Genomic DNA, 72,089 nt, shown 5'->3' on the forward strand with positions numbered 1-72,089 from the left:
AGTAGGCAGCATGGTGACACAGAACAGCCAGGGTATTGAGGGAGTAGGCAGCATGGTGACATAGAACAGCCAGGGTATTGAGGGAGTAGGCAGCATGGTGACACAGAACAGCCAGGGTATTGAGGGAGTAGGCAGCATGGTGACACAGAACTGCCAGGGTATTGAGGGAGTAGGCAGCATGGTGACACAGAACTGCCAGGGTATTGAGGGAGTAGGCAGCATGGTGACACAGAACTGCCAGGGTATTGAGGGAGTAGGCAGCATGGTGACACAGAACTGCCAGGGTATTGAGGGAGTAGGCAGCATGGTGACACAGAACAGCAACCACTCATAACATAATTCGCCTCATGAAGATTCAGAGCTTTACTCAGTAAATCTCTTTATCCCCTCTCTTTACTCTCTACATCTTTCTGTCCTCCTACCACTTCCTTCCTTCACTGTGATCTTCAAGCTTGGAGATACACTGCCCAAAATCAGCACAATCTTCTTCTACACACGCTGCACTTGTTGTATGTGGGTTTACAGCAACAGTATGGTGTCTTCAATGCCTGCAAAGTACACTGAAGCACATTTTTCCCATAATGCCGGTGACACAAGGCGATGAATCAGGGTTAAAACTATGGCCTACTGGATGTCAGTCAAGCCACAGTTCTGAAATGGGCTGTTATATACGTGCCGTTCTTTTCACAGCTCGCTAGGCTTGTAGGATGCAATGACATCCTTCTCAAGGTTGATGCCTGCGAAGGCCCCTGTATTGTCACTGGCTGTGTAAATCCACCCAGGGACAAGACTTATGGTAAGATAGATGACAGACCCTGTCCCCTTGCTTGCCAGAGACGATGCTATCGCCCACCAAGCGTGTCCTCTTGGCTCTCTGATTGAACAACATGGCAAAGGAACACAACAAAATGGGATTATTTCATTTCAAATGATTAAGAATGCAGTGTGGATGTTGTTGTTGAGAAAGAATTCAGCCAATACCCTTTTCAGCTTCAAATTATTTGGAGAGATGTTTGTTTGTTGTACATCTTGTATTTAAGAGATCTGAATGGCACTTGTTGGCTCAGTACCTCAACTTGAATCCGACTGCCAAGGCTGAACAGTTCTATCTCCTGCTTACTTTTCATTGTGATGTAGATTTGGCGACACAGACACTAAAATCTATTTTCTAGAACACAACAGAACAGAGCAGCACACCAAAGCCCTAGTTCTGACAGTGGATGGAGGCTGGGTACAGGGAGTGGGGGCGGTGGTGGCTGTGGTGGGCATGCACAATCCCTACAGACTTGTGGGTATAAATACAGAATGGCAAGCACCACGGCAAGCCCGTCTGTTAGCCTGTCTGTCAGAATCAAGCCAAATCTCCCATCCTTGCATGCGACAATCTGTTGCTATCAGTTCACCAGCTAAGTTTATTTCTGGATATGGCAACATTAACATGCTGGCCTCAGTTTAGCAGACTCCTGTCATTCACATGTTTACAGGTTCAGAGTCCCTCCTCCCTCCTGCACTCTTAGAATTTGTTTTTTCCCCGAATGGATTTTAAAAAGGTTCTTTGGCTGTCCCCTTAGAAGAACCCTTTTTGGTTCAAGGTAGAACCCTTTTAGTTCCAAGTAGAACAGTTTTGTGTTCCATGAAGAACCCTTTCCACAGAGGGTGGAACTCAAAACAGTTCTACCTGGAACCAAAATGTGGACATACAAAGAACCTTCCGGAACACGTTTACCTAAGATACTATGACAAGATGCTGAACCTAGTTATTTTATCTGCCTTGATTATAAATGTTTTTTTTTTGTTGCCTATGTAGAGCTTCAGAATAACTAGATAGGATTTTTGTCACTTACACCAGATAGGTGCAGTGAAATGTGTTGTTTTACAGAGTCAGCCATATTAGTAGAGCGCCCATGCAGCAAGTTAGGGTTAGGGGTTAGGGTTAGGGGTTTGGGTTTGGGTTAGGGTTAGGGTTAGGGGTTGGGGGTTAGGGTTAGGGTTGAGGTTAGGGGTTATGGTTACGGTTAGGGTTAGGGGTTAGGGTTAAGGTTAGGGGTTAAGGTTAAGTTTAGCGGTTAGGGTTAAGGTTAAGGTTAGGGGTTAAGGTTAGGGGTTAGGGGTTATGGTTAAGGTTAAGGTTAGGGTTAAGGTTAGGGGTTAGGGTTAAGGTTAGGGTTAAGGTTAGGGGGGGTTAGGGTTAAGGTTAGGGTTAGGGTTAGGGGGTTAGGGTTAAGGTTAGGGTTAGGGGGTTAGGGTTAAGGTTAGGTTAGGTTAGGGGTTAGGGTTAAGGTTAGGGTTAGGGGTTAAGGTTAGGGGGGTTAGGTTAGGGTTAAGGTTAGGGGTTAGGGGTTAGGGTTAAGGTTAGGGTTAGGGGTTAAGGTTAGGGGTTAGGGTTAAGGTTAGGTTAGGGGTTAGGGTTAAGGTTAGGGTTAAGGTTAGGGTTAAGGTTAGGGTTAGGGTTAAGGTTAGGGTTAGGGGTTAAGGTTAGGGTTAAGGTTAGGGGTTAGGGTTAAGGTTAGGGTTAGGGGTTAAGGTTAAGGTTAGGGTTAGAGTTAGGGTTAAGGTTAGGGTTAAGGTTAGGGATTAGGGTTAAGGTTAGGGTTAGAGTTAGGGTTAAGGTTAGGGTTAAGGTTAGGGTTAAGGTTAGGGATTAGGGTTAGGGTTAAGTTCCTTGCTCAAGGACACAGACAGATGTTCCACCTTGATGACTCAGGTATTCAAACAAGCAACAGTTACTGGACCAAAGCTTTAACCGCAAGGCTACCTACCTAGGCTACAAATTAAATGTATTATTGCTATTTATTTATATTCTGTCTTGCTGGACAGGCAAGAGTGCGTGGCAGGGGAGAACGTCCTCAAGCAATTAAGGATAATAATTTGTTCATGTACTGTGCAATGTCCATGTGAGAAGCCAATTGGTATAAATACAAGAAATGACACATACTCACCAAAATACATGTTATGAGTTGCCAAAAAATGTGCCAGAAGCATTTTGTCTTGATAGGTCACAACCCCTTGCTGAGACTCATCTCTCCATGTGCCAGCAGCAAGTGAGAGGCTGTGTCTTAAATGGTTCCCTATGTAGTGCACTACTTTTGACGAGGGCCCATAGGGCTGTAGTGCACTATTTTTGACGAGGGCCCATAGGGCTGTACTGCACTATTTTTGACAAGGGCCCATAGGGCTGTAGTGCACTATTTTTGACAAGGGCCCATAGGGCTGTAGTGCACTACTTTTGACGAGGGCCCATAGGGCTGTAGTGCACTACTTTTGACGAGGGCCCATAGGGCTGTAGTGCACTATTTTTGACGAGGGCCCATAGGGCTGTAGTGCACTATTTTTAGGGCCCATAGGGCTGTACTGCACTATTTTTGACGAGGGCCCATAGGGCTGCTGCACTATTTTTGACGAGGGTAGGGCTGTACTGCACTATTTTTGACGAGGGCCCATAGGGCTGTAGTGCACTACTTTTGACGAGGGCCCATAGGGCTGTAGTGCACTATTTTTGACGAGGGCCCATAGGGCTGTAGTGCACTATTTTTGACAAGGGCCCATAGGGCTGTAGTGCACTACTTTTGACGAGGGCCCATAGGGCTGTAGTGCACTATTTTTGACGAGGGCCCATAGGGCTGTAGTGCACTATATAGGGAACCATTTCAGACACAGCCAGAGATTATGAGATGAAGGCTTTACTCTTGTCTGTCTTGCAAAAAAAAGACTTTAGATTTTCTTTCGCTATTAGAACAGGATATTACAGATTACAGGTACGCTAGGTAAAAAGTGTGTAGCTTTTGTAGTTTTATTTACCTGATCATATGCAGAATCTTCAGGAGATTGTCGAACCACTCTTTTTGCCATGCTTTTCCGCCCCTTTGCATAACGCCGATTTAGGCGAGCTAACAAGCCATTTGGAGTCAATTGCTTAAAATTGTATTCATCCTTTATTTAACCAGAGAAATCACATTGAGGTTTACATCTTTTGTTCAAGTGGGCCCTGGACAAGAGAGCAGAATACATACAGTTACACATGACACAACACTACATTAAATATAACAATGGATGGATGTTATAACAGTGGAAAGTGCATCTAATCACATACGCAATATTCATAACGACCAGTCATTCTCCGGGTTCCATTACGACTGCCAAATCTCCTTTTAATCCCATTTGCATTCAAGAAATATTTAGAAATCATTCACATTCTTGTGTGACTGGAATCATAATCGACATGCCCCAGTTCAGAACTGAAGGCTTTCTGAATCGATCCCAATTGAGGGATTTGTTATTGTGCAAGAGAACAGAAGCAATGCAAATACGATTTATTAACATGGACTCTAAGCCAAATAAATACACACGGAATCTAACAAGTACTGTTTTACAGTGAAAGAAATGGGTACAGTTATTGGCATTTACCGACTTCCTGCGTCTTATCTTCTGTAGTTAATAATAAGTAACGACATTAAGCGGACTTGGTATCCAAATGCAATCACACGTAATTATGCGCAGCGCCAGGTTTGCAGGGACTTGCTGATGAGCCAATGACACTGGCAGCCAACAACAAACAAACAGCATCAGTCTGACAAAGTCTGCAGCCTGCCATGGGAGAATTCAGCTCCCAGACACCATGACACCCTGTCTGTCATCAACATTCAGGATCATTGGTCACATCTCAAATGGCACCCTACTCCCTACATAAAATAGCGCACTACTTTTTTTACCAGAGGCCTATGGGCTACTGTATAGGGTCTATGGTGCCAGGCCTCTGTCTCATGGGAGGGGATGGCGATGGTGTAAAGTACTTAAGGAAAAATACTTTAAAGTACTACTTAAGTCATTGTTTTGGAGTATCTTTAATTTACTATTTTATATTTTTTGACCATTTTTACTTTTAGTCCACTAAGTATATTTAAAAACAAATCATGTTAGACTTTTACTGAAATATTATTTTACGGGGTGACTTTCACTTTTACTTGAGTCATTTTCTATGAAGGTATCTTTACTTTTACTACAGTATGAGAATTGAGTACTTTATCCACCACTTGGGAATGGGTGGATAACTACCACCCCCATGAAGGCAGTTGACTTATTAATAGATCCAGCCATAGGATAACACAGTAGCACATGATTCACTCAACCAGGCCATGAATTTGAGCAATGAGAAAAGAATCAGAAAAGATTCCAAGATTCTGCCAACAGACCATCTTACAGTATAATGTACCGGCTCACCTCAACGAATCCCAACGGTTTAAGTAGTCACCTGAACTAACGTTGCCTTTTTAAGCTTGTGCCTCTACTAGCAGGCACATTCAGCATTCTCTCAATGCAGCCTCGCCAGGCCTTTTAGCAGATGTTGAGACAAATTGCTCTATTAGCTACTGGATGTGCAGGGAGAATAATCAAGCTTTGATCTTCTCTTGCTCCCTGCCTCCCACCTGTTTTACATCGCTCCCAATGGGGCTGTTTCAACCATACATTTCCCATCCTCACTCTGTTTGAGAATGAGCGTTTGTCTTCGTCCTATTTCTGTATGGTTGGGGGAGGGGGAGGGGGAGGGCAAAATAGGGTGGCAGGGATAGCTGATCTGAAACCAGTGCTTAGAGATGTTTCTACTTTCCTGCACTTGTTCCCCTCTGAATGAATATCTCATTTGTTCCGTAATGAGTGTAGACACCGTATACTGTGCAAAGTAAAGGAGCTTCCATTCAAATAGCCCCCTGATTGAGCCACAGGGAGAGGTGTTAATGAATTTCTCCTAGCTCCACTCTCCACTTTGCTCAGGGACGAGGATAAAAGGATGATGGGTGAATGGGTTCATCCTCTGTCCACTAACTTCAACACGTCCACTGAGCTCCAATCCAACACAGAAGACATTGACATAGTTTTATTGTTAGGTGGCTATATAATTATTTCTTCATCTCTTCTTCTTCAGTGTCATCATGTGCAATAGTGCTCGTTCTGTGGAATAAATCATTAGTGGACCAATAGCCTCTGTTTTCCACCTCATGGATAAAACAATAGGTGATGCTGGGCCTGGTGGAGGTGCTGGGCCTGGTGGTGGTGGTGGGCCTGGTGGTGGTGGGCCTGGTGGTCGCTGTGCTGGGCCTTGTGGTGGTGGGCCTGGTGGTCGTGGTGCTGGGCCTGGTGTTGGTGGGCCTGGTGATGGAGGGGCCTGGTGGTGGTGCTGGGCCTGGTGGAGGTGCTGGACCTGGTGGAGGTGCTGGGCCTGGTGGAGGTGCTGGGCCTGGTGGAGGTGCTGGGTCTGGTGGTGGTGCTGGGTCTGGTGGTGGTGCTGGGCATGGTGGTGGTGCTGGGCATGGTGGTGGTGGGCCTGGTGGTGGTGGGCCTGGTGGTGGTGGGCCTGGTGGTGGTGGGCCTGGTGGTTGTGGTGCTGGGCCTGGTGGTCGTGGTGCTGGGCCTGGTGGTGGTGGGCCTGGTGGTCGTGGTGCTAGGCCTGGTGGTGGTGAGCCTGGTGGTGGGCCTGGTGGTCGTGGTGCTGGGCCTGGTGGTGGTGGGCCTGGTGGTGGTGGGCCTGGTGGTCGTGGTGCTGGGCCTGGTGGTGGTGGGCCTGGTGGTGGGCCTGGTGGTCGTGGTGGTGGGCCTGGTGGTTGTGGTGCTGGGCCTGGTGGTGGTGGGCCTGGGGGTGGTGGGCCTGGGGGTGGTGGGCCTGGTGGTCGTGGGCCTGGTGGTCGTGGTGCTGGGCCTGGTGGTGGTGGGCCTGGTGGTGGGCCTGGTGATCGTGGTGCTGAGCCTGGTGGTGGTGGGCCTGGTGGTGGTGGGCCTGGTGGTGGCCCTGGTGGAGATTTGTGTCAGGGAGAAAGGGGTGGGCAGGCCAGGGGTCAGCAGGGGGTTCAGCAGGTATAGTGCTGTGTGGTCATTTATCAGTGTGGGGTCAGGCTTCTGTGACTCTGTGGAGGATCCTGGGCTGCTCCTGCTCCTCTCTGGTGGCCCTCAGACTCTTTCAACCCTGCCAGTCCCTGGCTGTGGCTGGAAATGGATCATTCTCTTCGCCCTGGCCTCTTTTGACAGCAGGGCCACACTAATAGAGGGAGATAACTGAGGGTAGCCTTGGTATCAACACCAGTCACGTCTAAGACCGCTCCTAACTGATTGTCATTACTTTTTTGTAAATCAAGAACTAAGGTACCAAGGTGCTGGAATCCAACAGATCTCTCTATTCTTTCCCTATTATACAACTGAAAGGGCTTTTTGATATTCTGATGGAACTATGCAGTTTAATTTTTACTAAAGATTACCTCATGACGTCAACTTTTACATTTGACCAAATTCTGTCCGTCAGACGATCAAGAGCAGGGCTCAACCTGTGAAGTAAAAAACTGTTGGTTTCCCAGGTCCCAGGGGAGATTGGGTTTACACAATCAACCAAATGTATTTATGAAGCCCTTTTTACATCAGCCAATGTCACAAAGTGCTGTACAGAAACCCAGTCTAAAACCCCTCAAACAGTAAGCAATGCAGATGTAGAAGCACAGTGGCTAGGAAAAACTCCCTAGAAAGACCAGGACATAGGAAGAAACCTAGAGAGGAACCAGGCTCTGAGGGGTGTCCAGTCCTCTTCTGGCTGTGCCGGGTAGAGAGGAACCAGGCTCTGAGGGGTGTCCAGTCCTCTTCTGGCTGTGCCGGGTAGAGAGGAACCAGGCTCTGAGGGGTGTCCAGTCCTCTTCTGGCTGTGCCGGGTAGAGAGGAACCAGGCTCTGAGGGGTGTCCAGTCCTCTTCTGGCTGTGCCGGGTAGAGAGGAACCAGGCTCTGAGGGGTGTCCAGTCCTCTTCTGGCTGTGCCGGGTAGAGAGGAACCAGGCTCTGAGGGGTGTCCAGTCCTCTTCTGGCTGTGCCGGGTAGAGAGGAACCAGGCTCTGAGGGGTGGTCAGTCCTCTTCTGGCTGTGCCGGGTAGAGAGGAACCAGGCTCTGACGGGGGGCCAGTCCTCTTCTGGCTGTGCCGGGTGGAGATTATAACAGAACATGGCCAACGTGTTCAAATATTCATAGATGATCAGCAGGGTCAAATAATAATAATCACAGTGATTGTCGAGGGTGCAACAGGTCAGCACCTCAGGAGTAAATGTCAGTTGGCTTTTCAAAGCCGATCATTCAGTTAGAGTCAAATCAAATTTTATTTGTCACATACACATGGTTAGCAGATGTTAATGCGAGTGTAGCGAAATGCTTGTTCTTCTAGTTCCGACAATGCAGTAATAACCAATGAGTAATCTAACCTAGCAATTCCACAACAACTACCTTATACACACAAGTGTAAAGGAATAAAGAATATGTACATAAAGATATATGAATGAGTGATGGTACAGAACGGCATAGGAAAGATGCAGTAGATGGTATAGAGTACAGTATATACATATGAGATGAGTAATGTAGGGTATGTAAACATAAAAGTGGCATTGTTTAAAGTGGCTAGTGATACATGTATTACATAAAGATGGCAAGATGCAGTAGGTGGTATAGAGTACAGTATATACATATGAGATGAGTAATGTAGGGTATGTAAACATTATATTAAGTGGCATTGTTTAAAGTGGCTAGTGATACATTTTTTACATACCGGTACAATTCCCATTATTAAAGTGGCTGTAGTTGAGTCAGTATGTTGGCAGCTGCCACTTAATGTTAGTGGTGGCGGTTTAACAGTCTGATGGCCTTGAGATAGAAGCTGTTTTTCAGTCTCTCGGTCCCTGTTTTGATGCACCTGTACTGACCTCGCCTTCTGGATGATAGCGGGGTGAACAGGCAGTGGCTCAGGTGGTTGTTGTCCTTGATGATCTTTATGGCCTTCCTGTAACATCAGGTGGTGTAGGTGTCCTGGAGGGCAGGTAGTTTGCCCCAGGTGATGCGTTGTGCAGACCTCACTACCCTCTGGAGAGCTTTGTGGTTGTGGGCGGAGCAGTTGCCGTACCAGGCGGTAATACAGCCCGACAGGATTGTGAGTGCTTTTGGTGACAAGCCGAAGACAGCAGGTGTGATAGCGAGAGAGTCCAAAACAGCATGTCCGGGACTAGGTTGCACGTCCAGTGAACAGGTCAGGGTTCCATAGTCGCAGGCAGAACAGTTGAAACTGGAGCAGCAGCATGACCAGGTGGACTGGGGACAGCAAGGAGTCATCAGGCAAGGTAGTCCTGAGTCATGGTCCTAGGGCTCAGATCCTCCGAGAGAGAGAGAGAGAAAGAAAGAGAGAAAGAAAGAGAGTTAGAGAGAGCATACTTAAATTCACACAGGACACCAAATCAGACGTGAGAAATACTCCAGATATAACAGACTGACCCCAGCCCCCCAACACATAAACTACTGCAGCATAAATACTGGAGGCTGAGACAGGAGAAATACTCCAGATATAACAGACTGATCCTAGCCCCCCAACACATAAACTACTGCAGCATAAATACTGGAGGCTGAGACAGGAGGGGTCGGGAGACACTATGGCCCTGTCCGACAATACTCCCGGACAGGGCCAAACAGGCAGGATATAATGATACTATACAGCACGAGCTGCAGCTGCTTTTCTTTGCCCATAGTTTGACCGGCAAAACCCAAATGAAGAAGCAGAGGCAACATAATTAAATTGACTTTGCTGTCAACACATGAAAGTGAATGGTACAACAGGTGGGTCCCGCTGTGGTATTTATTCTTTAAGGCTGACAGGAATGATAAGCCTGATGTTCTGAGCCCAGGTGATCAAAGTCTTGTTTATTCCAGGAACTAAGCTGCAGAGAAAGAGCGCTCTTCTGTCGTCGCTCCCAAAGTTAAAAAATAAATAAAGGAATAATTTTATTCAGTGTAGGATTTCACTGATCTTTTGTCAGAATATGCGTTGTGTGTGGGGAAGGTGTGTCAATTACACGTCCAGTAACACTGACAATGAGACCTAACACAAGACCAAGGCTTGTACTAATATGCATACTGTACAATGCACATGTCATCATGTACGAGGCTCACTAGCCGCTATCAAGCAGGTCATCATGTACGAGGCTCACTAGCCGCTATCAAGCAGGTCATCATGTACGAGGCTCACTAGCCGCTATCAAGCAGGTCATCATGATTGAGGTTCACTAGCCGCTATCAAGCAGGTCATCATGTACGAGGCTTGCTGGCTTTTATCAAGCAGGTCATCATGTATGAGGCTCCCTAGCCGCTATCAACCAGGTCATCATGTAAGAGGCTTGCTGGCTTTTATCAAGCAGGTCATCATGTACGAGGCTTGGTGGCTGTTATCAAGCAGGTCATCATGTCGAGGCTCACTAGCCGCTATCAAGCAGGTCATCATGTACAGGCTCACTCATCAAGCAGGTCATCATGTACGAGGCTTGGTGGCCGCTATCAAGCGGGTCATCATGTACGAGGCTCACTAGCCGCTCAAGCAGGTCATCATGTACGAGGCTCACTAGCCGCTATCAAGCAGGTCATCATGTACGAGGCTCACTAGCCGCTATCAAGCAGGCCATCATGTACGAGGCTCACTAGCCGCTAACAAGCAGGTCATCATGTACGAGGCTCACTAGCCGCTATCAAGCAGGTCATCATGTACGAGGCTCACTAGCCGCTATCAAGCAGGTCATCATGTACGAGGCTCACTAGCCGCTATCAAGCAGGTCATCATGTACGAGGCTTGGTGGCCGCTAGGTCATCATGTACGAGGCTCACTAGCCGCTACCAAGCAGGTCATCATGTACGAGGCTCACTAGCCGCTATCAAGCAGGTCATCATGTACGAGGCTCACTAGCCGCTATCAAGCAGGCCATCATGTACGAGGCTCACTAGCCGCTAACAAGCAGGTCATCATGTACGAGGCTCACTAGCCGCTATCAAGCAGGTCATCATGTACGAGGCTCACTAGCCGCTATCAAGCAGGTCATCATGTACGAGGCTCACTAGCCGCTATCAAGCAGGTCATCATGTACGAGGCTCACTAGCCGCTATCAAGCAGATCATCATGTACCAGGCTCACTAGCCGCTATCAAGCAGGTCATCATCGAGGCTCACTAGCCGCTATCAAGCAGGTCATCATGTACGAGGCTCACTAGCCGCTATCAAGCAGGTCATCATGTACGAGGCTCACTAGCCGCTATCAAGCAGGTCATCATGCAGGCTCACTAGCCGCTAACAAGCAGGTCATCATGTACGAGGCTCACTAGCCGCTATCAAGCACGAGGCTCACTAGCCGCTATCAAGCAGGTCATCATGTACGAGGCTCACTAGCTGCTATCAAGCAGGTCATCATGTACGAGGCTCACTAGCCGCTATCAAGCAGGTCATCATGTACGAGGCTCACTAGCCGCTATCAAGCAGGTCATCATGTACGAGGCTCACTAGCCGCTATCAAGCAGGTCATCATGTACGAGGCTCACTAGCCGCTATCAAGCAGGTCATCATGTACGAGGCTCACTAGCCGCTATCAAGCAGGTCTTCATGTACTTTAAAAAAAAAATGTATTTCACCTTTATTTAACCAGGTAGGCTAGTTGAGAACAAGTTCTCATTTGCAACTGCGACCTGGCCAAGATAAAGCATAGCAGTGTGAACAGACAACACAGAGTTACACATGGAGTAAACAATTAACAAGTCAATAACACAGTAGGAAAAAAAGGGGAATCTATATACATTGTGTGCAATAGGCATGAGGAGGTAGGCGAATAATTACAATTTTGCAGATTAATAACACTGGAGTGATAAATGATCAGATGGTCATGTACAGGTAGAGATATTGGTGTGCAAAAGAGCAGAAAAGTAAATAAATAAAAACAGTATGGGGATGAGGTAGGTAAAAATGGGTGGGCTATTTACCGATAGACTATGTACAGCTGCAGCGATCGGTTAACTGCTCAGATAGCAGATGTTTGAAGTTGGTGAGGGAGATAAAAGTCTCCAACTTTAGCGATTTTTGCAATTCGTTCCAGTCACAGGCAGCAGAGAACTGGAACAAAAGGCGGCCAAATGAGGTGTTGGCTTTAGGATGATCAGTGAGATACACCTGCTGGAGCGCGTGCTACGGATGGGTGTTGCCATCGTGACCAGTGAACTGAGATAAGGCGGAGCTTTACCTAGCATGGACTTGTAGATGACCTGGAGCCAGTGGGTCTGGCGACGAATATGTAGCGAGGGCCAGCCGACTAGAGCATACAAGTCGCAGTGGTGGGTGGTATAAGGTGCTTTAGTGACAAAACGGATGGCACTGTGATGAACTGCATCCAGTTTGCTGAGTAGAGTGTTGGAAGCAATTTTGTAGATGACATCGCCGAAGTCGAGGATCGGTAGGATAGTCAGTTTTACTTGGGTAAGTTTGGCGGCGTGAGTGAAGGAGGCTTTGTTGCGGAATAGAAAGCCGATTCTTGATTTGATTTTCGATTGGAGATGTTTGATATGAGTCTGGAAGGAGAGTTTACAGTCTAGCCAGACACCTAGGTACTTATAGATGTCCACATGTTCAAGGTCGGAACCATCCAAGGTGGTGAAGCTGGTCAGGCGTGCGGGTGCAGGCAGCGAACGGTTGAAAAGCATGCATTTGGTTTTACTAGCGTTTAAGAGCAGTTGGAGGCCACGGAAGGAGTGTTGTATGGCAGTGAGGCTCGTTTGGAGGTTAGATAGCACAGTGTCCAAGGACGGGCCGGAAGTATATAGAATGGTGTCGTCTGCGTAGAGGTGGATCAGGGAATCGCCCGCAGCAAGAGAAACATCATTGATATATACAGAGAAAAGAGTCGGCCCGAGGATTGAACCCTGTGGCACCCCCATAGAGACTGCCAGAGGACCGGACAGCATGCCCTCCGATTTGACACACTGAACTCTGTCTGCAAAGTAATTGGTGAACCAGGCAAGGCAGTCATCCGAAAAACCGAGGCTACTGAGTCTGCCGATAAGAATATGGTGATTGACAGAGTCGAAAGCCTTGGCAAGGTCGATGAAGACGGCTGCATAGGACTGTCTTTTATCGATGGCGGTTATGATATCGTTTAGTACCTTGAGCGTGGCTGAGGTGCACCCGTGACCGGCTCGGAAACCAGATTGCACAGCGGAGAAGGTACGGTGGGTTTCGAGATGGTCAGTGATCTGTTTGTTAGTCAAGCCTGTACGAGGCTCACTAGCCTGTACGAGGCTCACTAGCCTGTACGAGGCTCACTAGCCGCTATCAAGCAGGTCATCATGTATGAGGCTCACTAGCCGCTATCAAGCAGGTCATCATGTACGAGGCTCACTAGCCGCTATCAAGCAGGTCATCATGTACGAGGCTCACTAGCCGCTATCAAGCAGGTCATCATGTACGAGGCTCACTAGCCGCTATCAAGCAGGTCATCATGTACGAGGCTCACTAGCCGCTATCAAGCAGGTCATCATGTACGAGGCTCACTAGCCGCTATCAAGCAGGTCATCATGTAAGAGGCTTGCTGTCTTTTATCAAGCAGGTCATCATGTACGAGGCTTGGTGGCTGTTATCAAGCAGGTCATCATGTACGAGGCTCACTAGCCGCTATCAAGCAGGTCATCATGTACGAGGCTCACTAGCCGCTATCAAGCGGGTCATCATGTACGAGGCTCACTAGCCGCTATCAAGCGGGTCATCATGTACGAGGCTCACTAGCCGCTATCAAGCGGGTCATCATTTACGAGGCTCACTAGCCGCTATCAAGCAGGTCATCATGTACGAGGCTCACTAGCCGCTACCAAGCAGGTCATCATGTACGAGGCTCCCTAGCTGCTATCAACCAGGTCATCATGTATGAGGCTCCCTAGCCGCTATCAACCAGGTCATCATGTAAGAGGCTTGCTGGCTTTTATCAAGCAGGTCATCATGTACGAGGCTTGGTGGCTGTTATCAAGCAGGTCATCGTGTACGAGGCTCGCTAGCCGCTATCAAGCAGGTCATCATGTATGAGGCTCACTAGCCGCTATCAAGCAGGTCATCATATATGAGGCTCACTAGCCGCTATCAAGCAGGTCATCATGTACGAGGCTCTGTGGCTGTTATCAACCAGGTCATAGTGGACGAGGCTCACTAGCCGCTATCAACCAGGACATCATGTACGAGGCTCTGTGGCTGTTATCAAGCAGGTCATCATGTACGAGGCTTGGTGGCTGTTATCAAGCAGGTCATCATGTACGAGGCTCGGTGGCTGTTATCAAGCAGGTCATCGTGTATGAGGCTCGGTGGCTGCTATCAAGCAGGTCATCGTGTATGAGGCTCGCTAGCTGTTATAAAGCAGGTCATCGTGTATGAGGCTCGCTAGCTGTTATCAAGCAGGTCATCGTGTACGAGGCTCGCTGGCCGCTATCAAGCAGGTGATCGTGTATGAGGCTCGCTAGCTGTTATCAAGCAGGTCATCGTGTATGAGGCTCGCTAGCTGTTATCAAGCAGGTCATCGTGTATGAGGCTCGCTGGCTGTTATCAAGCAGGTGATCGTGTATGAGGCTCGCTAGCTGTTATCAAGCAGGTCATCGTGTATGAGGCTCGCTAGCTGTTATCAAGCAGGTCATCGTGTATGAGGCTCGCTGGCTGTTATCAAGCAGGTCATCGTGTATGAGGCTCGCTAGCTGTTATCAAGCAGGTCATCGTGTATGAGGCTCGCTAGCTGTTATCAAGCAGGTCATCGTGTATGAGGCTCGCTAGCTGTTATCAAGCAGGTCATCGTGTATGAGGCTCGCTAGCTGTTATCAAGCAGGTCATCATTCTTTATTGAGTCAGAAATTATCTGTGTGTAACGGTGACAACAAACAGAAATTTAGAAATTTCTAGAAATTTCATTCACAAGCAATTGTGCAGTGGTATATAACTTTTATTATAACTATTAACAACTGCACAAATGTGTGTTCAAATGTGTGTTCTCCTGTTTATTTTCTCCTCCATATTATTTGATGCTTAAGTGAGGAGAAGAATGGCCAGGAAGTGAGGAGAAGAGTGGCCAGGCAGCGAGGAGAAGAATGGCCAGGAAGTGAGGAGAAGAGTGGCCAGGCAGCGAGGAGAAGAATGGCCAGGAAGTGAGGAGAAGAAAGGCCAGGCAGAGGAGAAGTGGCCAGGCAGCGAGGAGAAGAGTGGCCAGGCAGCAAGGGGAAGAACGGCCAGGCAGCGAGGAGGAGAGTGAGCGAGGAGAAGAATGGCCAGGCAGCGAGGAGAAGAATGGCCAGGAAGTGAGGAGAAGAGTGGCCAGGCAGCGAGGAGAAGAATGGCCAGGAAGTGAGGAGAAGAGTGGCCAGGCAGCGAGGAGAAGAATGGCCAGGAAGTGAGGAGAAGAGTGGCCAGGCAGCGAGGAGAAGAATGGCCAGGAAGTGAGGAGAAGAAAGGCCAGGCAGCGCAGAGAAGAATGGCCAGGAAGTGAGGAGAAGAAAGGCCAGGCAGCGAGGAGAAGAACGGCCAGGCAGCGAGGAGAAGAGTGGCCAGGCAGCAAGGGGAAGAACGGCCAGGCAGCGAGGAGGAGAGTGGCCAGGCAGCGAGGAGAAGAACGGCCAGGCAGCGAGGAGGAGAGTGGCCAGGCAGCGAGGAGAAGAGTGGCCAGGCAGCGAGGAGAACAATGGCCAAGCAGGGAGGAGAAGAATGGCCAGGCAGCGAGGAGAAGAACGGCCAGGCAGCGAGGAGAAGAACGGCCAGGCAGCGAGGAGAAGAACGCCCAGGCAGCGAGGAGAAGAACAGCAGGCAGCGAGGAGAAGAACGTCAGGCAGCGAGGAGAAGAACGGCAGGCAGTGAGGAGAAGAACGGCCAGGCAGCGAGGAGAAGAACGGCCAGGCAGCGAGGAGAAGAACGCCCAGGCAGCGAGGAGAAGAACGGCAGGCAGCGAGGAGAAGAACGTCAGGCAGCAAGGAGAAGAACGGCAGGCAGCGAGGAGAAGAACGGCCAGGCAGTGAGGAGAAGAACGGCCAGGCAGCGAGGAGGGTAGAAAGCAAAATGACCTAGTTCTGAGAAAAGCTCTGGAACAATAGAATTGTAGGAGGGACCTTGAGATGTTTTTCTCTCTGTGGTCTTTGTCGTTTTCTGTTCTTTTGACTCCCGTTATGTTGAGATGTTGAGCATTGCGAGCTGCAGTCATGTTGAAGGTGTCATTCTATTCAAGAAGAGAACATTTTCTCACAGATGAGTCATCTACACAATATTCAGTCATTGCTGTGGTTTGTAATGAGGTTTTTGTGGGTCATTACTGTTATTGATTGAAACGGTCAAGAGGACATCCATTTATAGGTCGTTTTGATAACCTGTTGTCAACGCCATTGACTTAATGTTCTTTACCCTACTCAAGCTGCTTTTAACGCATGCTTCCTGTCACCCTGATCCCGGAGACATCCTGCTGATCTCGAATATCAAAGTCTATCCAAGCTGAGTCACACTTTAAACAAGCTGAGTCACACTTTAAACAAGCGGAGTCACACTTTAAACAAGCTGAGTCACACTTTAAACAAGCTGAGTCACACTTTAAACAAGCTGAGTCACACTTTAAACAAGCTGAGTCACACTTTAAACAAGCTGGGTCACACTTTAAACAAGCTGGGTCACACTTTAAACAAGCTGGGTCACACTTTAAACAAGCTGGGTCACACTTTAAACAAGCTGGGTCACACTTTAAACAAGCTGGGTCACACTTTAAACAAGCTGGGTCACACTTTAAACAAGCTGAGTCACACTTTAAACAAGCTGGGTCACACTTTAAACAAGCTGAGTCACACTTTAAACAAGCTGAGTCACACTTTAAACAAGCTGAGGTACACTTTAAACTAGCTGAGTCACACTTTAAACAAGCTGGGTCACACTTTAAACAAGCTGGGTCACACTTTAAACAAGCTGAGTCACACTTTAAACAAGCTGAGTCACACTTTAAACAAGCTGAGTCACACTTTAAACAAAGTATATGTTATGATTGCTTAATTAACCCTTCATAAGGCCTGTTTCATGATTTAGTAGAACATTTCATATGAAGGGCACCAAATAGGTACATGGACAATTCATAATAGCTGGAGTTAATTCATAATAGCTGGAGTTAATTCATAATAGCTGGAGTTAATTCATAATAGTTGGAGTTTTCTTTCACAAACCACACCTGTGGTTGCCACTGCACTTTCTCTATTTGCCAAGCAGGGGGCTCGTGTTCAGACAAAGTCATATAGTAACGCTTGGTACTGTACATGTGTGTTTTAAATGGTTCTAACCACTAGGCAGGGTAGCCTAGTGGTTAGAGCGTTGGAATAGTAACCGAAAGGTTGCAAGTTCATAGCCCCGAGCTGACAAGGTACAAATCTGCCGTTCTGCCCCTGAACAGGCAGTTAACCCACCAACCCCCACTGCACTCCACCTCATTTCAGTTCTACTTCACTTTGGCAATTGTTCACACTCCATGTGTTCAGAAAGACTGCAGTAATAATAAACAAAAGGTGCTCCTTTCCTTGCCTTAGACCATGGGACCTATCCATGTGAAATAAACAAATCACAAAAGAAACGTATTGGGATGGATGTGTCTATCTTATAACCAACCACCTTACCTCTGCAGGCTTCTGTCTACTCTTTGGGAATTATAAAGGAGTTTTGGCATAATGGGCCAAGGGTTTCAATTACTTGAAAAATCAATTTAAATATTTTATCTGTGCCTGTTTGAGCTTGCCAGGCTTAGGGATACTTCAGGATTTTGGCAAAGAAGCCCGCCATCTACTTCCCCACAGTCAGATGAACTCACGAATACCAGTTGTGTGTCTCTGTGTGCAGTTTGAAGGAAGTTGTTAACTAGCGTTGGCTCAATGACTGGAGGTCTATGCTAGTAGATAAAATTGACTTCCAGTCATTGCGCTAACGCTAGTTAGCATTGGCTCATGAAACTACCTCTAACTTCCTTCATACTGAATGCAGAGACATAAAAATGGTATCCGTGAGTTCATCTGACTCGAAATAGATAAAGGGAATTATTCCAAAATCTCAAAGTATCCCTTTAACTAACCTATATAAACGTCTCAAAATTGCGAACCCTAAACGTCTGGCACTCCAGGCAGACTCAAGCGAACTCTAAAAGTATTAGAAAATATTTGTTATAGCATTTGAATCCAAGTCTGATGGATATATCCATTTGTATTTATTCATTATTTATTTATAAGATACTTTTCAGCCCAACTTTTTTATAAGATATTTTCAGCCCAGCCAAAACTTTATTCAAGTCCAAACAATGTTTGTGTTACGATGACCGATTCCAATTTAAAGCAGCGGAACACATTTTCACTGGATATCAGACTGGCTACCAGATTAAGTACTTTCCATGACATAGTAGTTACCGGATAAAGTACTTTCCATGACATAGTAGTTACCGGATAGAGTACTTTCCATGACATAGTAGTTACCGGATTAAGTACTTTCCATGACATAGTAGTTACCGGATTAAGTACTTTCCATGACATAGTAGTTACCGGATAAAGTACTTTCCATGACATAGTAGTTACCGGATAAAGTACTTTCCATGACATAGTAGTTACCGGATTAAGTACTTTCCATGACATAGTAGTTACCGTATAAAGTACTTTCCATGACATAGTAGTTACCGGATAAAGTACTTTCCATGACATAGTAGTTACCGGATAAAGTACTTTCCATGACATAGTAGTTACCGGATTAAGTACTTTCCATGACATAGTACTTACCGGATAAAGTACTTTCCATGACATAGTAGTTACCGGATAGAGTACTTTCCATGACATAGTACTTACCGGATAAAGTACTTTCCATGACATAGTACTTACCGGATAAAGTACTTTCCATGACATAGTACTTACCGGATAAAGTACTTTCCATGACATAGTACTTACCGGATAAAGTACTTTCCATGACATAGTACTTACCGGATAAAGTACTTTCCATGACATAGTACTTACCGGATTAAGTACTTTCCATGACATAGTAGTTACCGGATAGAGTACTTTCCATGACATAGTACTTACCGGATTAAGTACTTTCCATGACATAGTACTTACCGGATAAAGTACTTTCCATGACATAGTAGTTACCGGATAAAGTACTTTCCATGACATAGTAGTTACCGGATAGAGTACTTTCCATGACATAGTAGGTACCGGATAAAGTACTTTCCATGACATAGTACTTACCGGATAAAGTACTTTCCATGACATAGTACTTACCGGATAGAGTACTTTCCATGACATAGTACTTACCGGATAAAGTACTTTCCATGACATAGTAGTTACCAGATAGAGTACTTTCCATGACATAGTACTTACCGGATAAAGTACTTTCCATGACATAGTACTTACCGGATTAAGTACTTTCCATGACATAGTAGTTACCGGATAAAGTACTTTCCATGACATAGTAGTTATCGGATAAAGTACTTTCCATGACATAGTAGTTACCGGATAGAGTACTTTCCATGACATAGTAGGTACCGGATAAAGTACTTTCCATGACATAGTACTTACCGGATAAAGTACTTTCCATGACATAGTACTTACCGGATAGAGTACTTTCCATGACATAGTAGTTACCGAATAAAGTACTTTCCATGACATAGTACTTACCTGATAGAGTACTTTCCATGACATAGTACTTACCGGATAAAGTACTTTCCATAACACACAGCTGTGGTATCCTATTGTGACCCCTTTTTGTCACAAGAGGAAATGAATCCTTCAGCACAAGGCTTTTAATGTGCCATCATGTTCCACTAGGGAACGGATGGCCTCCATTTGAATGCAAATTCTACCATTTGCATTTTGGGATGTCTGAATAAAAATGTAGAATTGCCACCAGGGGGCAGAGGATGAAGCGGTGTTTGTATACAATACAGTACCGAACCTACAATACATTGTAACTTACACCTTGGACAAACCGACCACTGTGCGCATGTTTATTTTCTCTATCCTCACCAGACGGGCTCATGACACATAAATACATTTCATATATGTTATCGCAAAAATAATCATTTTGTTGTGTTAATGAAGGTCTTTGGTAACATTAGAATACAAAAATGACATTCTTTCAAAGAACACAATAATATGTACAATAGTTGATGTTACTGTAGGCTATCTACACTAAAACACCATTCCAGTACATAACAAACATCCAAATTATCCAACATAACCTGAAATCTACATAACAAACATCCAAATTATCCAACATAACCTGAAATCTACATAACAAACATCCAAATTATCCGACAGAACCTGAAATCTACATAACAAACATCCAAATTATCCGACAGAACCTGAAATCTACATAACAAACATCCAAATTATCCAACAGAACCTGAAATCTACATAACAAACATCCAAATTATCCAACAGAACCTGAAATCTACATAACAAACATCCAAATTATCCGACAGAACCTGAAATCTACATAACAAACATCCAAATTATCCGACAGAACCTGAAATCTACATAACAAACATCCAAATTATCCAACAGAACCTGAAATCTACATAACAAACATCCAAATTATCCAACAGAACCTGAAATCTACATAACAAACATCCAAATTATCCAACATAACATAGCCTGAAACAGGCTGGATGGAGCGAGAAGGTGCAAAATGGCGTCTGCAAATAATGGCAGTGATGCTGGAGAGTTCCATAACCTTAGGCAGCTGTTCCTTTCCCTTTTCAATGAAAGTCGATGAAAAGGTGTCTTCAGGGGACGGGACCGATGGGGGGGGCAGGGGTGCACTACAGGCATGGAGTAAATTACAGAACAGCTGAACACAAGAGTGTTAGAGGAAGTCAAGTCACCCTCCATTCTTCTCTCAAGGTCAGGGAGAGTCGCACGCACACACACACACACACACACACACACACACACACACACACACACACACACACACACACACACACACACACACACACACACACACACACACACACACACACACACACACACACACACACACACGAAAAATCAATAAAACACGTTTTCTGTAATTGAATGCAAGATTCTCCTCCCAGCAATGGTCTGAGAGAATATATGGCTGTAATCTATATAAGTGCTGTTGCGTAAAACCTTTTAGGCTTTAATCTGAGGCTGTGGGGGCTTACTGGGCATGTGCTAAGGGTGTAGGGGGTGCTGGTGGTGCTGGTGTTGGTTTGTAGGGGTGGTGATGGTGTGGGGGGTGTAGGGGGTGGTGGTGGGGATTTAGGGGTGGGGGTGTAGGGGGTGGGGGTTTAGGAGGTGGTGATGGTGGGTGTGTAGGGGGTGGTGGGGGTGTAGGGGGTGGTGATGGTGGGGGTGTAGGGGGTGGTGATGGTGGGTGTGTAGGGGGTGGTTATGGTGGGGGTGCAGGGGCGGGGGTTTAGGAGGTGGTGATGGTGGGGGTGGTGATGGTGAGGGTGTAGATGGTGGTGTAGGGGTGGTGATGGTGGGGGTGTAGGGGGTGGTGTAGGGGTGGGGTTGTAGGGGGTGGTGATGGTGAGGGTATAGATTGTGGTGTAGGGGTGGTGATGGTGGGGTGTAGTGGGTGTTGATGGTGGGTGTGTAGGGGTGGGAGGGTAGGGGTGGGGGTGGGGGTGGTGATGTTGGGGGTGTAGGGGTGGTGATGGTGGGGGTGTAGGGGTGGGAGGGTAGGGGTGGGGGTGGGGGTGTAGGAGGTGGTGATGGTGGGGGTGTAGGGGGTGGTGAGGGTGGGGGTGTAGGGGATGGGTTGTAGGGGTGGTGTAGGTGGGTGTGTAGGGGGTGGTGATGGTGGGGGTGTAGGGGGTGGGAGGGTAGGGGTGGTGATGGTGACATACAATGATATTCTAGACGATTCTGTGCTTCCAACTTTGTGGCAACAGTTTGGGAAGGCCCTTTCCTGTTTCAGCATGACAATGCCCCCATGCACAAAGCCAGGTCCATACAGAAATGGTTTGTCGAGATCAGCGTGGAAGAACTTGACTGGCCTGCACAGAGCCCTGACCTCAACCCCATCGAGCACCTTTGGGATGAATTGTAACGCAGACTGTGAGCCAGGACTAATTGCCCAACATCAGTGCCTGACCTCACAAATGCTTTTGTGGCTGAATGGAAGCAAGTCCCTGCAGCAATGTTCCAACATCTAGTGAAAAGCCTTCTCAGAAGAGTGGACGCTGTTATATCAGCAAATGGGGGACAAACTCTATATTAATGCCCATGATTTTGGAAGGAGATGTTTGACAAGCAGGTACCCACAAACTTTTAGCGTGTCTTTCGTCTCTGTGTTTCATAATTTTCCTTCAATTCGCATGTACTGTATTTCACCGGAGAAAGTGAGTGAAACAGCGCCCCTCTGCCTCTGTATGTGTAGCCCATCTATCTGATGATGTCTGGTCAAAAAGAGTATGACATTTTTGACACCCGTAGCATTAAATGCAAGGGAAGCCAGCAAGCATTTGGCCTTCCTTGATAAATAAGGTAAAAAAAATAATAGCCATTCAGTGTTGAGCTAAATCAAATCAAATCTATTAATAAAGCCCTTTTTACATCAGCAGATGTGCGCTCAACTGTGAATGATAAGCTCAACTGTGAATGGTGAGCTCACATGTGAATGGTGAGCTTAACTGTGAATGGTGAGCTCAACTGTGAATGGTGAGCTCAACTGTGAATGGTGAGCTCAACTGTGAATGGTGAGCTCAACTGTGAATGGTGAGCTCAACTGTGAATGGTGAGCTTAACTGTGAATGGTGAGCTTAACTGTGAATGGTGAGCTCAACTGTGAATGGTGAGCTCAACTGTGAATGGTGAGCTCAACTGTGAATGGTGAGGTTAACTGTGAATGGTGAGCTTAACTGTGAATGGTGAGCTCAACTGTGAATGGTGAGCTTAACTGTGAATGGTGAGCTCAACTGTGAATGGTGAGCTCAACTGTGAATGGTGAGCTTAACTGTGAATGGTGAGCTCAACTGTGAATGGTGAGCTCAACTGTGAATGGTGAGCTCAACTGTGAATGGTGAGCTTAACTGTGAATGGTGAGCTCAACTGTGAATGGTGAGCTCAACTGTGAATGGCCCTGTTGCACCAGAAAAAAGTGGCAATGTAAGTCAGTTTGGATTTGGCTTCACACCAATCACATCATATCGAGAGCAAAACATAATTGACAGAACAAACTTGAATTGTTGCATCTCGTTGTGTTGTTGTCCGCTGGTGGCTAGCTAGCTAAAATCGTCCCTTTCCTAAAGTAGCCATGGATGGAGATCGGGATTTGGACTTGTGGTTTTACTTAATTCTCCGTACTGTCCAATGATTACAATGGTGATTATGATCCAACCGTAAATTCATATGTTGTTGTGCCCCTGGCCTGAGAGGATGGAAGTTCAATATGTAGCTAGATGTAGAAGGCTAATGTTAACTAGCTGGCCTGAGAGGGTGGAAGTTCAATATGTATCTAGATGTAGAAGGCTAATGTTAACTAGCTGGCCTGAGAGGGTGGAAGTTCAATATGTAGCTAGATGTAGAAGGCCAATGTTAACTAGCTGGCCTGAGAGGATGAAAGTTCAATTTGTATCTAGATGTAGAAGGCTAATGTTAACTAGCTGGCCTGAGAGGGTGGAAGTTCAATATGTAGCTAGATGTAGAAGGCTAATGTTAACTAGCTGGCCTGAGAGGATGAAAGTTCAATATGTAGCTAGATGTAGAAGGCTAATGTTAACTAGCTGGCCTGAGAGGATGGAAGTTCAATATGTAGCTAGATGTAGAAGGCTAATGTTAACTAGCTGGCCTGAGAGGGTGGAAGTTCAATATGTAGCTAGATGTAGAAGGCTAATGTTAACTAGCTGGCCTGAGAGGATGAAAGTTCAATATGTAGCTAGATGTAGAAGGCTAATGTTAACTAGCTGGCCTGAGAGGATGAAAGTTCAATATGTAGCTAGATGTAGAAGGCTAATGTTAACTAGCTGGCCTGAGAGGGTGGAAGTTCAATATGTATCTAGATGTAGAAGGCTAATGTTAACTAGCTGGCCTGAGAGGGTGGAAGTTCAATATGTAGCTAGATGTAGAAGGCTAATGTTAACTAGCACAAACACACACACACACACACACACACACACACACACACAGAAATTAGAACCATGGACAGCCAAATCATATTTAGCTTACGTTGATTGGACTAAGTTGTTTTTGGTATGTTTAAGTTGTCACTGTATTAGACTAAGCAGAGGTGATTAGATGATGTTGAAGTTTAAATGATGATGGAGGCAGCTCCTGTTTTCTTTGCAACTTGCGGTAACTCTCTGTGATTCTAAATACATAGTTGTTTAGTCGTCTGAAAATGTCATGTAACAGTTTGTTACATGCAATACGCTTTGTGGACTTAACTGGACAGATGTTGTTCTCTGGTTTTGTGATGAAACAAAGGTGTGGTTGAATGTATTCTGCCACTGTGTCTTCTTGTCTCAGCCTTTAGATCACGGTGTCAAGGCATATGAACTAACAGGTTATAGAGCAAACAACGCAATTATCACAACACATGAGTTGTAGTATGGCTTTTTTTCTGTCTTGTGGCCAGTGATTTTACCTCATGCACCACTACTGCATAGGAAGTGGTTTCCTAATTTTAATTTTATTTGACTAGGCAAGTCAGTTTAGAACAAATTCTTATTTTCAATGATGGCCTAGGAACAGTGGGTTAACTGCCTGTTCAGGGGCAGAACAACAGATTTGTACCTTGCCAGCTCAGGGGTTTGAACTTGCAACCTTCCGGTTACTAGTCCAACGCTCTAACCACTAGGCTACCCTGCCGCCTCTACACTCTAACCACTAGGCTACCCCGCTGCCTCTACACTCTAACCACTAGGCTACCCTGCCGCCTCTACACTCTAACCACTAGGCTACCCTGCCGCCTCTACACTCTAACCACTAGGCTACCCTGCCGCCCCTACACTCTAACCACTAGGCTACCCTGCCGCCTCTACACTCTAACCGCTAGGCTACCCTGCCGCCTCTACACTCTAACCGCTAGGCTACCCTGCCGCCTCTACACTCTAACCGCTAGGCTACCCTGCCGCCTCTACACTCTAACCGCTAGGCTACCCTGCCGCCTCTACACTCTAACCGCTAGGCTACCCTGCCGCCTCAACACTCTAACTGCTAGGCTACCCTGCCGCCTCTACACTCTAACCACTAGGCTACACTGCCGCCTCGACACTCTAACCACTAGGCTACCCTGCCTCACCTAATGGTGTCATCAGGTTGGATTACTTAATTCTGTATTTCATATTCTAATCTACCCACTTTTTTCTCAGACATCCTTTGTTTTCTTCACTATTTCATCCTAATTAACTCTTACATACATACATACCCTCAACAGGAGCACTTCTTGCTTTTATTTTTCTGTATGACAGAGGTAGAAAGGTCATGGAGAGTGTAAACAACAGGAGAGAGGTGTGAAATCAGTTCCAGCTCACTGGCTCGTCACAGTGCTTCAATCCAAAGCTTTTTTGGGGGGGTTGGTTGCATGAGGCTCTCTCGCTAATCTCTTAGTCAAATAGGGGCCACCATGAACAAAAGCACACCTCTGTATTAAGAGAGCCTTTCTGCATGAGAGAACAACCCCATCCAACCTGTCCACACTTTTCTCCAAACAACAGCGAATGGTTATGTAAGAGACAACAGAACTGTTGTGATGAGCTTTGATATTGTATAAACACTAGAGGGCGGTAGAGAGCTGTATCATTTTTCTACACGGTGGTATACTGTTATTATGAGGGATTATTATTATTATCTAGGGGTAAAACCGTGACATTACCATATCAGAGATCACAAAATCCCCACGATCCGAACAATTTTAACAGAATAAAGGGATTTCGCTGTTATAGTCCCAGTCGGTATTAGATAGAATGTTGATACCCTGCCTGGCTGTGGGGAAAACAACCTGTGGTTACCTAGGTTACTCTATTAGCTCACAGCAAAAACTGACCTTTTTCAAATGCAATTTTCTTGTTCTCTGCTTGTTTTAGTCAGTAACAAACGACATTTAAGAAAAGTACAACATGTCTAAAATGACTTTTCAACATTGCCTTCTCCAGAGTGTTCGCACTACTTAGGAAACTGTAACACTACATGGCTTTCCTCATGCCCCTTTTCATGATGTTGCTATCAGCCCCAGTGAGTTAGTGAGTGCTAGTTAGCTACTGACCGGAACATTAAGCTAGCCAAGACCAACAGCACAAACAAACATCTCCAAGTAGTGAGTGGAGTTACAAACGGACTATACTAAACAAGTTAAATGTCTTACCTGTGATGAAGTGTTTTCCACACACTTGGACACCAGGTCCAACACATTTCCAAAGCCTAAAAGCCTGAAGCCACAGGGCTCTCCTCACAGCTTCTATTTCCCTATGTGGGAGCATTGTGAACCATAGTATTTAAAAAAAAAAACCTGGTTACATATCCATTGAAAACACAGCAGCTTTTCGGTATGTTTTGTTATTTCGTATAACAAAACAATCAATGACGAAGTCGGCTCTTATACAATGGAGGTCAATTGGAAAGAATGTTTGTTTTCCCCAACTTGTGGTTGAAGTCTCTGGGAATTCCTTATTTTTTTTATCATGAATATCGACTCAGCGGATACTATTTTCAAAATGCAAAGCTTCTATATATATATGACAAACACTCACCCTCTCTGCATTACACAAAATACTTTTTTTTTTTCTAACCAAAGGGCTAGAAATCTAGTCTGGATGGTCGACACCAGCCGTTGGCCCTGCTTCTTTCATCATCACTGATGGAAATGTTCATACTCCCACTACTGTGCATGTAATTGAGAGAGCTTAATTCAGAATATAGCAACACCTCATATAAAGTCAAACTTTTCCAATATTACAAGCAAAGTGTGCGATGTCTAAAGTAACTGTCTACCGGGCACACACTGGTTGAATCAATGTCATTTCAATGATATGACGTTAAACCAAGGTGGAATAGACTTTGAATTGACGTCTGTGGCCAGTGGATGGTTCGCCTGTGTTGAAAACAAGATGCCACAGAAAACCAGGTTTAGCCACTTGCATTTGACATGTTTTGCTCACACCGTGCCAGGATAAACATGGCCTTTATCTAAACCATAGAGACAGGAAGCATATCACAGCTCTTCCCCAGGTCCCAGATGTGACTCCCTGAACCGTGGCCTGGTGTGATGGAAACAGAAGGTCTGGGCGGAGCCACTGAATCTCTCAGAGCCAAGCAAGCAGCTTCTCTCCTCTGTACCACCATCTCCCTGCACTGTTCCCATACATTGCTCTCCTCCCCAGATGTCCTTAATACTCCCATACATCTTTCACTCTCACTTCTCTTCCCTCTATGTACAGGGTATGTTTGTCCTCTCACCCTGGGGGTGGTTGACAACAGGGAATGTGTGCCTTTTTCTAAGTGTCTGGGAATGTCGTGTGTGTGTGTGTGTGTGTGTGTGTGTGTGTGTGTGTGTGTGTGTGTGTGTGTGTGTGTGTGTGTGTGTGTGTGTGTGTGTGTGTGTGTGTGTGTGTGTGTGTGTGTGAGTGTGTGAGGGTGTGTGTGTGTGGGTGTGTGTGTGTGTGTGAGTGTGTGTGAGGTTGTGTGTGTGTGTGTGTGAATGACAGAGACACAAAGAGAGAGAGAGTGTGAGGCCTGGCGAGTGCCAGTGCTAATGGACATAGGTGTAATTAACACCAGGCCATCCGGTGTGTCTGTAGCCTGTGTCGGTATGAGTGTCTCTGCTGTGCCTGTCTCCCTGGGCCTTCTAGTCTGAACTGCTGCTTCACTCTCCTTTTATGGGCTTCACGCCTCCCGCTGCTGCCGTGATTAACACCACAGGGCCTGCCGTGATTAACGCCGCGGCGCCTGCCTGTTGAAAACCACACCTCCACGGCTTTCGCCGGGTATAATTCCAGTTATCCTGTGATTTGGTCCCACTTTTTTAACGGTTCAAGCAGCAAAGTTAGAGCGCCCTACTGCCTATTGTATTTGTTGGCATATCTTTTCTTTGTGTGTGTGTGGGGGGGGGTTGGCCTCTTCTTACTTTGAGCACCTGCACCCTCTAAAGGTCTGTGCACGGCACTGGAGTTGGTTACGAAGAGTATTAACACACTGGATAAGTGTGTTTATCATTTTAAAGGAGTCCTGTCCATCTATTGGGTGGTCTAAAGGAGTCCTGTCCATCTATTGGGTGGTCTAAAGGAGTCCTGTCCATCTATTGGGTGGTCTATAGGAGTCCTGGCCATCTATTGGGTGGTCTAAAGGAGTCCTGTCCATCTATTGGGTGGTCTAAAGGAGTCCTGTCCATCTATTGGGTGGTCTAAAGGAGTCCTGTCCATCTATTGGGTGGTCTAAAGGAGTCCTGTCCATCTATTGGGTGGTCTAAAGGAGTCCTGTCCATCTATTGGGTGGTCTAAAGGAGTCCTGTCCATCTATTGGGTGGTCTAAAGGAGTCCTGTCCATCTATTGGGTGGTCTAAAGGAGTCCTGTCCATCTATTGGGTGGTCTAAAGGAGTCCTGTCCATCTATTGGGTGGTCTAAAGGAGTCCTGTCCATCTATTGGGTGGTCTAAAGGAGTCCTGTCCATCTATTGGGTGGTCTAAAGGAGTCCTGTCCATCTATTGGGTGGTCTAAAGGAGTCCTGTCCATCTATTGGGTGGTCTAAAGGAGTCCTGTCCATCTATTGGGTGGTCTAAAGGAGTCCTGTCCATCTATTGGGTGGTCTAAAGGAGTCCTGTCCATCTATTGGGTGGTCTAAAGGAGTCCTGTCCATCTATTGGGTGGTCTAAAGGAGTCCTGTCCATCTATTGGGTGGTCTAAAGGAGTCCTGTCCATCTATTGGGTGGTCTAAAGGAGTCCTGTCCATCTATTGGGTGGTCTAAAGGAGTCCTGTCCATCTACTGGGTGGTCTAAAGAGTCCTGTCCATCTACTGGGTGGTCTAAAGGAGTCCTGTCCATCTATTGGGTGGTCTAAAGGAGTCCTGTCCATCTATTGGGTGGTCTAAAGGAGTCCTGTCCATCTATTGGGTGGTCTAAAGGAGTCCTGTCCATCTATTGGGTGGTCTAAAGGAGTCCTGTCCATCTATTGGGTGGTCTAAAGGAGTCCTGTCCATCTATTGGGTGGTCTAAAGGAGTCCTGTCCATCTATTGGGTGGTCTAAAGGAGTCCTGTCCATCTATTGGGTGGTCTAAAGGAGTCCTGTCCATCTACTGGGTGGTCTAAAAGAGTCCTGTCCATCTATTGGGTGGTCTAAAGGAGTCCTGTCCATCTATTGGGTGGTCTAAAGGAGTCCTGTCCATCTATTGGGTGGTCTAAAGGAGTCCTGTCCATCTATTGGGTGGTCTAAAGGAGTCCTGTCCATCTATTGGGTGGTCTAAAGGAGTCCTGTCCATCTACTGGGTGGTCTAAAGGAGTCCTGTCCATCTATTGGGTGGTCTAAAGGATTGTGTGTGAAATAAACAAAAAATATGTTATTGATATTGCCTTAGTTGAGAAAAACTTTTTTTGAGTGGAGTTTTCCTTTAAACCCTCTGAAATAAACGAGCATGTTCAGACAACTAAACCGACAGCGTTTTCCAGTTAGATCTTCGACAAGTCTTCACAGGCTCTAAGATGAAAGATGTATCTGAAAAAAAATCGGATTTATATATATTGGTTTATACTGTATTCGACAGCCTATGGTAAAACCTGAAGACCAAAGCATTCAGCTGGAAATGTCCCTTCTAAATAGAAAGTGAGATGATACATACATAGATGAATAAAAATAAATGAGAAGCCAATCCAAAATGCTGTCACTAGCTCTTCATCATGGCACAAAAACTTATTTTAATTTTTTTTTTCCTGCATCGTTTTTCCAACACTCTTCCTTCCCTGCCAGTGAGTCCCACCAGTCATCTGGCTAATGTCCCGACTCTGCCAACATGATCCAAAGAACACGGAGCGATCAGTCAGCCAACGGGCTGCGACGTTCTCCTGACGGCTGGTATACTGCCTCAGTGGCCAAGCTAAAGTTAGAGTGAAACTCTCCCTTTATCACTAGAGTTTGGTGCCAATATACCTCCGAACTATACTACTCGTCAACCTGTAGTGATTAACTCACCTTCTCTTCACAGTCTGTGGTTGAGTCCCAAATGGTAGTCTATTCACTGCCTAGTTTACTATACCTGTCCAGATCCTGTAGGTTACCATTTGGGATGTCTGCCAAAGTCTGTGTGGCTATCATCAACACCTCTGCTCTCTCTATTAGCCCAAGTGTTTCATTACATGACGCTATCAGAAAAGAGCTCTGTTGTGTCCCGGACGTGATTAAGTGGAGAACAGTTCCCGGGTTAACTGAAATTAATAGGCTGACAGAGATTTACATTTCTATCAGCACTATAGAAAGAACCGCCGAATTGATGTCTCCATTACCACAGCAGGCTGCTGCTTGTCAGCACATCACAGGCGGACAGAGACGAACACGGGAAGATTGAGAGAGAGAGAGATAAAGAGAGAGAGGAAGAGATATGTTATCAAAATGTATGAGGGCTTCTGACTGATGTCGCCATCCAATTTGACAGTAACATTGCAATCCGTTAAATCACACACCTATCTTGGCGAAGCGGCTTCTCGAAGACGAAGCACAGAGGGAATCCAGACTGTCTGAACCACTTCCTTTGGGCATTGTGATTCAGGTACACTCTCGGCGCACACAGGTTAAATCAACGTTGTTTCAACGTCATTTGTCAACGTATTGTAACGTGGAATCTACGTGGGGGAAAAAAAGTAATCAATGTCAATTTTTTGTTTTGAGGGTGAAATTTAAACCACAGGATTGTCATAATGGTAATCAATTTTCAACATAGACAAACCTTGTATAAAACATGTTGAATTTGTACCTTTGAAACAATGTGTCACGTTCTGACCGTTATTTCCTTTGTTTTGTCATTATTTAGTATGGTCAGGGCGTGAGTTGGGGTGGGCAGTCTATGTTTGTTTTTCTATGATTTGGGTATTTCTATGTTTCGGCCTAGTATGGTTCTCAATCAGAGGCAGGTGTCATTAGTTGTCTCTGATTGAGAATCATACTTAGGTAGCCTGGGTTTCACTGTGTGTTTGTGGGTGATTGTTCCTGTCTCTGTACCAGATAGGACTGTTTTGGGTTTTCACGTTTCTTGTAGTCAGTTGTTCATGTGTACATTTACGTATTAAAAGAACCATGGACACTTACCACGCCACATATTGGTCCTCTGATCCTTTTCGCCTCTCCTCTTCGGAAGAGGAGGAAATCCCTTACACAATGTCAGATCTTTAACATTATATCCACTATCAGAGAAAGAACAACATCCTGGGAAACACTTCCTACTGGAGAGTTCATATATGTACAGTTTCCTGTTGGTCTCCCATCCAGGGTTTTAACCAAACCCAGCACTGCTTAGCTTTGAATATTTGTAACTGACTACTACCGATGTACTACTGTGAGAATTACTATTGTGAGATCTCAAAATTAGTAGATTCACTGTTGCTATCGAAGGAATTAAGTTTAACAGAGCAAATTAAATGTAACCATACTTCATAAGTCATATCACCAAGAACACTATTTAGGCCTGTATGGCATTTACGAAGTCATCAAAAGCTATTGTTTCAATTCATCCTGGGGTTCAACTACAAATAGACTATACATCAACTCAGCAAATAAGTAAACATTCTCTCACTGTCAACTGCATTTATTTTCAGCAAACTTCACATGTGTAAATATTTGTATGAACATAACAAGATTCAACAACTGAGACATAAACTGAACAAGTTCCACAGACATTTGAATAACAGAAATGGAATAACTTGTCCCTGAACAAAGGGGGGGGTCAGCATCAAAAGTAAGTCAGTATCTGGTGTGGCCACCAGCTGCATGAAGTACTGCAGTGCATCTCCTCCTCATGGACTGCACCAGATTTGTCAGTTCTTGCTGTGAGGTGTTACCCCACTCTTCCAACAAGGCACCTGCATGTTCCAGGACATTTCTGAGGGGAAGGGCCCTAGCCCTCACCCTCCGATCCAAAAGGTCCCAGATGTGCTAAATGGGATTAAGATCTGGGCTCTTCGCTGTCCATGGCAGAACACTGACATTCCTGTCTTGCAGGAAATCACGCACAGAATGAGCAGTATGGCTGGTGGCATTGTCATGCTGGAGGGTCATGTCAGGATGAGCCTGCAGGGAGGGTACCACATGAGGGAAGAGGATGTCTTCCCTGTAACGCACAGCATTTAGATTGCCTGCAATGACAACAAGCTCAGTCTGATGATGCAGTGACACAGACCATGATGGACCCTCCACTTCCAAATCGATCCCGCTCCAGAGTACAGGCCTCGGTGTAACGCTCATTCCTTCGACGATAAACGCAAATCTGACCATCACCCCTGGTGAGACAAAACCGCGACTCATCAGTGAAGAGTACTTTTTGCATGTCCTGTCTGGTCCAGCGACGGTGGGTTTGTGCCCATAGGCGATGTCTGGTGAGGACCTGCCTTACAACAGGCCCTCAGTCCAGCCTCTCTCAGCCTATTGCGGACAATCTGAGCACTGATGGAGGGATTGTGCGTTCCTGGTGTAACTCAGGCAGTTGTTGTTAACATCCTGTACCTGTCCCACAGGTGTGATGTTCGGATGTACCGATCCTGTGCAGGTGTTGTTACACGTGCTCTGCCACTGCGAGGACAATCAGCTGTCCGTCCGGTCTCCCTGTAGCACTGTCTTAGGCGTCTCACAGTACGGACATTGCAATTTATTGCCCTGGCCACATCTGCAGTCCTCATGCCTCCTTGTGATTAAACATTTTACAAACCTTAAATCCGTAACCATGGGCACCCTCTCAGATATCATCCTGACCAACCTGCCCTCTAAATACACCTCTGCTGTCTTCAACCAGGATCTCAGCGATCACTGCCTCATTGCCTGCGTGCATACTGGGTCCGCAGTCTAACGACCACCCCTCATCACTGTCAAACGCTCCCTAAAACACTTCAGCGAGCAGGCCTTTCTAATTGACCTGGCCCGGGTATCCTGGAATTATATTGACCTCATCCCGTCAGTAGAGGATGCCTGGCTGCTCTTCAAAAGTGCTTTCCTCTCCATCATAAATAAGCATGCCTCATGCAAAAAATTTAGAACTAAGAACAGATATAGCCCTTGGGTCACCCCAGACTTGACCGACCATCACAAAAACATCCTGTTGCGTTCTGCATTAGCCTCGAATAGCCCCCGCGATATGCAACATTTCAGGGAAGTCAGGAACCAATATAACCAATATAAATCGATTATTTCAATTCAATTTCAATTTTTCCACGTCTGGCCATGCTTTCCACCTGGCTAACCCTACCCTGGCCAACATCTCAGCACCCCCTGTAGCAACTTGCCCCCCCTCTCCTTCTCCTTCACCCAAATCCAGACAGCTGCAAAATCTGGATCCCCACAAATCAGCTGGGTTTACCAATCTGGACCCTCTCTTTCTAAAATTATCAGCCGAAATTGTTGCAACCTTTATTACTAGCCTATTCAACCTCTCTTTCGTATTGTCTGAGATCCCCAAACATTGGAAAGCTGCCACGGTCATCCCCCTCTTCAAAGGGGGAGACGCTCTAGACCCAAACTGTTACAGACCTATATCCACCCTGTCCTGCCTTTCGAAAATCTTCGAAAGCCAAGTTAACAAACAGATCACCGACCATTTTGAATCCCACCGTACCTTCTCCACTATGCAATCTGGTTTCTGAGCTGGTCATGGGTGCACCTCAGCCACGCTCAAGGTCCTAAACGATATCATAACCATGATCGATAAAAGACAGTACTGTGCAGCCGTCTTCATCGACCTGGCTAAGGCTTTTGACTCTGTCAATCACTGCATTCTTATCGGCAGACTCAATAGCCTTGGTTTCTCAAATGACTGCCTAGCCTGGTTTACCGACTACTTCTGAGATAGAGTTCAGTGTGTCAAATTGGAGGGCCTGTTGTCCGGACCTCTGGCAGTCTCTATGGGGGTGCCACAGGGTTCAATTCTCGGGCTGACTCTTTTCTCTATATACATCAATGATGTTGCTCTTGCTGTTGGTGATTCTCGTAGAGGTAGATTCTCCACCTCTACGCAGACGACACCATTCTGTACACTTCTGCCCCTTCTTTGGACACTGTGCTAACAAATCTCCAAATGAGCTTCAACGCCATACAACACTCCTTCTGTGGCCTCCAAATGCTTTTAAACGCTAGTAGAACTAAGTGCATGCTCCTCAACCGATTGCTGCCCGCACCCTCCCTCCCAACTAGCATCACTACTCTGGACTGTTCTGACCTAGAATATGTGGACAACTACAAATACCTAGGTGTCTGGTTAGACTGTAAACTCTCCTTCCAGACTCACATTAAGCATCTCCAATCCAAAATGAAATCTAGAATCAGCTTCCTATTTCGCAACAAAGCCTCCTTCACTCATGCCGCCAAACATACCCTCGTAAAACTGACTATCCTACCGATCCTTGACTTCGGCGATGTCATTTACAAAATAGCCCCCAACACTCTACTCAACAAACTGGATGTAGTCTATCACAGTGCCATCCGTTTTAACACCAAAGCCCCATATACTACCCACCACTGCGACCTGTATGCTCTTGTTGGCTGGCCCTCACTACATACACATCACCAAACCCGCTGGCTCCAGGTCATCTATAAATCATTGCTTGCTAAACCCCGCCTCTCAGCTCACTGGTCACCATAGCAACACCCACTCGTAGCACACGCTCCAGCAGGTATATTGCACTGGTCATCCCCAAAGCCAACACTGCATTTGGCCGCCTTTCCTTTCAGTTCTCTGCTGCCAGTGACTGGAACGAATTGCAAAAATCTCTGAAGCTGGAGTCTTATATCTCCCTCACTAACTTTAAGCATCAGCTGTCTGAGCAGCTTACCGATCACTGTACCTTTACACAGCCCATCTGTAAATAGCACACCGACTACTTCATCCCCATATTATTACTTACCCTCTTGCTCTTTTGCTCCCCAGTATCTCTACTTGCACATCATCACCTGCACATCTATCACTCCAGTATTAATGCTAAATTGTAATTATTTTGCATCTATGGCCTATTTATTGCCTACCTCCCTACTCTTCTACATTTGCACACACTGTACATAGATTTTTCATTTGTTTATGTGTAACTCTGAGTTGTTGTTTTTGTCGCACTGCTTTGCTTTATCTTGGCCAGGTTGCAGTTGTAAGGAAAACATGTTCTCAACTGGCCTACCTGGTTAAATAAAGGTGAAATTACATTTTAAAAACAACGAAGATCTGTGAAGTTATTTGAATTTTTACGATTTATCTTTGAAAGACAGGGTCCTGAAAAAGGGCCGCTTCTTTTTTTGCTGAGTTTATACAGTAAGCCTAGGGTTTCAAGCTCTGGTTGATTTCAAATGTAATTTTCATGTTAATAATTAATATATTTGATTAATCTCAACTAAACATCTAAGTTAAACAATAGGACTAAATCAAATCAAACTTTATTTAAAGGGAAGTTTATAGACAAACTGGAAATTGAATTGTGTTTGGTTGTCACCGCAACCAAATAGATGTATATTCTGCTTGCATAGTTCCATCTGTGCCACCGACTTAGTCTGGCTTTAATTAATAATAATAAAAGCTAGAAACAAGCATTTCGCTGCACCTGCGATAACATCTGCAAATCTGTGTACATGACCAATAAACTTTGATTTGATTTATTTGATATGTTGGATCATGTCATAAATCTCAATCGAAAAATCGAAGTTATCGAACTACTATAAATCAAATCAAACTTGAAATGCACTTTAAATAAGGTTTGATTTGATTTAGTCCTATTCTTTAACTTTTATTCTTGTTTGGGATGGCGCCCCCCCTTGGGTTGTGCCATGGCGGAGTTCTTTGTGGGCTATACTCAGCCTTGTCTCAGGATAGTAAGTTGGTGGTTGAAGATATCCCTCTAGTGGTGTGGGGGCTGTGCTTTGGCAAAGTGGGTGGGGTTATATCCTTCCTGTTTGGCCCTGTCTGGGGGTGTCCTCGGATGGGGCCACAGTGTCTCCTGACCCCTCCTGTCTCAGCCTCCAGTATTTATGCTGCAGTAGTTAATGTGTCGGGGGGCTAGGGTCAGTTTGTTATATCTGGAGTACCTCTCCTGTCCTATTCGGTGTCCTGTGTGAATCTAAGTGTGCGTTCTCTAATTCTCTCTCTCTCTCTCTCTCTCTCTCTCTCTCTCTCTCTCTCTCTCTCTCTCTCTCTCTCTCTCTCTCTCTCTCTCTCTCTCTCTCTCTCTCTCTCTCTCTCTCTCTCTCTCTCTCTCTCTCTCTCTCTCTCTCTCTCTCTCTCTCTCTCTCTCTCTCTCTCTCTCTCTCTCTCTCTCTCTCTCTCTCTCTCTCTCTCTCTCTTTCTCTCTCTCTCTCTCTCTCTCTCTCTCTCTCGGAGGACCTGAGCCCTAGGACCATGCCCCAGGACTACCTGACATGATTACTCCTTGCTGTCCCCAGTCCACCTGGCCGTGCTGCTGCTCCAGTTTCAACTGTTCTGCCTTATTATTATTCGACCATGCTGGTCATTTATGAACATTTGAACATCTTGGCCATGTTCTGTTATAATCTCCACCCGGCACAGCCAGAAGAGGACTGGCCACCCCACATAGCCTGGTTCCTCTCTAGGTTTCTTCCTAGGTTTTGGCCTTTCTAGGGAGTTTTTCCTAGCCACCGTGCTTCTACACCTGCATTGCTTGCTGTTTGGGGTTTTAGGCTGGGTTTCTGTACAGCACTTTGAGATATCAGCTGATGTACGAAGGGCTATATAAATACATTTAATTTGATTTGATTTGTTTGAGATGGAGAAGTGAATCCTCCAGCATATCAATTATTAATTTATAGACAAACTGGAATTGAAGCCAGACTAAGACAATAGCACAAAAAAAGTATTGTTGCTTATGTCATATGTTGATCTGTCTGTATGCTATGTCTTGCTTGTTCTATGTTGCTCTGTCTGTATGCTATGTCTTGCTTGTTCTATGTTGCTCTGTCTGTATGCTATGTCTTGCTTGTTCTATGTTGCTCTGTCTGTATGCTATGTCTTGCTTGTTCTATGTTGCTCTGTCTGTATGCTATGTCTTGCTTGTTCTATGTTGCTCTGTCTGTATGCTATGTCTTGCTTGTTCTATGTTGCTCTGTCTGTATGCTATGTCTTGCTTGTTCAATGTTGCTCTGTCTGTATGCTATGTCTTGCTTGTTCTATGTTGCTCTGTCTGTATGCTATGTCTTGCTTGTTCTATGTTGCTCTGTCTGTATGCTATGTCTTGCTTGTTCTATGTTGCTCTGTCTGTATGCTATGTCTTGCTTGTTCTATGTTGCTCTGTCTGTATGCTATGTCTTGCTTGTTCTATGTTGCTCTGTCTGTATGCTATGTCTTGCTTGTTCTATGTTGCTCTGTCTGTATGCTATGTCTTGCTTGTCCTATGTTGCTCTGTCTGTATGCTATGTCTTGCTTGTTCTATGTTGCTCTGTCTGTATGCTATGTCTTGCTTGTCCTATGTTGATCTGTCTGTATGCTATGTCTTGCTTGTCCTATGTTGCTCTGCGTGTGCTCACTGCTCATTGACTGTCTGTATTGTAATTGTTTTTAATAACCTGCCCAGGGACTGTGGTTGTAAATTAGCCGGCTGGCTAAAACCTGCACTTTTACTGAAACGTTGATTAATGTGCACTGTCCCTGTAAAAATAAAATAGACTCAAACTCAAAAAATACATCTCCTTCATATGTTGATATTTGGTTGTGTTGATAACCAAACACAATTCAATATCACTTTTGCAATACATTAAATAGACTATTAACTTGTCGACAAGTTAACAAATGGCATGTTGGATTCACGGCTCCAACTCAACCAAAAATAAAAGTTAAAGGATTAAAGCAGTAGATACAATACATATCCTTTAAATGTTGATATTTGGTTGCATTGTCAACCAAACACAATTCGATATGACTTTTGTAATACACTAAATAGCCTAAAGTTAAGGCTATCTTACAAGCTAATGTAACAGTATTTATTCAACCTTAAAATTAGTAACAAATTAGTAACAAATCCATGGCCACATTTTGAGATTACTGTAACTATAGATGTCTTCTTATGTAATCATAGAAAGGCGTGGAAGATAGTGTGCATGTTCAAGATAGTGTGCATGTTCAAGATAGCGTGCATGTTCAAGATAGCGTGCATGTTCAAGATAGCGTGCATGTTCAAGATAGCGTGCATGTTCAAGATAGCGTGCATGTTCAAGATAGCGTGCATGTTCAAGATAGCGTGCCTGTTCAAGATAGCGTGCCTGTTCAAGATAGCATGCATGTTCAAGAAAGTGTGCATGTTCAAGATAGCGTGCATGTTCAAGAAAGCGTGCATGTTCAAGAAAGAGTGCATGTTCAAGATAGCGTGCATGTTCAAGACAGCGTGCATGTTCAAGATAGTGTGCATGTTCAAGACAGCATGAAAAGGTCCCAGGTCTGTGGAGTTCTTAACAATTGCTACAATAAGCTGTGCAGAATATTGAACAGCGTTGATCACTGGCATTATATACTTTTAATGTAATCACAACTGCAATACAGGTAATTTAGTTGTGCTATTAGATGAAGCAAGGTGACAACACATTAAGTTGTATAAATCAACAATATCTGACCTTCTATTCCCATTTGAACTTTGTTGTGCTTTTAAATGGTTGAAAGAGTAGACATTGTTTCGACATGATTTTTGATATCCTCTTGACAATCGGGGAACTATTTTACGTGTCATTGTAACATTGAAAAACAGGGAGGAAGGCAGGAAGCCCGTGGGAGGGGCCAGGGGAAATGGCGGGGAATGCGTTCAGAGGCTCTAACACCTACACTGCCTCCCTGGTCTGAAAATTAAGTTTAAAGCTCCGCCATGTCACTTTATGCTTATGAAAGAAATCTGTCACACCAAAGTCAAGCATAAAGGACAGATTGCAGAGGGTATTGAGGCTCCGTAACCAAGATGGCCTCCATTGTGTGACAGGCCTTCCCAGCTAAACCCCCAAACCATGATTTATGTCCACCAATTCCCACTGGAGGCTAACCACCACAGCCTGGTGGAGCAGTCACACATTTAAAAAGTGGGAAGGCAGGCCTGAAAAACTTGTTCATTCAGAGTGAAGTGCCTGTTCAGCTAGCATTTAATGGAAGATTAATTGCTTTGTGTTTTCACAGTTCATTAAAGAAACTGACGTCCAGTTCCATTTCAAAGCTACATGCACCTAATCATTCGAAAGATGGAAATCTAATAAACTTGCCGGGTAAGTTGAAATACTGTTTGTAGCTACTTTCTCTTCCCTTGCCTCTTGTTTCACTGCCTCTCGGTGAGCACGAAGAGTAAGTCAAGGAAACAGGCTTCTCAAAAGTCTGCTAGAAACGGGCATTTCTTGGCCTTGCCAGATTTCATTTTTTCTTTTTTGATTAAGACACTCATTTAAAAACCTTATTTCAAAGTTCCAGGGAATTAAAAAAAGCCTAGCTGGAGGTATCTAATTACATGTATATTGTATTGTGTTGCTATTCTGCAGCAATTAAACTACAATATTAATTTAGCAAAGGTTTAACACTCAATTTGCACATTAGTGTTATTTTCTGTGCAGAGGAAAACTCTGAGTGGGGAACTTGTCAGGAGACCCTTTGAGCTATGGAATAATATTACAATAGGACAGGCCTTGACACAATGCAGTGCTCTACACAAGCATCAATCCAAGCGTATCAGACCAGAGAGCGATAACAATCATACGGTTTGTGTTTACAAATGTGATCTCACAACGTCCATTAATGTAGGCATGAGATTGTGGCTGTTAGGCACATTACTATGCATCTCATAACAGCTCAATAGATACCAATAACGAGCCTCTAATCCATCAGGTCTTTGACGAGAAACTAACTAATGAAACTGCACCAATGATTCTTACATTTGCCCAAGGCAGTGACCTTTACTCTCTGGTTCCACGGCAACCTCTCAAGCTTTAGGACTCAACACAGTTGGAGGAGCCATTGGAATCATTGGAGTCACAAATGGTACAATATAACATTACATTTGGGAAAATTACAACAAATGTAGGATTTTGTTCATGGGCCCGATTCTGACCCGTGTTGAGAATAAAGGGAACATAATTCCCTTTTTATGCCCTTTTCTCTCTGTGCGTATGCTGACATAGAATTTAAACATAAGAAGAGCATGCTATTCACCCTCTTTTCCTTTGTGATGGAGATAAATTAAGGTGTGGCGGAGGTGTGTCCAGGAAGTAGTTTAGGGGTGGGAGTGCTGCGTTTTTTTTTGCCAACAAGGGGGAATGCAGAAAAAAAGAATACCCTCGCTAAAGACGTCTAGATTGTTCGCTAATACAGGACTAGTAAAGGCCCAGCGCACTACTTTTGTGACATTTTTTAACTAAATGTATTTGAGTCTGATTATTATCTTTACAAAACAATTAATCTGATAATACTTGTGGAATACAAAAATACTTTCTTGATATACACCTGTATACACCGTTCAAAAGTTTGAGGTCGCATAGAAATGTCATGGATTTTTAAAGAAAAACACATTTTTTTGTCCATTAAAATTGATCAGAACTTTATTTAACTAGGCAAATCAGTTAAGAACAAATTCTTATTTACAATGACAGACTAGAAACAGTGGGTTAACTACCTTGTTTGGGGGCAGAATAACAATTTTTTTCCTTGTCAGCTCAGGGATTCGATCTAGCAACCTTTCAGTTACTGGCCTAAGGCTCTAACCACTAGGTTACCTGCTGCCCCAAGGGCCGTCTATACAGTGTAGACATTGTTAATGTTGTAAATGACCATTGTAGCTGGAAACGGCAGATTTTTAACGGAGTAAAGAGGCCCATTATCAGCAACCATTCGGAGAAATGAAGGCTATTCCATGTGAGAAATTGCCAAGAAACTGAAGATCTCGTACAATGCTGTGTACTTCTCTCTTCACAGAACAGAGCAAACTGGCTCTAACAACAATAGAAAGAGGAGTGGGAGGCCACGGTGCACAACTGAGCAAGAGGACAAGTACATTAGAGTGTCTAGTTTGAGAAACAGACACCTCAGAAGTCCTCAAATGGCAGCTTCATTAAATAGTACCTGCAAAACACCAGTCTCAACGTCAACAGTGAAGAGGCGACTCCGGGATTCTAGGCAGAGTTGCAAAGAAAAAGCCTTATCTCAGACTGGCCAACAAAAAGAAAAGATTAAGATGGGCAAAAGAACACAGACACTGGACAGAGGAACAGGATCCCAGAGTTGTTTCTTGGCAATTTCTTACATGGAATAGCCTTAATTTCTCAGGACAAGGATAGCCTGACAAGTTTCAGAAGAAAGTTCTTTGTTTCTGGCCATTTTGAGCCTGTAATCGAACGCACAAATGCTGATGCTCCAGATACTCAACCAGTCTAAAGAAGGCCAGTTTTATTGCTTCTTTAATCAGGACAACAGTTTTCAGCTGTGCTAGCATAATTGCCAAAGGGTTTTCTAATGATCAATTAGTCTTTTAAAATGATAAACTTGGACTAGCCAAAACAACGTGCCATTGGAACACAGGAGTGATGGTTGCTGATAATGGGCCTCTGTACGCCTATGCAGATATTCTACATTAAATCAGCCATTTCCAGCTACATTAGTCATTTACAACATTAACAATGTCGACACTGTATTTCTGATAAATTTTATGTTATTTTAATGGACAAAACATGTGCTTTTCTTTCAAAAACAAGGACATTTCTAGGTGACCCCAAACTTTTGAATGGTAGTGTATATACAGTAACAGTCAAAAGTTTGGAAACACCTACTCATTCAAGGGTTTTTCTTTATTTTTACTATTTTCCACATTGTAGAATAATAGTGAAGGCATCAAAACGATGAAATAACACATATGGAATTATGTAGTAACCAAAGAAGTGTTAAACAAATCCAAATGTATTTTATAGTTGAGTTTCTTCAAAGTAACCACCCTTTGCCTTGATGACAGCTTTGCACACTCTTGGCATTCTCTCAACCAGCTTCATGAGGTAGTCACCTGGAATGCTTTTCAATTAACAGGTGTGCCTTTTTAAAAGTTAATTTGTGGAATTTCTTTCCTTCTTAATGCGTTTGAGCCAATCACTTGTGTTGTGACAAGGTAGAGGTGGTATACAGAAGATAGCCCTATTTGGTAAAAGACCAAGTCCATATTATGGCAAGAACAACTCAAATAAGCAAAGAGAAACAACAGTTCATAATTTCTTTCAGACATGAAGGTCAGTCATTGCGGAAAATTTAAAGAACTGAAAGTTTCTTCAAGTGCAGTCACAAAACCCATCAAGCACTATGATGAAACTGTCTCTCATGAGGACCACCACAGGAAAGAAAGACCGGAGTTACCTCTGCTGCAGAGGATGAATTCATTAGTGAACTGCACCCCAGTTTGCAGTCCAAATAAATGCATCACAGAGTTCAATGTCTGATGAGTCCAAATTTGAGATTTTTGGTTCCAACAACCCTGTCTTTGTGAGACGCAGATTAGGTGAAAGGAAGCACGGAAGAGGTGTAATGGTGTGATGGTGCTTTGCTGGTGACACTGTCTGTGATTTCTTTAGAATTTAAGGCACACTTAACCAGCATAGCTACCACAGCATTCTGCAGTGCTATGCCATCCAATCTGGTTTGCACTTAGTGGGACAATCATTTGTTTTTCAACAGGACAATGAACCAAAACACACCTCCAGGCTGTGTAAGGGCTATTTGACCAAGAAGGAGAGTGATGGTGCTGCATCAGATGACCTGGCCTCCACAATCACCCGACCTCAACCCAATTGATGGATTTGGAATGTTGGACCGCAGAGTGAAGGAAAAGCAGTCAACAAGTGCTCAGCGTACAGTTGAAGTCAGAAGTTTACATACACCTTAGCCAAATACATTTAAACTCCGTTATTCACAATTCCTGACATTTAATCCTAGTAAAAATTCCCTGTCTTAGGTCAGTTAGGATCACCACTTAATTTTAAGTGTAACGGTTTTCTAGGTGTGAAGGAGAGTCGGACCAAAATGCAGCGTGTAGATTGCGATCCATAATTTAATAAACAAACGTAACACGAATCTAAATACAAACACTACAAAAACAATAAACGTAACGAAAACCAAAACAGCCTATACTTGTGTAAACTAACACATAGACAGGAACAAGGACACTAAGGACAATCACCCACGACAAACTCAAAGAATATGGCTGCCTAAATATGGTTCCCAATCAGAGACAACGATAAACACCTGCCTCTGATTGAGAACCACTCCAGACAGCCATAGACTTTGCTAGATAACCCCACTAGCTACAATTCCAATATATACACACCACATACAAAAACCCATGCCACACCCTGGCCTGACCCAATACATGAAGATAAACACAAAATACTTTGACCAGGGCGTGACATTAAGAATGTGAAATGTCAGAATAATAGCAGAGAGAATGATTTCTTTCAGCTTTAATTTCTTTCATCCTATTCCCAGTGTATCAGAAGTTTACATACACTCAATTAGTATTTGGTAGCATTGCCTTTGAATTGTTTAACTTGGGTCAAACGTTTCAGGTAGCCTTCCACAAGCTTCCCACAATAAGTTGGGTGAATTTTGGCCTATTCCTCCTGACAGAGCTGGTGTAACTGACTCAGGTTTGTAGGCCTCCTTGCTCACACACACTTTTGCAGTTCTGCCCACAAATTGTCATTGGGATTGAAGTCAGGGCTTTGTGATGGCCACTCCAATACCTTGACTTTGTTGTCCTTAAGCCATTTTGCCACAACTTTGGAAGTATGCTTGGGGTCATTGTCTATTTGGAAGACCCAAGCTTTAACTTCCTGACTGATGTCTTGAGATGTTGTTTCAATATATCCACATAATTTTCCTATCTCATGATGCCATCTATTTTGTGAAGTGCACCAGTCCCTCCTGCAGCAAAGCACTCCTACAGCCCCAATGGTCATTATAGCCAAACAGTTCTATATTTGTTTCATCAGACCAGAGGACACTTCTCCAAAAATGATGATCTTTGTCTCCATGTGCAGTTGCAAACCGTAGTCTGGCTTTTTAATGGTGGTTTTGGAGCAGAGGCTTCTTCCTTGCTGAGCTGCCTGTCAGGTTATGTCGATGTAGGACTCATTTTACTGTGGATATAGATACTTTTGTACCTGTTTCCTCCAGCATCTTCACAAGGTCCTTTGCTGATGTTCTGGGATTGATTTTCCCTTTTCGCACCAAAGTACGTTCATCTCTAGGAAACACGTCTCCTTCCTGAGCAGTATGACGGCTGTGTGGTCCAATAGTGTTTATACTTGTGTACTATTGTTTGTACAGATGAACGTGGTACCTTCAGGCATTTGGGAATTACTCCCAAGGATGAACCAGACTTGTGGAGGTCTACAATTTTTTCTGAGGTCTTTGCAGATTTCTTTTCATTTGCCCGTGATGTCAAGCAAAGATGCACTGAGTTTGAAGGTAGGCCTTGAAATACATCCACAGGTACACCTCCAATTGACTCAAATGATGTCAATTAGCCTATCAGAAACTTCTAACTTCTAATTCTACTTCTGCCATGACATAATTTTCTGGAATTTTCCAAGCTGTTTAAAGGCATAGTCAACTTAGTGTACGTAAACTTCTGACCCACTGGAATTGTGATACAATGGATTATAAGTGAAATCACCTGTTTGTAAACAATTCTTTGGTTACTACATGATTCCATATGTTATTTCATAGTGCTGATTTCTTCCCTATTATTCTACAATGTAGAAAATACTAAAAAATAAAGAAAAACCCTTGAATGAGTAGGTGTGTCCACACTTTTGACTGGTACTGCATACATGTGTTTTATTATTCTGATGTTTCAGGGGGTGTAGCACCCTCATCACTCCTACTTCCCAGGCTGTGGGTGTGTCTAGATATGCCTTATTCAGACCTTGACTTAATTCCCTAATAATTCCACCACCTTTACAAGCGAGGAAACCATGAATAATGTCTAGCAAACCTTCTGGTTCCAAGTGGGGAAACCATGAATAACGTCTAGCAAACCTTCTGGTTCCAAGTGGGGAAACCATGAATAACGTCTAGCAAACCTTCTGGTTCCAAGTGGGGAAAGCATCTACTTAATTTATTTTTAAATAGAAATAACACAATTCTCCATGCACTGTAATACCCAACTTGATAAGAGGTATTGAAGAGCTAGGTAAATGAGTAATATGTTAGGATAAGGGAATTGCAAATATAAATGACACTTGTTTAAGATCTAGTTTAACTTATAATAGCTGGAGACAAATGTGAAACCAGTCATATGGCAGCCAACGGAAGCATATGAAATTCCCCACAGTAAAGTGTATAAAATGCTGTGCCATTATTCAGAATTTAAATTGTAAGGCCTTTTAACTTGCTGGGATGGGCACCGTCGAATGTCTTAATTATAGGCTTCCCAGACTTTCTCTGTCTCCTATTTCTATCATGTTAAATATGAACCACTATAAGTATCGACCATCAGTAGGCCTAATAACCACACATATTTACTTTTAGATCCCTTTAGTTGTTATAGCCTAGATTATCATTCCATTTAATGACATCCTTTCGTTTACCTTCATTTGCTTCCTCTGTAAAAGCAATAATGGCCATGTGGTTAGTAACAGTTGATAATATATAAAAAGACATGTAGGCTAATTAAATCGTTATGAGGGGAGCGTAGACCAAGCCATAACAGTTTAAACCAAAACTTGGCGGTGTCATCACACAGTTCCATGGTTAGTGCAGGCAATAGATGAGGTTATAGCCGACTATTGTACACTATTCTCCCTATTATAATTGAATGTACACTAATCTTCCAACATCACCATGGGATGACTAACTGAATGGGGCAATTTTAAGAATGAATCAAACCACGGTTGTATTTCTTCAGCATGTAAAGTCTCTCCTAACCTGTTTTTTTTACGACTCATAAACACTGTCCTGAACCTAAATAATTTACAAGAATATAGTATTTTTTAATCTACGAAATGGTGCTGAAACGGAGACGAATATGCATATATTTAGATGGTTTTCTTTCATTGAGCCCTAATATTCTGAACCCGTTCTCTGGAGTGTGTCGACACAATTCTAACTAAAAGGTACATCATATTTAAAGGGATGGCTAAAGATACATCTACTGAAAACCATATTGAATAAAAACTCGACGAGACAATATGTTGACCAGCATGTGGAAGATTTTTCAGCTGTTGAATAACATTTATTTAGAGCGCGTAAGGTAGCCACACATGCAGAGCACTTTACACTACTGAATAAGGTACGTCTGGATACCAAATACTGAGAAGTGCGTATAGAAAAGGCATGTGTAGGAAAGTCGGAATCATCCACTTACAAACATAATTATTCTTGCCAAAACCAGAAATAGATCGGGATTCAATCCAAGGCTTGTTACAGAATAGCGCTCTAGACAACTGTCAGTCGGGTTTTAATTAAAGGCATTTTCTCCGATATTCACAGACATCGCGTTCCTGTTTGACTACCCAGCTGGAGAGTAATTTACCTTTAAAAGTCTCTTATAGATTCCTGGGGGATTGAATGAGGTGGAGCTGGGTCTGGGTGGATGGCAGGGACAGCTGGATGAGGTGGTGCTGGGGCGGGGTGGATGGGTTTGCAGGGACAGCTGGATGGGGTTCTGCTGGTTTGGGGGATGAGATGGCAGGGACAGCTGGATGGGTTTGTGCTGGTTCGGGGGATGAGATGGTAGGGACAGCTGGATGGGGTTGTGCTGGTTCGGGGGATGAGATGGCAGGGACAGCTGGATGGGGTTGTGCTGGTTCGGGGGAAGAGATGGCAGGGACAGCTGGATGGGGTTGTGCTGGTTCGGGGGATGAGATGGATGGGGTTGTGCTGGTTCGGGGGAAGAGATGGCAGGGACAGCTGGAGCAGGGACAGCTGGATGGGGTTGTGCTGGTTCGGGGGGATGAGATGTCAGGGACAGCTGGATGGGGTGGTGAGGTTCGTTTATTCTTTTATCACAAGTTTGATTATGAGCTTAGTGTTAATGTTAAATCTCCTAATGTTATCAACATCCCAAACGAATAAGTCTGTACACTCCACGGGGTGTTTTGAAATGTACAAAATGAGAAATCTCTTAAGCTCTCTTTCAGCCTAACACAGATTTTCTCCCGAGCTAATTTTACACCTCTTGAAAAAGCATTCTGCCATCACGATGTTCAACTCTTTCTAGTCCAATGATTTAAACAATGAGAGCTTTTAAATCAAAATGTTATTCTTTTAGATCTGTTTTCCCCACTTCAACCAATAACTTTTCAATTCATTGATTGTTTGTTTGACAATGTCAACCTGCAGCTGATGGCACTCCACGGTATCTCTGCATTTGTCAGATACTGAATATAAGATCCTATCAGTCTTTCATACAGAGTAGATACACGTTAGGCTAGGATGTTCAGCTGACAACAGCAAGATTTCACGGAAGCTCCCCAAAAAGTACTGCATTGGCTGTTACTGTACATTGTCTGGAAGTGTTCATTTCTCACAAATAGAACAATTGGAAGCTAGCAACCTTTTGATGAGGGCTCTTATCACACATTAGAAGTCCATTTCTCTTTAATATACAAAGAAATGTAGCAGAACCCTTGACACAACTCAAAGTGTGGAAATAATTGGACTGCATAATTGCAGAGATGTCATCTCCTAATTTAATTACCAGCTAACAAAGAAATAATGCAATTGAAAATATGTCACAGAGTGAAACTCTCAGATAAGGAAAACCTTTTTTTCTGTGGCAAGGGGAAAAAGTCAACAATGCCCATCACTATCCTGAAAAACTAGACAGGCCTGCATGTAGGAACTTAGCGCTTAAGCCTGGGCTACATCACAGTGTGGAAAACCCTGGGGAGAGTTCATGGATGCCCCACTGTTGAGAACAAACTGGACTGTATCCTATTTCGGAGAGATCAACGCTACAGCCACTGTGTTAAAGTATTAATGGGTGAGCAAGCTGCCGATTGTACCTCTGCATGCCACTGTCATTCTCCACTACCCTCTAGGTATCTTGCAGGCTTAGCTGAGGCAACGCTGGCACGGCTGAAATTATACACAGCTGAATAATGCCTCTCGTTTCCCTTAACCGTTCCTTAATTTCACAGTGCTTGTGACAGGAATCTGACATTATTACATGATGTTTTTGCATTGCAGTGTGACATCTAGGAAGTACAGCTAGCGAACTCAAATGAGTCTAGAGAGGCGATTCGATACAACAAAACAATGATCAACAATGGAGTAGTAAACAGATGTAACTGAACCGCCTAATATGAAATACTTTAGGAAACCTTGGAGACAGACAGGTGACAGCCTTACCCTCTCTGAATGAGGAGCACCTTGAGATGGCAGTCTTACCCTCTCTGAATGAGGAGCACTTTGAGATGGCAGTCTTACCCTCTCTGAATGATGAGCACCTTGAGATGGCAGTCTTAGCCTCTCTGAATGAGGAGCACCTTGAGATGGCAGTCTTACCCTCTCTGAATGAGGAGGACCTTGAGATGGCAGTCTTACCCTCTCTGAATGAGGAGGACCTTGGCAGTCTTACCCTCTCTGAATGAGGAGGACCTTGGCAGTCTTACCCTCTCTGAATGAGGAGGACCTTGAGATGGCAGTCTTACCCTCTCTGATTGAGGAGCACCTTGAGATGGCAGTCTTACCCTCTCTGATTGATGAGCACCTTGAGATGGCAGTCTTACCCTCTCTGAATGATGAGCACCTTGAGATGGCAGTCTTACCCTCTCTGAATGAGGAGGACCTTGAGGCAGTCTTACCCTCTCTGAATGAGGAGCACCTTGAGATGGCAGTCTTACCCTCTCTGAATGATGAGCACCTTGAGATGGCAGTCTTACCCTCTCTGAATGATGAGCACCTTGAGATGGCAGTCTTACCCTCTCTGAATGAGGAGCACCTTGAGATGGCAGTCTTACCCTCTCTGAATGAGGAGCACCTTGAGATGGCAGTCTTACCCTCTCTGAATGAGGAGGACCTGAGATGGCAGTCTTTCCCTCTCTGAATGAGGAGCACCTTGAGATGGCAGTCTTACCCTCTCTGAATGAGGAGCACCTTGAGATGGCAGTCTTACCCTCTCTGAATGAGGAGCACCTTGAGATGGCAGTCTTACACTCTCTGAATGAGGAGCACGTTGAGATGGCAGTCTTACCCTCGCTGAATGAGGAGCACCTTGAGATGGCAGTCTTACCCTCTCTGAATGAGGAGCACCTTGAGATGGCAGTCTTAGCCTCTCTGAATGAGGAGGACCTTGGCAGTCTTCGTCCTAGTTTGAGATTTGTCCTCAGGTTCCTCTTACTTTTAAGTTAGTATCTCTTAAATATTTCACAAGTACACAGGACATGTTTTAACATATCTTTAAAACCACGAATCTGCCTTATGAGGGCTCAATGAAAAACAATGCTAAACTAATATACAAACAAGAATGCAGGCATATTCATGGACAGGATTCACTGGTGTTTCCAATTACGGTTTGTTGTCAATTATGGTGTTGATGTCAACTCTAAGAATATAATTTACATAGAAGTTAATACTGCCCTACCAAGCAAAAAGGCACTAACTGCTCATAGAGTGGAACTGAGAAAAATGGCTTTTATCTACCTTGGATTCACAGTAACTTTATACAGTTACTGCTAACATGACCCCCATTTCTCCTGAACACAATACAATAGAGGCAGGACACTTGTCCACATGATTAAGCATGTATTTAATGTAGAATTAAATGATATTAACTCATTTTCAACCAAATGAGCAGTTACTGCCTTTTTGCTTGGTATGGCAGAATAATGTCCGTTGTGTTTTCCTGACAGTTCAGCTAAACTCAGACATCGGGGGGATCAAAACCACAATACTTTTACCCAAAGAAACACAAATCCATCCATGTCTGCTTTTTCTGTCTGAGGCTGGAATAGCCAATAACAACGGAATGTAAAACATCCTTGGTTTACAATAAAATGTGTATTAGGACAATCATATCATCTTAGAGTGTAACGTGAAATGTAATACAGTGGGGCAAAAAAGTATTTAGTCAGCCACCAATTGTGCTCCCACTTAAAAAAGTTCCAAAAATTCTCCCACTTAAAAAGATGAGAGAGGACTGTACTTTTCATCATAGGTACACTTCAACTATGACAGACAAAATGAGAATAAAAAAAATCCAGAAAATCACATTGTAGGATTTTTAATGAATTTATTTGCAAATCATGGTGGAAAATAAGTATTTGGTCACCTACAAACAAGCAAGATTTCTGGCTCTCACAGACCTGTAACTTCTTCTTTAAGAGGCTCCTCTGTCCTCCACTCGTTATCTGTATTAATCGCACCTGTTTGAACTTGTTATCAGTATAAAAGACACCTGTCCACAACCTCAAACAGTCACACTCCAAACTCCACTATGGCCAAGACCAAAGAGCTGTCAAAGGACACCAGAAACAAAATTGTAGACCTGCACCAGGCTGGAAAGACTGAATCTGAAATAGGTAAGCAGCTTGGTTTGAAGAAATCAACCGTGTGAGCAATTATTAGGAAATGGAAGACATACAAGACCACTGATAAACTCCCTCGATCTGGGGCTCCACGCAAGATCTCACCCCATGGGGTCAAAATGATCACAAGAACGGTGAGCAAAAATCCCAGAACCACACAAGGGGACCTAGTGAATGACCTGCAGAGAGCTGGAACCAAAGTAACAAAGCCTACCATCAGTAACACACTACGCCGCCAGGGACTCAAATCCTGCAGTGCCAGATGTGTCCCCCTGCTTAAGCCAGTACATGTCCAGGCCCGTCTGAAGTTTGCTAGAGAGCATTTGGATGATCCAGAAGAAGATTGTGAGAATGTCATATGGTCAGATGAAACCAAAATATAACTTTTTGGTAAAAACTCAACTCGTCGTGTTTGGAGGACAAAAGAATGCTGAGTTGCATCCAAAGAACACCATACCTACTGTGAAGCATGGGGGTGGAAACATCATGCTTTGGGGCTGTTTTTCTGCAAAGGGACCAGGACGACTGATCCGTGTAAAGGAAAGAATGAATGGGGCCATGTATCGTGAGATTTTGAGTGAAAACCTCCTTCCACCAGCAAGGGCATTGAAGATGAAACGTGGCTGGGTCTTTCAGCATGACAATGATCCCAAACACACTGCCCGGGCAGTGTGTCTTTGGAGGGAGTTGAAAGTCCGTGTTGCCCAGCAACAGCCCCAAAACATCACTGCTCTAGAGGAGATCTGCATGGAGGAATGGGCAAAAATACCAGCAACAGTGTGTGGAAACATTACAGAAAATGTTTGACCTCTGTCATTGCCAACAAAGGGTATATAACAAAGTATTGACAAACTTTTGTTATTGACCAAATACTTATTTCCACCATAATTTGCAAATAAATTCATTAAAAATCCTACAATGTGATTTTCTGGATTTTTTTTTTCATTTTGTCTGTCATAGTTGAAGTGTACCTATGATGAAAATTACAGGCCTCTCTCATCTTTTTAAGTGGGAGAACTTGCACAATTGGTGGCTGACTAAATACTTTTTTGCCCCACTGTACATATAAATATAGTCTGTGGAGGTTTTAGTCAGTCCCCTTTGAGAGACCTTGGATTTTGTAGCACTTCATCAGTGAAGTCAGTGAACGTATTTTCAATGCAACACATCTCTGTTTGTTTACAATGCACAAGGTTGTTCTATTCCTCCTCTTCATCAACGATAACAAGGGGCATTCCACTGGAGAAATTCAACCTACGATGCAGTCTGAATCTGACAGTCCAAGGAAATGGTACAGCCATTCTTGCCCGTGTGTATCTTTGTCAAATAAGGACCGAAAGGATTGAACGGTCTGTAGGAGAATCGGATGTTGATCGAAACGTTAATGTCAATGAGAGGTGCTGCAGATGGGTTTGGAGTGTCTTGGTGAGAAGGAGTCGCAGCTCGGCGTGGTTGAGAAGGAGCTGCAGCTGAGCGCTCAGACCAGTGATATGAAAGCCTTTAGCAGATGCTACGCCACTGGAGGAGCCTCAGGACGGGGAATCAGTCCAAATTAATTCATTTTATACATAAAGCGATAAACTCTGCAATTAAGAAACAGGAAAGTGGCAATTAATGCACTTCACAGTGAAAAGAGACACATAATCCCTCCCTTTGTATCCATGGAGGTGGAGTCTATGGATGACACAGATGCACAGATTGCCTATCAATCACTGAGCGTTTTTATGCGCCCGCTTGTGGCCCCCCGGTCCAGCCCGGGGATGTGACAAAGGAGACGGATAGCGCTGTATTTAGGGAAACCGAATATCAATAAACACCAAGGGGAAATGCACATACACACCTGAGGGGTGGCAGCCACAGGTTCTTAAACAACAGGGGCCTGAAAAATGGGCCAGTCTGTGAGCCATGGCCAGATTAATCACCCACTGTCTCAGCCCACAGACCCCCCACCCCCGCCTGACAGCAATGTCCCCCAATAAAACAGAAATAAAAAAAAACAGTCCTTGTGAAGTCAATTTTCATAAAGAGCCAGGGAAGAAGGGGCAGGGGAAAGATATGTGTGTGTGTGTGTGTGTGTATATTCCTATGCATGGTAGCATCTCGGAACACGTGTTCTGTGTTCTGTAACTCAGGAGTAATTAAGCAGACAGGTGAGGTAAGACTCACTCCTCGTCTCAAAGACGTCTGAGGTGACATCAAACCGAATACAGTTGATTTTACCATGAATTACAAATGCATTGCATTGACATTACATAATGCCAACAGCTTTAATATTCCCCTTTGAGCCAACGGGACACTTTTATAGATAGACAGTTTTTACGAATGTTACATGTTTACCTGCGTGCTATTCGATCTTACCGGCTATATCTATGGGTGTATTTAGGTTAATTCAGAAGCTGAATATCATTAAGAAATAAAATAATGTCATGCCAAACTTTCCTTTATGCCATCAACACTAGCCTTATGTACATGTTGCTTGATATCTTCTGAGTTAGCTCTGCTGTCACATCTACACATCTTCATGAAATAACCCCTATATACTGTACACAGGGCCCTAGCCAGGGTCTGAGTTTTAGAGAGGCCTGCAAAAAAAAAAAAAAAAAAAAAAAAAAAAAAAAACCTAGCAGAAATGGCCCCAGTCATTATCACATTGGTTGCTGTAGCTTCGTTCACCTCAGTCCATCTACAAACACACAGCCTATTAGCTATACGATTAGCCGCTACCCATTAACTCACATTAATTCAGCGCCGGGATAAAACAAATATATTACCAAGGTCCGGACCTCGGTGTCCTCATACAATATGTAGCTATGGCCCTGATTGTGCACCCTAGCTGAGTGGACTGATCCTCACAACAATATATTGTGCACCCTAGCTGAGTGGACTGATCCTCACAACAATATATTGTGCACCCTAGCTGAGTGGACTGATCCTCACAACAATATATTGTGCACCCTAGCTGAGTGGACTGATCCTCACAACAATATATTGTGCACCCTAGCTGAGTGGACTGATCCTCACAACAATATATTGTGCACCCTAGCTGAGTGGACTGATCCTCACAACAATATATTGTGCACCCTAGCTGAGGGGACTGAGCCTCACAATGTTTGGTACTGACACTACTGCTATTCTCTTTGAGGGTGGCCGGCTGCTTTCACTCGGCTCCAGATCAAATCCTATTTTCATTAGGATGACACTTCCAGTTTATCCTGGTTTGATCGGATGTTTCTTCTTGGCCTAGCAGACTGGTCAGATGTTCATAAAGGCATGGTGTGATTGATTGAAACTATTGTTCACTCAGACCACTGTCACGTTGTTCACACTGCTAGCCACCTGTCTAGCCAGCTAAAGGGTTATAGGTTAAAGTTAATATTATGTCTAGTCAATAAACAAATGGATTTTCCAGTGTAAGCAATAGAATGCCCGACGCCTCTGAGCAGAGTGAGAGAATGTTTGAACATGGGAGACGATTGACATCCCACAGCGCTAAACAGTAGAAGACATAACCCTCATCGTCTTGATACAGCATGTCAATGTATGTTTTTAAATCCAATTCAAGCTGTTCAAGAGGTTATTAGGGCTCAGTATTGAATTACATTTACATGTCAGGCCAAATCATCTTGTTTTTGTCAAATATATTAACCCTAGGATGCGTAGCAAACATGGCGTCCCAAGAATGCATATGCCGGATCAATAATACCCAATAATGTCATATGTGTTTATTTATATGGGTCTAAAATATTATACATTTTGTGGAACATAATTATTTTGAGTGATGATTTGGACTTTTCAATAATGTTTTTAGTCGCTCTTCAACAGTTTGATACACATTTCAATGATAACATATGAAAATTCTTAACAGCTATTGAAAATATTAGCATATTTTTCTTACAATCAATCTTACAACCAAAGTTTCACAATCAACCTTTTAGTGTGAAAAACAAAATAAATAAAAACTTGAAGAATGCTTTACAATATTTCAAAACATTTATTTGAAAATCCAAAGTTCATCATCAATGTAAATGACAAAACTAACAATTGTGAATTTATAAAACATGAACACCAAAAGGAAAAACATGTGTGTGTGATGCTTACGTATGCTGTCTTAGTCCATGCATTTGTTCCAAACCAAAAACATGTTTGCAGACGGGTGTGTTGCACTGAGACCTGAACACCAGCAGCTGGCTTTTCTATCCTTTGCACTTGGGCAGAGCTGGAACCTCTTCCTCTTCCTCTTCTGGCCCTGGCTGCTCTGAGTGGTGGGCAGAACTGGCACCTCTTCCTCTTCTGGCCCTGGCTGCTCTGAGTGGTGGGCAGAGCTGGCACCTCTTCCTCTTCTGGCCCTGGCTGCTCTGAGTGGTGGGCAGAGCTGGCACCTCTTCCTCTTCCTCTTCTGGCCCTGGTTGCTCTGAGTGGTGGGCAGAGCTGGCACCTCTTCCTCATCCTCTTCTGGCCCTGGTTGCTCTGAGTGGTGGGCAGAGCTGGCACCTCTTCCTCTTCCTCTTCTGGCCCTGGCTGCTCTGAGTGGTGGTGGCATGGCTCTCTTTCATCACCCCACATCTTTCCATTGACTCATTTGTTCTGTGGAGATAGGAGAACCTTCCAGAAGGACAATCATCTCTGTAGCACGTCAACAATCAGGCCTTTATGGTAGAGTGGTCAGATGGAAGCCACTCCCCCTACATCCCTGATCACACACAAACAGTTCACTTTCATAACCACATACAAACTGCATGATTGTATAATTCCTTCTCACATCTACGCGCTCTCCTTCTCTCACTTTTTCCCTTACTTGTGGACTTCAGTGCACAACACATCAGCTGTCTGTGACCTGCCCAAAAAAAACATTGTAAGCCAAACCTTCAAATCATAACTGCTAACCTCTACACACAGCCTATATCGGTGTCACAGTATCTACATAGCTACTAGAACTAACGCGTTAGTAAATCAGCTACAATCATGCAGTACAGTGTACAGTCAGAAAGCAGTTTAGCAGTTACACTTGCGGGCCCCAGTGCCAATAAATTAATAAAACAAATGCTTACCTTGACTTGGAAGAGTTCCAGTGTTGGATAACCATAGCCAGGTTACTAACATAGATAGCACCCCTCTCTGTTTGAGCCGGGTGTTTGAGTAGGCTAAACTAGCTAGCTGCATTCGCTAGCTAAGTGAAAGTGAAAAAAATACTGTAATACAATGAAATATATCTAGCTCTCTCTCTCTCTCTTGCTTCTCCTTCATTTTTTAAAGAAATTAATTTGTTCAAAGCTGTTCAACTATTGTCTTTCTCTCACTTTGAGCCAGCTACTCATCACATTTTATGCACTGCAGTGTTAGCTAGCTGTAGCTTATGCTTTCAGTACTAGATTCATTCTCTGATCCTTTGATTGGGTGGATAACATGTCAGTTCATGCTGCAAGAGCTCTGATAGGATGGAGGACGTCTCCCCGGAAGTTGTCATAATTACTGTGTAAGTCAAATCAAATCAAATCAAATTTTATTTGTCACATACACATGGTTAGCAGATGTTAATGCGAGTGTAGCGAAATGCTTGTGCTTCTAGTTCCGACAATGCAGTTATAACCAACAAGTAATCTAACTAACAATTCCAAAACTACTGTCTTATACACAGTGTAAGGGGATAAAGAATATGTACATAAGGATATATGAATGAGTGATGGTACAGAGCAGCATAGGCAAGATACAGTAGCTGATATCGAGTACAGTATATACATATGAGATGAGTATGTAAACCAAGTGGCATAGTTAAAGTGGCTAGTGATACATGTATTACATAAGGATGCAGTCGATGATATAGAGTACAGTATATACGTATGCATATGAGATGAATAATGTAGGGTAAGTAACATTATATAAGGTAGCATTGTTTAAAGTGGCTAGTGATATATTTACATCATTTCCCATCAATTCCCATTATTAAAGTGGCTGGAGTCTATGGAAGGGGTTGAAAACCATGAGGTCAATGTACTCAGAGGAGGACGGAAACTAGCTGTCCTCCGGCTTCACTATGGTGTTACAATACAGACTGCTGTTGAGGCTACTGTAGACCTTCATTGCAAAACAGTGTGTTTGAATCAATTATTTGGTGACACGTGAAAATATTTACTATAGTTATCTAAAAAGGATAACTTTTTGAATGCTTCACTATATATTCTTTCAATGAAATACACGGAGGAAGATGGTTATCACCTTCTCTGAGAAGCCTCGATTATCGAATCATTTTGATATGCCTCAGCTTGTCCTGGTAATGTTTGTATAATTGTAAAATAGAACAGGTCTCCTCAAAAGTGTTTTTCTATCTTTATACAAGAAGCACAACCCCTGTTGACTACAATCACATTATATTAATGACCTGAGACTTTGGAAAAATGCACCCAATCTATAAATTCTGTATGTGTACAATTCTGATAGAGTATTTACATTTTATAACGCAACATGTCAACATATTATTCTTTTTGAATTGTGGAAACAAACAACATATTATTTCCTACAGTCCACTAGAGGCAACGTAAGCTATTAGCATCTAGTAGGCTCATGACGATCTAGGGATGGGGTTGAAACCACGAGCTACTGCTCAGAGGATCACAGGTTCAATCCCAGTGCTAGGCACTTATTTTGTCATTTTAGTTTTTCTGTTTTAAGTAGGGTTGCAGAGTTACTGTAACTTTTCCAAAATCCACAGATTTCCTGCAAGATTCTGGGAATCTTCCAACCGGGATTCCTGGAAAACCTGGGAATTCTGGGAAAGTTACCTGAATTTTGTAACCCTAGTTTTAACAAACCTAAACAACTCTGAATTAATACCTTAATAGTTAACCTTTTCTGTTTAACTCTATCCCAAACCTTAACCCTTACCATAACAATTTTTGATTAAAACCTAACCTTAACCACAGAGGCACACTTTGACTGAAAGCTAGCATACAGCGAAATATATGAAATATACGTAATTAAAACGGCAACACTCCATAATATACAGACGGCCCCACAGACGGTCACACAGACGGCCCCACAGACGGCCCCACAGACGGTCACACAGACGGCCCCACAGACGGTCACACAGACGGTCACACAGACGGTCACACAGACGGCCACACAGACGGTCACACAGACGGCCCACAGACGGTCACACAGACGGTCACACAGACGGTCACACAGATGGCCCCACAGACGGTCACACAGACGGCCCCACAGACGGTCACACACGCCATTAATAAAATGGCCAGCCAAGTCATATTTCTGTTGGTGCAGAGGGATGACACTATCTTTGGAGCTTGTGTTGGGAAAGTCACCGTGGAATGTCAATCCTCTTAAATAAGTGTCCAATTTCCACATTTCTCAGTCCGAACCAGTTTATCATAGGTCCTACGGTGTTCCACCAGGAGATCTAGTATTGATAAGGGAGATCCAGGAAGTGTGCAGCTCCATTCTTTTCAGGATTATTCCATTTCATACTCCAAGGTTCTCATCATCTCTCATTAATATTGTAATCAGCTTGGAGGGTTTGGTTAATGTATTAGAGCAGCCCGTGAAAGTTGTCTCATTATTACTGTTTAAATGAAGACTCATCCCCTGGTACACATTTATCCATTTTGCTTGTCAGATGACCATGCTCTTGAATTAAGTCACGTTTATGATTAATGGTATTTAAATAGATAGTGGGGGTAAAGGGATTATATATTCAAGATGTGAAATGCCTTGGGTGAAATGTTGATTGGTTAAAAGACGGGCAGCTACTGTATGTTACCTGTACTTTTATAGCCGATACAGCGGGCATCGTTTGACAGGTGGCACATTTTCAATACATTTTACTCATTGGGTATGGACCTTTTGTTTACACCATTGGCTACTCCTGTTAAATATCATGGACTTCATTCAGTGTCCATGGCCTGTTCTCTTCATGCCGCACCTGTCATTACTTCATCCATCATCTGTCACGTGTGTGTGGACAAGAGGAAACAAACAAACAAAAACTAAAGTGGTAGGCGTTCCACTCCGGTCTTCTCCTAATTCATATTTTCCGGGGATGCCTAGGACTTCTCTTTTTCTCTCCCAGATGAAAAGAACATAGCCTTAATTTGATGTCTGAATAAGTGTGGTCTCGTCCCAGGGGCTTTAAACGATACATCACTCTGGCAACAATAGGATATTTAGTCCCCGGAGAGAGCTAGACGCAGGCAGCTCATGCTGGGCCCCATCCCCATGGCCCACTGGGAGTGTGTGTTGCAGCTAAATGACACAGCCGTTAAATGACGACTCCCTCTCTTCCGCTGTGACCGTCTTCGTTTTTTCTCCCTTCAAGGTGAGATCTTTGATAATTGGTTTAGGGAAATTGGTTTGGTGAATGGTCGTGTTTCAGACTTAAATCACACTGACAAACATTTTCTGGCTTGATCCAGCTTTGACCGTGCACGTAAACCCCCCAACAGAGGTCTACATTCATTATTGACTGTTCGCTTGTTCAAAGGAGAGTATTTCAAAACGAACACAGTGCTTTCTTGCAGAGTTTATGTTTATAAAGCCAGCCTTTTCGGACAACCAACCACCTGTCAAGGTTTTGACATAAGTCTGTAGACTGGAATCATTGGTTTGATAAAGCAGGTGAAACTTGACAAAACAGGAATATATTTTCTCTTGAACGTTCACTTTTGAATCCCACTTGATATTCACACGCTTCTGCTAGAGATTCCTGCTAGATGTGATGAGCTACTTATTTCAAAACCTACTGTGAAGAATATCATTGCATCATTTCATACAGTGGGAAACGATGAGAGAATGACAAATCTAGTCAGACAAATGCAATTAGGAAAGGGTTTTGTGAGACCTGAATAGCAACACCCTAAATAAATAAAAATGTATCTATCCCTTACCAAGGACACTTCAACATACAGGAAGTAGCAGAAATTGACTGGCGATAGGACATATGACATAGGTCAACATTTTGTTGTGTTACAGCCTGAATTTAAAAATGGATTAAATGTAGATTTTGTGTCACTAGCCTACACACAATACCCAATAATGTCAAAGTGGACATCTACTGTATCTTGCCTATGCTCCTCTGTACCATCACTCGTTCATATATCCTAATGTACATATTCTGTATCCCCTTACACTGTGTATAAGACAGTAGTTTTTTGGAATTGTTAGTTAGATTACTTGTTGGTTATAACTGCATTGTTTTGAACTAGAAGCACAAGCATTTCGCTACACTCGCATTAACATCTGCTAACCATGTGTATGTGACAAATACAATTAGATTTGATTTGATTTGATTTGATTTTGCATTTCGAAATGTTTTACAATGGAAATGTCTTGAGACAATAACTATTCAATCCCTTTGTTATGGCCAAATAAGTTCAGGAGTAAAACATGTGCTAAAAAAGTTACATAATAAAGTGATTGGACTCAATCTGCGTGCAATAATAATGTTTAACATGATTTTTAAATGACTACCCCATCTCTGTACCCCACACATTGTCTATAAGGTCCCTTTGTCAAGAAGTGAATTTCAAGCACATATTCAACCACAAAAACCAGAGAGGTTTTCCAATGCCTCGCAAAAAAGTGCACCTATTGGTAAACATTGAATATCCCTTTGATCATGGTAAAGTAATTAATTACACTTTGGATGGTGTATCAATACACCCAGTCACTACAAAGATACAGGCTTCCTTCCTAACTCAGTTGTCGGAGAGGAAGGAAACCACTCAGGGATTTCACCAATAGTGGCCAATAGTGACTTTAAAACAGTTACAGAGTTTAATAGCTGTGATTGGAGAAAACTGAGGATGGATCAATAACATTGTAGTTACTCCACAATACTAACCTAAATGACAGAGTGAAAAGAAGGAATCCTGTATAGAATACAAATATTCCAAAGCAATAAGGCACTATAGTACAACTGCAAATATTTTAGCAAAGAAATTAACTTTATGTCCTAAATACAAAGTGTCTTGTTTGGGGCAAATCCAACACATCACTGAGTACTAGTCTTTTTATTTTCAAGCGTTTGGAGTGGTGGCATCATGCTTGTCATTGGCAAGGACTAAGGAGCTTTTTAGGATAAAAATAAACGAAATAGAGCTAAACACAGGCAAAATCCTAGAGGAAAACCTGACTCAGTCTGCTATTAAACATACACTGGGAGACAAATTCATCTTTCAGCAGTATAATAACCAAGAACACAAGGCAAAATATACACTGGAGTTGCTTATCAAGATGACATTGAATGTTCCTGAGTGGCCTAATTACAGTTTTGACTTAAATCGGTTTAAAAATCCATGGCAAGACTTGAAAATGGCTCTCTAGCAATGATCACCAATGAATTTGGCAGAGTTTGAAGAATTTGAAAAAGAATAATGTGCCAATATTGTACATTCCAGGTATGCAAAGCTCTTACAGACTCGCAGATGTATTCGCTGCCAAAGTTGATTCTAACATGCATTGACTCAGGGGTCTGAATAGTTATGTAAATTCAATATTTTGTATTTCATTTTCAATACAGTTGCAAAAATTTATAAAAACCAGTTTTTCCTTTGTCATTATGGTGTATTGTGTGTAAATGGGTGAGAAAATATATATATTTAATACATTTTTTATCCAGGCTGTAACAAAACAAGATGTGGAATATTTCAAGAGGTATTATCAGTATTTGGCTAATAATGTGGGGCCTTGAGTAATGGGGGCCCCCAGTCTGTCCCTAATATGTCGTTTTCTAATTGCTGTTTAGCTAGCTAATTAAATCTCCAATCAATCAAGTTAACACTGGTTAGATTTAATGTAAAACTACTTTGTACTTCCTCGAACAAAAACATTAGCAATCAGTCAGATTCACCTGCGAAATTATATATTATATAATAATTATATAACCCAATCAGAGTTTTAATCACACTTGATCAATTAATACAGTGCAAATTGATTCATTTTATAAGACAATTATTGAAAGCTAACAAATGATACATGGATACTGACACTAATGTGGCTACTTACAGCAACACCACAACATTTTATAAATAATGTAACAGGGTTAATGGATATGGTGCAAAAATAACTTAAGAAGTTCAAGGTAACAGATTATCAGCGTCAATTGCCAGAACTATTAATATTTTAACACCCTTGGTGTTTAATATTTTCCCCAGGTACTGCAGATACAAGAAAGACATCTAACAGCGCTTTCTAACCAGAATGTAGGTAGTCTCTGGGTAGTTGTTGAAAACACTAATATTGAGAGAGGGTCACTAACAAAACCTTTGTCTGTGGAAAAGAGAGATAGATGCAGTAATAAAAACTGCCTGAGGGTAAATCTGTCTAAACTGCTAAACTGACATGGAGATCCAGTGACCTTGGTCAAAGTTTGTAGCCCATCTTTTATCTTGTTGAAAGAGCCATTTGTCACGATCCAACCCCTATGTTCCAAATCCCCCGCCCACCAACGCCACCCGTCTCTGACAAACTGACCGCCAACACTAGACCGCAACAGATGCGCCCACCTTTCCTGCTATGAATGATGAAATCTGTGTGGTCCAGTGTCAGTGGCTGGTAACTAATAATAAATACACCACAGTGTGACAGCTCCCATCACACCCTGCTGGGGTCACCATGGCAGACCCTGTCTCTGGGCCAATTATGAGAAGGTGAAGATTTATTCCAACAATATGGCAAGGTAGGAAGGGAGGGCTCATATTTTGTTGGTGGTCACAGTGTCACATGTCTGAGAACAAGGCAGATGCTTTTTTTTGGACACGCTACTACAGTCCTTTGGTTGAGACGCAGGAAGAACCAGAGCAGGTGTGGGACAGAAGGACACAAGAGTCAAGTGATGGGCCCACAACGCTACACAATGTACCTGTCTGCTGCCTCTTATTCTCTAGGTGATACGCCTCAGCTTGCAGGTCAGGGCCCCGATTCACAAAACACTTCTTACGCAAAAAACGTAAGATAAAATTGAATTGAATTCTTAAGAAAACAACTGAGAAGTTCACAATATAGTTTGTAAGTGCAATATCTTAATATTCCATGATTTTCTTAGGAACTTCTTAAAGATCTTCTTACAAATATTCTTAAGATGTTTGTTGCTAGGCAACCACTTTAGCTAGCTTTCTAGCTAGCAATGGCAATTATGCATATATGCATATTTCTTACTGAGATTACAGTTATAAAACATGTTATTGGGTTTAAAATAATCAATACTGAAACTTTCAGATTAAGTTTGTGAGTGAATTAAACATGTTCAATTGCTGTTTTCTCTCACTGCCCTCAGTTTAAGACAAGCATTTAGCTATCTCAGAATTAACAACATTTCCATGAACTTTATTTTGAAGAACCTAATTTCTTCTTAAAACTTTTGTTGGTGGAAAATTTCCGATAACTTTTTGAGGAATAGCGACTTGTCTATAGTTAAGGAAAAAAATGGCAGTTTAGAAGACATTTCTTCTTAAGAAGGTTTTGTGAATGTGTGCCCAGGTCAGTAAGGGACTGGAAATGGCTGCCCATTCTGCTGTCCATTGCACTGAAATGGCCTGTGGGGTTTTTGGCATAACACAAAACAACGTACACAAAGCTCTTCACAGTCAACCTTCAGAACCATGCTTTTCCCATGCGGGAAATGTAGGAATGTTTTTGAGAATTTCATGGATAGAAACTCACTTGGCTGTTTAGAATGTCCTTTGTAGTGAGAGCAGAATTCCACAATCCTTATGTGCTGCTTGTTTCTTGCACAAACGGACACATCGGCCCGGGGGCCCTTTAAGTAGCCAGCCACTCCAGAGTAATGACCACGGAGGGCTTTCCCATAGCTCACTCTCCACATTACTCACTGCTGAGGACCCTTGCCAGCACAACCTGCCACATGTGCACTCTTCTCGCAATATTAATTCCAGTGAACTAGGTCAATTGGTGTTTGCTTGTCGTTTTGCACCCGTGTGTGTTAAACATCAGACTATGGCACAGGTCAAGGGTGAGCATACGTATTGCACACCATATCACCAGATTTTGCACGGTACAGGTGTTTTTTTATAACATACATGGATTACATTGATAAGATATCATCATGTGCGGCAGGGTAGCCTAGTGGTTAGAGTGTTGGACTAGTAACCGGAAGGTGAACAGGCAGTTAACCCCACTGTTCCTAGGCTGTCATTGAAAATAAGAATTTGTTCTTAACTGACTTGCCTATAAAAATAAAATGTGTTTCTAATATGTGTAGGCAGCTGTGTGTCATGCTTTAACTACATCTATCTATCTAGAGTCTCTGTTGCGGGTTGTAACCACTGCATGTTATAACTGGCCTCACACATTGTCCTACATAGCGATGGCTCATAACATTGTTACACATCTTGGATCCAAGTTTGTCCATTTTAGAGGTTCTGCGAGTGTTTTTTTTCCTACCGAGCCTTCCACTAAAAATCTTTGACTATTTTCTTCTTTGGTCGGCATTGTTTTAACATCCGCTTGGCCATGTTTAGTTCATGGCCCGTTTTTCATCAGTCTCTTAAACTGCCAGGTTGCAGGTCTATCAGATGGGGGGTGGTTGGGGGAGGTTTTGGGGGTTGTGAGGCTGGGATTAATGCAGCACTGTCAGAGGGCCCTGGATGATGAAGTAGTCACACACCTGGGAGATGGAGAGGAAAACAGAGAGCAAACCGCTCCTCAACGAATCTGTCCCAAGCAGAACTTTTCATTATACCGTTGTCTTCTGATAGAGAATGGTCGCCATATACAGTACACTCTTAGAACAAAGGGTTCCAAAAACGTTCCTCGGCTGTCCCCATAGGAGAACCCTTTTTGGTTCCATGTAGAAAGAACTCTTTTGGGTTCCATGTAGAACCCTTTGTGTAAATGGTTCTACATGGAACTCAAAAGGGTTCTACCTGGAAACCAAAAGGGTTCTCCTATGGCAGGGATCATCAACTAGATTCAGCTGCAGGACAATTTTTTTTCTTGAACAGATGGTCTGGGTGCCGGAACATAATAGCAAATAACTGAAAATTGACCACAAGAAGCCCCCTCAAAATATAATATTTTAGACTAAACATGATCATTTCAAATCTTGCTTACATTTATATTCAATCATCTCTCTATTATGTGTGAGAATACTTGGGAATGGATTTCCAAAATTAACATCACTTGGAGCTGATTTCCTTGTGTTTTTACACGTCCAACAATAAACATTTTTTTAAATTATCATAATAAATAAATACATCTCAGATTTCTATTAAAACCAACTGTGGGCCAAATTCAGCCCGCAGGACGTCAAGTTGGGGAACCCTGTCCTATGGGGAGAGCCGAAGAACCCCTTTAGGTTCTAGATAGTACTGTATCCATTAAAATAATCTTGACCAACTGTGGAGGGGTATAGAGTTACCATACAGTGCATTCGGAAAGTATTCAGACCCCTTGACTTTCTACACATTTTGTTATGTTGCAGCCCTATTCTAAAATGTATTACATTGTTTCCCCCCTCATCAATCTACACACAATACCAAATAATGACAAAGCAAAAACAGGTTTTTAGATTTTTTTAGCAAATGTATAAAAAACAACAACTGAAATATCACATTTACATAAGTATACACACCCTTTACTCAGTAGTTGGTTGAAGCCCCTTCTGCAGTGATTACAGCCTAGAGTCTTCTTGGGTATGACGCTACAAGCTTGGGACACCTGTGTTTGGGGAGTTTCTCCTATTCTTCTCCGCAGACCATCTCAAGCTCTGTCAGGTTGGATGGGGAGCGATGCTTTACAGATATTTTCAGGTCTCTCCAGAGATGTTCCATTGGGTTACAGAAGATAGCCCTATTTAGTAAAAGACCAAGTCCATATTATGGAAAGAACAGCTCAAATAAGCAAAGAGAAACAACAGTCCATCATTACTTTAAGACATGAAGGTCAGTCAATCCAGAAAACTTGAAGAACTTTTAAAGTTTCTTCAAGTGCAGTCGCTTAAACCATCAAGCACTATGATGAAACTGGCTCTCATTGAGGACCACCACAGGAAAGGAAGACTCAGAGATACCCCTGCTGCAGAGGATAAGTTCATTAGAGTTACCGTCCTCAGAAATTGCAGTCCAAATAAATTACTTGCTTCATATATGGTGTGACTGTATCTGGATTTACAAAGATGTGCTTGCTTCATATAATATGGTATAATATGGCTATACCAACTGTTCAAGTAACAGACACATCTCAACATCAACTGTTCAGAGGAGACTGCGTGAATCAGGCCTTCATGGTCGGATTTCTGCAAAGAAACACTACTTAGGGACACCAATAATAAGAAGAGACTTGCTTGGACCAAGAATCACAAGCAATTAATCAATCAAATGTATTTTTAAAGACCTTTTTTTACATCAGCCGATGTCTCATACAGAAACCCAGCCTAAAACCCCAAACAGCAAGCAATGCAGATGTAGAAGCATGTGGCTTGGAAAAACTCCCTATGGACATTAGACCAGTGGAAATCTGTCCGTTGGTCTGATGAGCTTTAATGGTGACACTGTCTGTGATTTATTTAGAATCCAAGGCACACTTAAATCAGCATGGCTACCACAACATTCTGCAGCAATACGCCATACCATCTGGTTTGCGCTTAGTGGGACTGTCACGACTTCCGCCGAAGTCGGCTCCTCTCCTTGTTCGTGCAGCGTTCGGCGTTCTAGCCATCGCCACTCCATTTTTCATGTGTCCATTTGTTTTGTCTTGTTCCATACACACCTGGTTTTGGAATGCCTGGAATGCCTACCACCTTGTCCGCATCAGAGAGGGGGACGAGTGGAAAACGGCATTCAACACACCACTTGGACAATTTTAGTATCTGTTCATGCCGTTTGGTCTCACTAACGCTCCTGCTGTTTTCCTGAGCCTAGTTAATGACGTTCTGAGGGATGTGATTGGACACTTCATTTGTGTCTATGTGGATGACATTCACATTTTTTCTAAGGACCCTGAGGCTCACCAGCAATAATCCAAATGACCTCCAAATGACTGTTGGAGAATAAGCTTTATGTTAAGGCTGAGAAATGTGAGAGTTTCATGCTTCCTCTGTGTCCTTCCTGGGTTACATAATTGCGCAAGAACAGTTACGGATGTACCCTGCCAAGGTCAGGGCAGTCACAGAGTGGCCTGTGCCCTCGAATCTGAAGCAGTTACAGCGTTTCCTGGGTTTTGCCAATTTCGAAAGACATTTCATCCGTAACTACAGCCGTTTGGCAGCCCCTCTCATCACTCTCAACTCCACCTCCACACTCTGTTCAACTGGACCCCTGAGGCGGAGGCAGCTTTCTAGGAACTAAAGCGCCGCTTCACTTCCACTCCGACCCTCACCCAGCCAGATCCTCACCCAGCCAGATCCTCACCCAGCCAGATCCTCACCCAGCCAGATCCTCACCCAGCCAGATCCTCACCCAGCCAGATCCTCACCCAGCCAGATCCTCACCCAGCCAGATCCTCACCCAGCCAGATCCTCACCCAGCCAGATCCTCACCCAGCCAGATCCTCACCCAGCCAGATCCAGAACTCCAGTCCTTCGTCGAAGTGGATGCTTCCGACACCGAGGTAGGTGCTGTTCTGTCTCAATGTTCCCCCTCTGATCAGAAGCTCCACCCATGTGCCTTCTTGTCCCGGAAGCTCTCACCCGCAGAAAGACATTTTGACATAGGTAACCGGGAACTTCTGGCTGTGAAGCTGGCTCTTGAGGAGTGGCGTCACTGGTTGGAGGACTGGGTTCTCCCCTTCATTGTGTGGACGGACCACAAAAACTTGTCCTACATCCAGACTGCCAAACGTCTGAACTCCCGGCAAGCCAGGTGGGCCTTGTTCTTCGGTAGATTCAACTTCACACTCACTTATCGCCCCGGATCTAAGAATACCAAGCCTGACGCCCTCTCCTGTCAGTTCACCACCGACAACACAGGTTCTGAGCCAGAGATCATTATGCCATCCTCCTGCATCGTTGCCGCTGTCTCCCTGGAGATCGAGTCCCGTACTCGCCAGGCTCAGCAGAACCAGCCTGACCCAGGTGACAGTCCTAGAAAGGCTCTATTTGTTCTAGATTCCGTTCGCTCTGAAGTTCTTCAGTGGGCCCATTCTACTCACCTCACCTATCACCCTGGCATGAACCGCACTGTCGCCTTCTTGCATCAGTCTTTTGGTGGCCCACCATGGAGTTCGCCTCAGCCTGCTCGGTCTGTGCCCGGAACAAAACCTCCACCATACCCACTTCCGGTCTTCTTTGCCCTCTTCCCATACCCAGTTGCCCCTGGTCACACATAGCTCTGGACTTCGTCACTGGCCTTCCCCCATCTAACGGTAACTCAGTCATCCTCACCATCAGACAGATTTTCCAAAGAGGCTCACTTCATTCCCCTCTCCAAGCTTTCATCATCCAGGGAAACTGCGGACCTGCTGGTATCCCATGTGTTTCGGCTGCATGGCATTCCCACTGACATCGTTTCCAACAGGGAACCCCAGTTTACATCCCAGATATGGAGATCCTTCTGTTTAGCACTTGATATTTATGTTAGTCTTTCATCTGGATACCACCAACGGCCAGACCGAACAGGCCATCCAGGAGATGTAGACTGCCCTACGCTGTGTGACTCCTGCTAACCCTTCCTCCTGGAGCGCTCAACTACCCTGGGTAGAATATGCCCACAACACCCTCATCAATGCCTCGTGAGGTATGTCACCCTTCAAGTGTGCTCTGGGCTATCAACCCCCCTTGTTCCCTGCCCAAGAGGTCGAGGTAGCGGTGCCTTCAGTCCATGACCATATGCGCCGTTGTCATCGCACCTGGAGGAGGACTGCCCTTCACTGTGCATCCGCCAGGACCCAATCCCAAGCTAACCTTCGCGGCGCCTCAGCTCCAGTCCACACTCCAAGCCAAAAGGTGTGGCTCTCGTCGAAGGACTTGCCTTTGAAAGTGGCTTCCAGGAACCTTGCCCCCCGATTCATTGGTCCCTTTAAGATTGATCATGTCATTAACCCCTCTGCTGTGCACCTGATCCTCCCAGACTCTCTTATTAAGATCCACCCAATCGTCCATGTGTCCCTGACTAAACCTGTCTGTTCCAGTCCCCTCTCTCCTCCTGCAGCAGCTCCTCCACCCCCTCGGCCGCCGGGGTCGCGGTTTGCAGTACCTGGTGGACTGGGAGGGATACGGGCCTGAGGAGCGCTGCTGGGTGCCCCGCCGTCACATTCTGGACCCCTCCCTCTTATGAGATTTCTATTCCTCACACCCAGATAAGCCTGAAGTGTGTGTGTGTGGGGGGAGGCTACTGTCACATCTGCTCCTGCCACACCCTCCAGTGCTCATCCTGTGTCTCCTTGACCCGCCGCCACTCCCGCAGTGCTCTCTCCCTCTCCCTCTCCCCTCTCTGTGTGTGTGTGTGTGTGTGTGTGTGTGTGTGTGTGTGTGTGTGTGTGTGTGTGTGTGTGTGTGTGTGTGTGTGCGTGATTGTGTGGGCGGAGACAGGTGTGCTGGAGTCAGAGTAGATCCCCACCAGCTGCAACCACTCAATGTTCCCCCTGTGTTTCAATAAATACCATGGTTCCCTCATCCCAGTCTCCTCGTCTGAGTCTGCTCTGGGGTTGACCTGTTCCACTCCGCGTGACATAGTTTGACTGCTCATCAATTTGTTAAAGCATCATGGTACATTTTAGAAAGGTATTTTCCAATTAACCTGACCTGTGACTTGGAGTAGGAGTGACTGGATATTTGACACTTCGAACAATTACCACGAAAGGTATGACACATGTCACTCTGATTGGAAGTACAATGCCTGTGTGTGTGTGTGTGTGTGTGTTCGTGTGTGTGTGTGTGTGTGTGTGTATATAAAATCTCTTGATGTTGTGTTGGTGTTTACTGTGTGTATTTATTTGTGTGTGCATTTTCTCACACCTGTGCTGGAGATGATCTGGGCTTTTGCTGCGCAGAGAGTCATTATCTGAGGGCATCTCCGGGGGCCAAACAGCGTAATTAAGATGGGCATGTGCACCCTGATGGTTAGGCCAGACTGTCTGACTGTGGCCACCCATACAGCCAACCCAGACACTAATTAGGGTTTCTGCTGCTGATGTACTACCCCTCTCCCATGCACTCATTTGTTCTTCCCCTTTCCCCAGCTCTCCCCTCTCCTCCCGTCTTCCTATCCCAAACTAACAAATGTGCCTGGGCTGTTTCTTAATTAACACACTGACCTTTTTTTCCTCTGTTTCATTTCCACACTGCCATAATTAATAAACACAGAAACCAGGGGGTGGGGGGGGGGGCGACTGAGATTAACTATTGATTAAAAAGACACATACACACAACACGGGCTGGGTCCTGTAGGCGAAACATGGCCCACACTATGGGATGAGTGTCTCCGTAAACAGGCCACGGTGAAGGATGAATTCAAACTGCTGCTGTAGCAGATTGAGCAGCCCCAAATGATCGCATTAGCACTTTTATTTTGTGTGAAGCGAAATGCATAACAAGATAAATATCTAATGATTCCCTTATTTAAGTAGGTCATTTGTGTGCATCTAACAAATGTTTTTTAGGTAAATAAATACAAAGAACAGGTTTTCATCCAATCTTTTTATGAGAGTAAAATACATTGGACAAAAATATGTCCCAACAGGCCTGATGGAAACAGCACATGTGTTAACTATTCAAATGTTGACAAAACAAAACATGCTAGACAAGGTGGGATCCTTTTGTGTCTGTAAAAATAAATTACGTGCAAATATCGATATAATAACCCTCATATCAAAATATCAAAGTCAAATTGGAGTCATGCGATGATATGGTGTGTGGTCCTCCCACTATGACTCAGGAAAGTATGCAGTTTATTAGGCTGAAGATGAAAGACCTTATTATGAACTTCACAGGGTGGGGAATTTAACCGCAACTTATTTTTACGTGCCCTACAATAACCGAAAGGTTGCTGGATCGAATCCCTGAGCTGACATGGTAAAAATCTGTCGTTCTGCCCCTGAGCAAGGCAGTTAACCCTCTGTTCCCTGGGTGCTGAAGACGTGGATGTCGATTAAGGCAGCCCCCCGCTCCTCTCTGATTCAGAGGGGTTGGGTTAAGGCAGCCCCCTGCTCCTCTCTGATTCAGAGGGGTTGGGTTAAGGCAGCCTCCTGCTCCTCTCTGATTCAGAGGGGTTGGGTTAAGTCAGCCCCCTGCTCCTCTCTGATTCAGAGGGGTTGGGTTAAGTCAGCCCCCTGCTCCTCTCTGATTCAGAGGGGTTGGGTTAAGTCAGCCCCCTGCTCCTCTCTGATTCAGAGGGGTTGGGTTAAGGCAGCCCCTGCTCCTCTCTGATTCAGAGGGGTTGGGTTAAGGCAGCCCCCTGCTCCTCTCTGATTCAGAGGGGTTGGGTTAAGGCAGCCTTCCGCTCCTCTCTGATTCAGAGGGGTTGGGTGAAATGTGGTCAGCCCCCTGCTCCTCTCTGATTCAGAGGGGTTGGGTTAACTGGCAGCCCCCTTTCCCCTCTGATTCAGAGGGGTTGGGTTATCCAGTCAGCCCTGAAACACATCTGATTCAGAGGGGTTGGGAAAAGGCAGCCCCCTGCATATTTTATTGATTCAGAGGGGTTGGGTTAAATCAGCCCAATTGGCTCCTCTCTGATTCAGAGGGGTTGGGTTACAGTATCAGCCCCCTGCTCCTCTCTGATTCAGAGGGGTTGGGTTAAATGCTCAGCCCCCTGCTCCTCTCTGATTCAGAGGGGTTGGGTTAACTGCTCAGCTACCCCTGCTCCTCTCTGATTCAGAGGGGTTGGGTTAGCATCAGCCCCTGCTCCTCTCTGATTCAGAGGGGTTGGGTTGGTCAACCCCCTGCTCCTCTCTGATTCAGAGGGGTTGGTTAAGTCAGCCCCCTGCTCCTCTCTGATTCAGAGGGGTTGGGTTAAGGCAGCCCCCTGCTCCTCTCTGATTCAGAGGGGTTGGGTTAAGGCAGCCCCCTGCTCCTCTCTGATTCAGAGGGGTTGGGTGAAATGTGGAAGACACATTTCAGTTGAATACATTCAGTTGTACAACTGACTAGGTATCCCCCTTTCCCCTTTCATCACGCACAGCCTTTTATCCACAGCAACTCAATTTTATGGAAACACATCTCTGGTGGGAAAATGCACATATTTTATTTATGTAAATAATCACATGGAAATCTCTTGCCAATTGGATGGAAACTTGGATACTGACACAAAAATTAATACATGTGTATAAATATGCTGTAAAACTGTACAGTGTTGTACCATAACGTAGAACTAGTGGGACCACTTAAATGCTTGTATGCCTTTATAGCTGTTTTTAAACCTTACCCTAAAGCTAACCATTACCTTAACTGCTCACTACCATGCTTAAACTTAACCTTAAGCTAACCACTAAGCTTAACCACTGCCTAGCATGGCCAAACTCAACCTAACTCTGACCACTGCCTAGCATGGCCAAACTCCACCTAACTCTGACCACTGCCTAGCATGGCCAAACTTCACCTAACTCTGACCACTGCCTAGCATGGCCAAACTCCACCTAACTCTGACCACTGCCTAGCATGGCCAAACTCCACCTAACTCTGACCACTGCCTAGCATGGCTAA

Source organism: Oncorhynchus tshawytscha, linkage group LG04 (assembly GCF_018296145.1).
Source record: "Oncorhynchus tshawytscha isolate Ot180627B linkage group LG04, Otsh_v2.0, whole genome shotgun sequence".
Lineage (NCBI taxonomy): Eukaryota > Metazoa > Chordata > Actinopteri > Salmoniformes > Salmonidae > Oncorhynchus > Oncorhynchus tshawytscha.